Source organism: Podarcis erhardii (assembly GCF_964252035.2).
Source record: "Podarcis erhardii genome assembly, chromosome: 6".
NCBI classification, from domain to species: Eukaryota; Metazoa; Chordata; class Lepidosauria; order Squamata; family Lacertidae; genus Podarcis; species Podarcis erhardii.
The window spans coordinates 16793598-16865686 of NC_138510.1; the positions used below are offsets into that span (position 1 = coordinate 16793598).

The following is a 72089-nucleotide window of genomic DNA, read 5'->3' on the forward strand; positions in this document are numbered from 1 at the left end:
GGAAACTCTGATCTAAACTGACTGGCAGCTGTTCTCTAAGGTTTCAGAAATTAGTGCTTACCGCTCCTACCTGGTGATTGGACCGGGACCTTCCTCATGCAAAGTTTGTACTCTACCAGTTATCTAGCATCCTTCTCTTTAAATGGGCTGTAATGGTGCCCTGTCTTTCATTGTTGGAATTCTGCATCATCAAGTCATCTCCTCCTCCCTCCAAAACAACAAATGGACAGAGACAAACTGACAATCTAATCTCTTTGATGGACTCTAAGGAGTTGTGTGACTTAGCTCGGCTAAGCTATGACCCAGCATTGCTGCTTCAGAAATCAATAGGTAAGCTGAAAGAAAGAAAGAAATCCAACTCTGCTAGTCCCTAGGAGCTGATTTAGCAAGATGCAGCCATCAGTGTTAATGTATTCAGTTACAAAAGGCAGGTGATATTATCAGCACCTCGCTGGGTGAGACACTTTCCTCCCGATCAGCATCCAAGCATCTTCCACCCAGAGTCTCACAATTAGCTTTGCAGACACATAACATTAGCTTTTTTGATACAGATGGAAGAACTTAATTGGCAATGCTTTTATCTCCAATATTTTTAGCATTCGATTCAGTTGATGTTCTGTGTCGGGCCCCAGTATCATTTAGCTTAACAGAAGAAGAAGAGCAAGTACATTTAATTACTGGTGCTTGTTGCCTGCTCCTGCATTGTATATTTCTTTTAAAGCCCCTTCCTGTGAAAATGAGCCAAAGATTTATAATAGAGGCGGCCTGCTTTGGTGGTTCTTGTTGTTTCAGTTCTGGTGTAAGCAATAATCTGTGTTTTGAGATAAGTTTAATTGGTTTAAAAATGAACTTTTCCCATTGAAAAATTACCCTCACATATATGTTTGCACCCAATATGCTCAAGACACAGTGAATATAGACCCAGGAGGAGATGGTTCACTTGCAGAGAAGCTCAGCTCTTACAAGGAGCTCTGCTCAGCTCTAGTAATTAAAGTCTTACAAAAGTTTTATTGATATCTAATAGGCTTATTGCCAGTGTGGTGTAGTGGTTAAGAGCAGTAGATTCGTAATCTGGGGAACCGGGTTCGCTTCTCCGCTCCTCCACATGCAGCTGCTGGGTGACCTTGGGCTAGTCACACTTCTTTGAAGTCTCTCAGCCCCACTCACCTCACAGAGTGTTTGTTGTGGGGGAGGAAGGGAAAGGAGAATGTTAGCCACTTTGAGACTCCTTCGGGTAGTGATAAAGTGGGATATCAAATCCAAACTCTTCTCTTCTTCTTGCTTCTCCCCTGCTCAGTTGCTCAGGGATTCTAGTTTACCTAGCACAGTGTTTCCCAAACTTGGGTCTCCAGCTGTTTTTTAACTACAGGGATGGTCAGGGATGGTGGGAATTGTAGTTCAAAAACAATTGGAGACTCCAGTTTGGGAAACACTGTGCTAGCAGCAGATTAACCTTCCCATGTGGCTGAGCTCTCATATCCAGTCAACTGAGCAGCATGGAGATCTTCTCCTCAAGATCTCCTCCATGCTGCTCAGCTGGTTGGCTATTACAGCTCAGCAACATGGGAAAGGGGGCTTGGGGAGTAGAGGTGCGGCCTAGGGGAAAAGGTTGTAGCGTACACAGAGCATGGGGGACCGCTTTCAGAAGCCTGTTGAGCTCCAGTTAGCAATTATTCCTGAGACTGTTGAAGAACAGTAACCTTTACTCACATAATGAGTCATAAGTGGTACATTTTGTGCCATTTCTTGTAAATTGCTCTGAGATTCGGTTTCATTTAAAAGTGACTAATACATGTATCAAATCAATAAAAGAATAATAAACTTGTCTTTAGTAGAAAATGCAGCTATACATCTCACGTTTTTATTTTAAAAAAAGTTTGGTAAATTTTTAATTAAACAGCTTTTCTCACCTCAAATCTTCTCTTGATCTTCTATATTCATATATACAGTGAGATGGTAATTAAACTTTTAATAATATATCCTGCCTATGATTGTATCTCAGAAAATGGGTTTTTTATTTATTTATGCAGTACTTTGATTTCACCATGTCTTTAAAATGCATAGGACATTATTTCACAGGCTGTGGTTCATAAGTATAAAGGCTTTGAAAAAAGTTTCCCATATCAGTTCTACTTTTTTATTTTATTTTTCTTAACTTAATACTGGGAAAGAGAGGGGAGGGGAAACCCTCCTGTGAACCCATTTTCTCTGTCACTACTGCAGGATGAAAGAATTCTTGCTGTGAGATGAGCTTTCTTGAGAAATCCATTAAAGTTCAAGTTTGTGTATTGCATCAAGTAAAGGCTGTGCTCATTTTCCCCAGAGTAGATCACAATTTTACTGTCACTTTTGGTTTCGGGAAAATAGCATCTGCAATCAGCATCCTAAAGAGGAAGAAGAAAAGTTATTTTTGGCATTTCTTGACTAATAGCTGCGTTAAGGTCCTATGAAAGGATCAAAACAGTTGGAGGCCAACTTTATTTATGCTTATTTATTATATTATACCGTACATTTCCTCCAAAGAGAAGCTTCTGTCTCCAGGTGCTATACCCTTAAGCCAGCTTCCAGATTCAATGGAATTGCTGCACTTGATGTCTTCCCAGTTGCAGAGACTGCCGTGTTAGGACAATTGTCTGTTTGGTTGTAAGTCGCTATGGGCTGCCCTGGGCAAGTGACTAATGACTAGTGACTAAATAAAATAACAATAATAAATGGGGCATTGCCCCACCAACCTCACACCACCCTCAGCCAGCCCCCGCCTGCCTTCTTACAACCCAAACAGGGGGGTAGTGCTGCCTATCAGCTTTCTCATCCTGCTCAGTTTCAGTGCCACCCTTGTAGAACTCAACAGGGATGATGGAGATGAAACATGAATTAATTGGATCTGCCTATCATTGATTCCTGCTCCGCCTACTGTTTGTGCTCCCACCCTTCTGCCCCAACATTCCTACTGGACAGCAACCACCACTGATTTCCATGCAATTCCCTGGACCTTTCTTATTCACTGTCAAAAAGCAAGGTGAACAAAAAAAGAGTTTTATTTTCATATTCTTTCCATTAGTGGTCAGCCTAACGAAAAGGAAGGGGGAAAGAAAGGAACTCTAGGTGAGTATTTCGCTGGGTTTCCCTCCAAAAGCTTTCTGTCGACTCAGAGACATTAGGCAAGGGAAAACTGAATGTAGTCAGACATGCACTCTGGACTTTAAGAAGGCCAGTTTCAAAAAGCTGAAAGAGCTACTGGGTGTGATCCCATGGTCAGAAATACTCAGTGAGAAGGGAGTCGAAGAAGGATGGAAGTTTCTAAAAGGAGAAACACTAAAGGCCCAAATGCAGACAATACCAACAAGAAAGAAAAGTAGGAGGCATCTAAGGAAACTGGTGTGGCTGCATAAGGAGCATACAGATGAGCTGAGAGTTAAGAAGGGCATGTATAAGAAATGAAAGAAAGGGGAAATCACAAAGGAGGCGTATACATGAGTAGCCGACAGTTGCAGGGGGAAAGTCAGGTTGATTAAAGCTCAGAATGAGCTCAGGCTTGCAAGGGAGACTAAAAATAATTTTTAAAAAGGTTTCTTTGACTATGTCCGAAGTAAGAGGAAGAACGAGCAAGTGGTAGGTCCTCCATGTGGGGAACATGGAGAAATGCTATTGGGTGACAGAGAAAAGGCGGAACTACTCAACACCTACTTTGCCTCTTTCTTCACCCAAAAGGAAAATGATGCCCAACCTGGTGATAACAGAATAAATTATGTAAGGGGGGAGCTGCAGCCCAAGATAGGAAAAGAGGTAGTAAGGGAACAGCTAGCTACTTTAAATGAGATCAAATCTCCAGGGCCTGGTGAGCTGCATCCATACTAAAGAAGCTTGGAGATGTATTTTCAGAGCCTTCATCTATTATCTTTAAGAATTCTTGGAGAATGCAGGTGATGTCCCTACAGACTGAAAGCAGGCAAATGTTGCCCCATCTTCAAAAGGGGGGGGGGGAGACCCAAGTAACTACCAACCCGTGAGTTTGACATCGATATCAGGGAAGATCCTAGAACAGATGTTTCAACAGTCGGTCTGTGAGCATTAAGAAAAGGATGCTGTGATTACGAAGACCCAGCATGGGTTTCTCAAAAACAAGTCATGCCAGACCAATCTGATTTCTTTTCTTTTCTTTTCTTTTCTTTTCTTTTCTTTTCTTTTCTTTTCTTTTCTTTTCTTTTCTTTTCTTTTCTTTTCTTTTCTCCTCTCTTTTCTTTTCTTTTCTTTTCTTTCAAAGGTGTCATGGACTTTGAAGACACTCGAACTCAGAACGCAAGGGAGAAATGTGCTAAGAGGAAGGCACACTTGGCAAATCCACACTGTGATCAACTCCCACTGTGGAACCAATGTCCCCACTGTGGAAGGACGGCTGGGTCCAGAATTGGCCTCCACAGTCACTTACAGACTCACTGTTAAAACAGTGTTTATGGAAGACAATCTTACTCGGCTATGAGTGATCGCCAAAGATAAGAGAAGAAGCAGCAACAACAAAAAAGCTAATGCTATTCTAGGCTGCATCAACAGAAATATAGTGTCCAGTTCAAGGAAAGTAATAGTACCACTCTATTCTGCCTTAGTCAGACCACACTTGGAATACTATGTCCCATTCTGGGCACCACAATTTAAGAAGGATGTTGACAAGCTGGAACATGTGCAGAGGAGGGTATAATGAAGGTGCCAGGCAATCCTCCCTGGGGAGAACATTCCACAGACGGGGAGCCACTGCAGAGAAGGTTCGTTCTCGTGTTGCCACCCTCCGGACCTCTCAAGGGGGAGGCACATGAAGGAGAGCCTCAGAAGATGATCTCAGGGTCTGGGTAGGTTCATATGGAAAGAGGTATTGCAGTCTTGGGGACGCTGGTGGCGCTGTGGGTTAAACCACAGAGTCTAGGACTTGCTGATCAGAAGGTTGGCAGTTCGAATTCCAGCGACGGGGTGAGCTCCCGTTGCTCTGTCCCTGCTCCTGCCAACCTAGCAGTTCAAAAGCACATCAAAATGCAAGTAGATAAATAGGTACCGCTCCGGCGGGAAGGTAAACGGTGTTTCCGTGCGCTGCTCTGGTTCGCCAGAAGCGGCTTCATCATGCTGTCCACATGACCCGGAAGCTTTATGCTGGCTCCCTCGGCCAATAAAGCGAGATGAGCGCCGCAACCCCAGAGTCGGCCATGACTGGACCTAATGGACTGGACCTAAAGGTTCCTTTACCTTTACCTTATTGAAGTCCTGAGCCGCGGTTAGCACTTGGTGGGATGATATACATATGTTACTGTACAGTGGTACCTCTGGTTACGTACTTAATTCATTCTGGAGGTTTGTTCTTAACCTGAAACTGTTCTTAACCTGAAGCACCACTTTAGCTAATGGGGCCTCCCGCTGCCGCCGCGCCGCCAGAGCACGATTTCTGTTCTCATCCTGAAGCAAAGTTCTTAACCCGAGGTACTATTTCTGGGTTAGTGGAGTCTGTAACCTGAAGCGTATGTAACCTGAAGCGTATGTAACCCGAGGTACCACTGAATCTTGAAGATGAATAGAATCTTAGAGTCCTAGAATCATAGAATCCTAGAGAGCCAGTGTGGTGTAGTGGTTATGAGCGGTGGACTCGTAATCTGGTGAACCAGGTTCTCGTCCCCGCTCCTCCACATGCAGCTGCTGGGTGACCTTGGGCTAGTCACACTTCTCTGAAGTCTCTCAGCCCCACTCACCTCACAGAGTGTTTGTTGTGGGGGAGGAAGGGAAAAGGAGATTGTTAGCCGCTTTGAGACTCCTTAGGGTAAAGCGGGATATCAAATCCAAACTCTTCTTCATCTTCTTCTTAAGGGAAGGTCTGTTTAGTTAGCTTTGACAGTTAGTAATAAAAGTTAAGCTCAGTTCATCATTGTTGTACAAACACGTGCGCTTACTTAGAATCATATAATCATAGAATTGTAGAGTTGGAAGGGACCCTGAGGACGATCTAGTCCAACTCCCTGCAATGCAGGAATATGCAGCTGTTCCACATGGGAATTAACCTTTACGTTATCAGCACTATGCTATAAGCAACAGAGCTCTGTTTGATATCTGTTTAATACTTGTTATTAAAATGTCTGTCCTAAATGGCCCAATGGTCCATATATGATGTTGAACTCCAGTCCCCATCAGCTGCAGCATGGCCAATAGTCAAAGATGATGGGAGTTGTTGTTCAGCAATCTCTGGCAGGCCACACATTCCCTGTCCCTGAACTACAAGTGTAACTGAAGTTGCTCTCCTAACCAAACTTAAGGAGTAACTCCATTAAACATTAGATTACTTGCTTCTGAGTATGCATGCATAGGATTTCTCTGCTGGTTTGTTTGTTTCTTTTAAAAAGACTGTATATTGGTTCCAAAACCTTTTAGGATTTTTAAAAAATAAAGTTTTGTAAAAACTACCACTGATCCTTTCTTTTTCTTTTCTTTTCAATAAGTTCCAATATTTATCCTCTTCTTAAACAAAATATTATGTCTAAAAGACAGGTTAGTAATATGCAGTACAACTGCTGTGTGTTCAAAGCTCTACATGCTCAGAATAGACAAGCAGAGGGGGGGAAATCAAACCACATCAATTGACAATGATTTCTTTTACAGGAGTGGAGTTGAAAAGGAGTCAACTGCATCGCTCACCAAAAAGCCTGGAACAAATAATGCAAAAACTTTGCACGATGTACTTGAAAAGAAGAACTCAAACGTTATTGCTTTTATTGTCGCATTTGTAGTCGATGTGCTTCTTCTCCCCCAAACTTTGTTTCCATGAAAACTAAATGACACCTAGAAAGTAACCTCTTTCAGAATAGAACTCAAGCAAAAAGAAATTGGATTTCTCCCCACCCAACCCCCACTTTGCTTGCTTGGTTGCATAACAAAATTGCATCCCCTGTGCAGAAAGGTCTATAAAATGTTAATCGTAACGATAAACTTTCCATAAAATGTTTCAATCAAGCCATTAAAATTTCATACCAAGGATCTAGCTCTGTTTCTCTCTATACTATATTTGAGCTAGTCTATTTTCATTGGCTGTTTCCCAAAGCTCTAAAGGCAGGGGCAGCAGAAGGAGGAGGGAGCAAGAATAAATAGGAGGGGATTCACATCTGTAGTAAATGACCTGTGGAGGGGTTAAGGAAATAATTGGGGAGGGGGCTCTATGTGGTGACAGAGGGGGATGGGGAAGGGTCAAGTGGAACTATTTGTTGGGAAATAACTTGTGAATACCAATTCATCCTGAAGTCCCACATGTGTGGGGAACTACAAGAAAAATGGGTGACTCCTGAATTCAAAAATAGTGGCTTGACTCACTCTTTAGCAAAAAAAACCCCCACAACCCCCACCAGAGTTTAAAACACAAATCTATGCAGCATTTGCAAAGCACAAAAATATAGATTGTTAGACCTTTAAATGTCCCAGTATTGAGCAGTTAAAATGCTGCTCCCTGACCTATACCCCTCTCACAGCAAATAGAACCCAAACTTGAGTAAGTTTAAATGCTTTACTTACAGTACCCATAGGTCTCACTCAAGCACCATTCAGTGCTACAGCAGAAACAACAAAGGCAAGGTATGCTTGGTTACAAAATACAAAAAGTATTTTCAAACATGGAGTCTGGGCATGGGAGCTCCAGCCTCATGTGGTCTGCTCAGGTTACATGATTCAAGTGGGGGAGGGGACAGGAAACAAACAATACTTCCTCCCTCCCCAAAGGGGGGAGGCATGACCTAGCTGTACCATCTCTAGCAATTTACACTTCTGTGGTCTTTAACCCCTTCATTTACTAACTAGCATAGATATGCATTGTGAGTTTTGACTGCAAAAACTCCCACAGTACAGTGGTGCCTTGCAAGACGAAATTAATCCGTTCTGTGAGTCTCTTCATCTTGCGGTTTTTTCGTCTTGCGAAGCACGGCTATTAGCGGCTTAGCGGCTATTAACGGCTTAGCGGCTTTAAGAAAAAAGAAACAAACTCGCAAGAACTCGCAAGACGTTTCGTCTTGCGAAGCAAGCCCATAGGGAAATTCGTCTTGCGGAACGACTCAAAAACGGAAAACTCTTTCGTCTTGCGCGTTTTTCGTCTTGCAAGGCATTCGTCTTGTGAGGTACCACTGTATTTGTGGGGCTAAAGGTGGCATTTGGAGGAGTGGAGGAGGAATATGGGAGGTAGGGAGGAAGGTGGGTGCATCTGTGAGAGAGAAAGTTTTAGGGCTGTGGTGACAGGGGAGATGAAAGCTGGAGAAAAGGAGGAATTTGGAGAAGATGGAAAAGGATGGATTTAAAGGATGTGGAGCCCTCAAATATTTCATAGTATCTTCACACAATGCATTTCACTCTTGGTACCATTCCTTCAACATTCCTTTAGAATGGATATTAACAACAAGCATCCGCACACGTATGTACAACATCCATCAACTGAACTTAACCTGCTCTACATGCTAACTGACAGCCTTGTTCTTACAGCTCTATTCATCTTAAAGATAATGTAACATATGCCATTGTGGGAAGTATGTTCAAAGAGAGCAGCAGCATAGGAGAGAGGAGGAGTCAGGGACTTGAGAGTGGTCTGTGCGCAAGAGAGTTGAGATAAGGAAGGAGGAGGAGGAAGGCGAAGGGAAGATGGTGTACAAAAGCAGGAGTAAGAAGCAAGGAAATGGAGGTGGAGATGAAAGGGGCTGCGGAATAGGAAGAGACAGTGGCTTCATTAGTGGGCAGAACTTGAAAAGGTTATTAGTGGTTACAATGTGTGGGAGAAGGAAGATGCAGGAGGTACTATTATTGGGGAGCATGGCAAATTGTTGTTGTTGTTTAGTCGTTTAGTTGTGTCTGACTCTTGGTAACGCCATGGACCAGAGCACACCAGGCACTTCTGTCTTCTACTGCCTCCCGCAGTTTGGTCAAACTCATGCTGGTAGCTTCGAGAACACTATCCAACCATCTAATAATAATAATAATAATAATAATAATAATAATAATAATAATTTATTATTTGTACCCCGCCCATCTGGCTGGGTTTCCCCAGCCACTCTGGGCGGCTTCCAACAAAGATGAAAAATACACTAAAATGTCACATATTAAAAACTTCCCTGAACAGGGCTGCCTTCAGATGTCTTCTGAATGTCAAGTAGTTGTTTATCGCTTTGACATCTGATGGGAGGGCGTTCCACAGGGCGGGCGCCACTACCGAGAAGGCCCTCTGCCTGGTTCCCTGTAACTTGGCCTCTCGCAGTGAGGGAACCGCCAGAAGGCCCTCGGAGCTGGACCTCAGTGTCCGGGCAGAACGATGAGGGAGGAGACGCACCTTCAGATATACTGGACCGAGGCCATTTAGGGCTTTAAAGGTCAGCACCAACACTTTGAATTGTGCTCGGAAACGTACTGGGAGCCAATGTAGGTCTTTCAAGACCGGTGTTATATGGTCTCGGCGGCCGTTCCCAGTCACCAGTCTAGCTGCCGCATTCTGGATTAGTTGTAGTTTCCGGGTCACCTTCAAAGGTAGCCCCACGTAGAGCGCATTGCAGTAGTCCAAGCGGGAGATAACCAGAGCATGTACCACTCTGGCGAGACAGTCTGCAGGCAGATAGGGTCTCAGCCTACGTACCAGATGGAGCTGGTAAACAGCTGCCCTGGATACAGATTTGACCTGTGCCTCCATGGACAGCTGTGAGTCCAAAATGACTCCCAGGCTGCGCACCTGGTCCTTCAGGGGCACAGTTACCCCATTCAGGACCAGGGAATCCTCCACACCTGCCTGCCTCCTGTCCCCCAAAAACAGTACTTCTGTCTTGTCAGGATTCAACCTCAATCTGTTAGCCACCATCCATCCTCCAACCGCTTCCAGACACTCACACAGGACCTTCACTGCCTTCACTGGTTCTGATTTAAAAGAGAGGTAGAGCTGGGTATCATCTGCATACTGATGAACACCCAGCCCAAACCTCCTGATGATCTCTCCCAGTGGCTGCATGTAAATGTTGAAAAGCATGGGGGAGAGGACAGAACCCTGAGGCACCCCACAAGTGAGAGCCCAGGGGTCTGAACACTCATCCCCCACCACCACTTTCTGAACACGGCCCAGGAGGAAGGAGCGGAACCACTGTATGACAGTGCCCCCAGCTCCCAGCCCCTCAAGACGGTCTAGAAGGATGTTATGGTCGATGGTATCAAACGCCACTGAGAGATCCAGCAGAACTAGGAAACAGCTCTCACCTTTGTCCCTAGCCCGCCGGAGATCATCAACCAGTGCGACCAAGGCAGTTTCAGTCCCATGATGAGGCCTGAATCCCGACTGGAAGGGATCCAAATGGTCCGCTTCTTCCAGGCATGCCTGGAGTTGTTTAGCAACCACTCGCTCAATCACTTTGCCCAAGAATGGAAGGTTTGAGACTGGGTGATAATTGGCCATCGTGGCCGCATCTAACGATGGTTTTTTAAGAAGCGGTTTAATAACCGCCTCTTTCAGCGGGTCTGGGAAGGCTCCCTCACAGAGGGAAGCATTCACCACCCCACGAAGCCCATCGCCCAGTCCTTCCCGGCTAGCTTTTATAAGCCAGGATGGGCAAGGATCCAGGAGACAGGTGGTTGGCTTCACTCGTCCAAGCAGCCTGTCCACATCCTCGGAGGTAACAGATTGGAATTGATCCCACACAACTTGACCAGACAGGACTCTAGCACTCTCCCGCCCCGGCCCTGCTCCCACGGTGGAGTCTACTTCTTCCCGAATCTGAGCGATTTTATCTGCAAAAAAATTTGCAAAATCATTGCAGGAGAACATATGGCCCGTACTGGGCCCCGATGTTACAGGTGGTTCCGCTAAATTGTGAACCACCTGAAAGAGTCTCCTGCTGCTGTTTTCTGCAGATGCAATAGAGGCGGTGAAGAAAGTCTTCTTCGCCGTCGCTATCGCCACTTGGTAGGCTCGACGTTGAGCTCTAACCTGTGTCCGGTCAGATTCGGAATGAGTTATCCGCCACCGGCGCTCTAGCCGTCTCAATGATTGTTTCATTGCCCTCAGATCCGTGGAAAACCATGGGGCTCTCCGGACTCCATGCAATCGGAGAGGGCGCTTCGGAGCCAAACAGTCAATAGCCCTGGTTAACCCCACATTCCAGCGGGCCACCAGGGAATCGGCTGAAAGGCCATCAACATGGGATAAAGCATCCCCTACCACTCTCTGGAAACCATTTGGATCCATTAAGTGGCGGGGGCGGACCATCCGAATCGGTCCCACCTCCCTGCAGAAGGGATGGGTCGCAGAGAAGTCCAGTTGCACCAGGAAGTGATCTGACCATGGCACTTCTTTCGTTTCACTTTTACTTAGTGTCAGATCACCAACATCCATAGAGTTAAACACCAGGTCCAAGGCATGTCCGTGGCTATGGGTTGGGCCAGACTTATTCAGGGACAGCCCCATGGAGGCCATGCTTTCCACGAAGTCCCGAGCGGCCCCTTGTAAGGTCGTGTCGGCATGGATGTTAAAATCCCCTAGGACAACCAAGCTAGGTGTCTCCAGGAGAACATCCGCCACGACCTGAAGCAGCTCGGGCAGGGAATCCTTGGTGCAGTGGGGAGGTCGGTACACCAAAAGGAATCCTGTACTGCCCCTATTGCCCAACTTCCAGAACATGCACTCGGAAAATTGAGTCTTCCCAATAGGACGCCTGGTGCAAACTAATGACTTCCTAAAAATCACTGCAACCCCCCCTCCCCGCCCACATGACCTGGGTTGCTGTGCGTAAGAGAAACCTGGTGGACAAGCAGCGGCAAGGACAGGCCCATCTGCTTCATCCAACCAAGTCTCTGTTACATATGCCAGGTCAAGTTCTCCATCCATGATCAAGTCATGGATGGCAGTGGTCTTATGAATCATTGACCTGGCATTGCACAGCAACACTTTCAGGTCATGTGGGTATCCCTTGCTGATTCTAGTATCCATCCGGTCAGGACCAGACCCGGAGGCAGGGATAGTCCTCAGACAACGACTAAACCTGCCTCCTCTGTAATGACATGGTCTGGTCTTAGCGTAACTCCTCCTCCTACCCGTGATCACTGAGATCGGTTGTCCCAGTGCATTCCCCCCTGTGAAACATGTCCCAGCCATTTTGTTGGCTGGGACCAACTCCCCAGCAGCCCTGACCTCTCCCCTTAAGAACAAAATAACACCTTTTAAATAAAAAACAACAACAACACAAATAAAACAATACAAACAAAAAACAATAAAAATTACAAAAACATAAAATCAAACAAATTCCCAGGCCCAATAAACATCCACCCCACCCCCACCCCCCACATACAAAAAATTCAAAATAAAATTTTTAAAACATTTTAAAAGCACTCTGCACCCCTCCAGCAGTAACAGCAACTGTCCTAGTGAGGCCCGTCAGGCCCTGCCCTGGGCCAGGTGGTAAGTGGCAGGAAGGAGCAGGGCCCCATACACTCACACAGGAGAGTCCTCCTGGGCAGCAGAGCACAGCAGTCCCTGTGAGGCTTCAGGCCCCACCCCAGGCCAGATGGTGAGTGGCAGGAAGGAGCAGGGCCCTCAGACACTCACATACAGGAGAGTCCTCCTGGGCAGCAGAGCGCAGCAGTCCATGTGAGGTTTAGGCCCCACCCCAGGCCAGATGGTGAGTGGCAGGAAGGAGCAGGGCCCTCAGACACTCACACGCAGGAGAGTCCTCCTGGGCAGCAGAGCGCAGCAGTCCCTGTGAGGCTTGAGGCCCCACCCCAGGCCAGATGGTGAGTGGCAAGAAGGAGCAGGGCCCTCAGATACTCACACGCAGGAGAGTCCTCCTGGGCAGCAGAGCGCAGCAGTCCATGTGAGGTTTAGGCCCCACCCCAGGCCAGATGGTGAGTGGCAGGAAGGAGCAGGGCCCTCAGACACTCACATGCAGGAGAGTCCTCCTCTTGTCCTCTGCCGTCCCCTTCTCCTTGTGCCCTCCATCTTTCCCAACATCAGGGTCTTTTCCAGGGAGTTTTCTCTTCTCATGAGGTGGCCAAAGTATTGGAGCCTCAGTTTCACGATCTGTCCTTCCAGTGAGCACTCAGGGCTGATTTCCTTCAGAATGGATAGGTTTGATCTTCTTGCAGTCCATGGGACTCTCAAGAGTCTCCTCCAGCACCATAATTCAAAAGCATCAATTCTTCGGCGATCAGCCTTCTTTATGGTCCAGCTCTCACTTCCATACATCACTACTGGGAAAACCATAGCTTTTACTATACGGACCTTTGTTGGCAAGGTGATGTCTCTACTTTTTAAGATGCTGTCTAGGTTTGTCATTGCTTTTCTCCCAAGAAGCAGGCGTCTTTTAATTTTGTGGCTGCTGTCACCATCTGCAGTGATCATGGAGCCCAAGAAAGTAAAATCTCTCACTGCCTCCATTTCTTCCCTTTCTATTTGCCAGGAGGTGATGGGCCCAGTGGCCATGATCTTTGTTTTTTTTTTTTGATGTTGAGCTTCAGACCATATTTTGCACTCTCCTTTTTCACCCTCAATAAAAGGTTCTTTAATTCCTCCTCACTTTCTGCCATCAAGGTTGTGTCATCTGCATATCTGAGCATGGCAAATTAGTTCACATTAACTAGCTCTACCTCCATTCTTCTCTCCTCATCCCACCCCCAATATACCTTAAGCAGTGTTGGCTACCAACTCATGTCCTCAGTGGAAGAAACAAAAGCCTTTCAGCTTCCATGCAAACTGTTAGCTCTTTTTCTCCTTCCTGTTGACTGGGTATTTCCCTTCAGAATATGGAAATGTTCTGACAGGGCAGTGGGAGTTACAAGCTTTCCTTGAGTGCCTCAGGCTAATGGTGCATTTCTGATGAGCGACTGGTCATCCTTTCAATTCCCCCCACATCTAAACAAGCAAATACAATTCGTACTCAGCCTTAGAGCTTTGTATGCCTCACAAAGACTGTGAACCACAAGGAAGAGTTTACTCAGTGTAATCGGGTTACCTGAAAATACCTCTCTTAACGAGTTTTACTTTATTCCACAAGTCCTCCATACTATGGGATTTATATAAGCACAGCAAGTAACCTTGTTCTGGGCAGACAAGTGCACATTTTTACATCACCAAAACATTGAAGCTTACATTTAATTTGGCTTGAGTACCAAGGCTACATTTGCCCTTTCAGAGAAGATTGGAATAAGCCTGAACTAAGCCAGGTTAAGCAGCGGCAGGATTTATCATGTTCTGGTAGGTGCTGCACAAGAAGCAGCCAACATGTTTGAAATTGTCACACTCAAGAAGCCCAGTTTCAGACATGAAGGCTGTGGTAATGTTCCTACAGCGCCCACCTACACATTGTCAAGAAAAAAGGTGGGGTTTTGCATAAAAGTTTCATATTCTAATTCATATGCATTGACACAAATTAAGAAATAACCATTGTCATACTTCCTCCACCCCATCCTTTTGATCCCAGTGACCTGCAGAACCCCAGGGTGTCTGTTACCTTCAGAGATCTCCTGGTGAGCCCCTGGGACTCCTGCCATGATTGGATCCCATCCCATTCTGTTCTGTTTATTTGTTTGCTGTATTGTTAGCCCAAACTCTTCCTCCCCCTTCTTCATGTAACTTGTCACTGATGTTACTGGCTCCAGATCTTCACCTAAATACTTCTCTGTTTCTTCCTACTTCCCCTCTGCCTGCCCTTCTTCTCCCGTTTTCCTCTCCGCCCCCCTTTCAATGTCTCCTTGCCTTTGACTTTTACCTCCCACCCATCTCTCTCTCTCTCTCTCTCTCTCTCTCTCTCTCTCTCTCTCTCACACACACACACACACACACACACACACCTCTTCCCTTTTAGGACCTGCTGAGAATGTGCTTCCAGCTGCTTTTCCAACTCTGGAAGAGTTGCTGCCTCACCTCCCCATTTTCATCCTGACTTCTGGTGTGTCCTCCCAGCTGGGGCACAAGATTAAAGGAGCAGCGGGTGGTTTGCTCAAGCACTGTCTTCCTACATTACTTTAAACTGGAAAAAAATTACAATGCATCTTACCATAGAGGGGAACACTCTGACCTGGTGAACTGTGTGAACCTCAAGACCTGTGCACCCTATTTAAAAATAATGCACCCTATGAAAGGAGAGAAGAGACTGCAACTGCAATACTCTTCAAATAGTATTTGCAATACTCTTGCAAATAGACCACATGATAAAATAGCTGTTTCCCACATGAACTATTTGAAATTCCAGAGCGTCTTGGTCAGCCACTAAGGGCTCATCCATGCTTCAACTTTAACTTGCACAGTGAGACTTTCCCTGTTCCTCACACATGCACCAATTAATCTGTTCTATGGGTCTACACAACCCTCTAGAACACATTTGGAAAGGTGTGTGGTGCATGCTGGGAGGGGGGGAAGTACCATTGCTCAGTCAGAATTCCTTGCACTGATGGGACATATTTGTTGGATACTGCCCCATGCACTGGAACCACACACCTCCAACATCCCCAAGCCTGAGAACATTGAGTCAGGACAAAGTGATGCTATGGAACAAGGCCTTGTGATATCATAGGCCTTAAGGCCATGGGCAGCCATGTTCAGATGCCCACCCAACTGTGAAAGCTCAGTAGGTAACCATGAACTCATCACTCTCTCTTTTTTTTTATTTAAATAATTTTTATTAACCGACCAATCAAATCAAATCAAATCACATCACATCACATAAGTTCCGAATTACAAAGCCGAATTTTATATTTTTTGGTGGGGGGACCCATATTTCAAGTTCCAAAGGGGATTCCAATCATCTTCTTGCTGCTGCGTTAATATCCACAAATCTGTCCAAATAATGTTCATAATTCTATCCAGTCCTATCTTGCTGTTCTCACGTTTCATCTTGTTCGTATATTTTTCTTTTTTTCTTTATGATCTCTTCTGATAATCTCCTTAAGCAGGTAAACACCAGTTATAATCCTGTGTGAATTTTCCGTTCATCCAATCATCATGTCGAGATGGTATCCATATATCATCACTTTCGTAAATAAAAGCACTCTTTCCATCATCTGTCTCGCTGTTCTGTCGCCTTCTTTAGTCCCTCTGAGGAGGCTCACCCACGGTATGAAAACAAAACTGTTCCTCCTCCCAGACATAAAACTTACGACAGAACTTGCCAAAATGGCGGCGCTATTTTTTGCTGCGTCATTCCAAAGCTCTTATACTTTCCACAGTCTCCTTAAAACATGCTTTGGTTAGAAAATTAGCTCCACACAGTCTTAAACCCTCAGCATAAGTCATTTAAACAGCATTTCTGACTTGTGACTTGTGGGGGGGGATTCTTGGTTAATCACATAGAGAAAAGAAAGGAAAGTTTTTCCCCTCCCCCTTTTCCTCCTCCCCCATCCAGTCCCGTTGCCGAACATACCGAGCCTTGGTGTGTCTCCTCATGATTTATTCCTGTTCCTCCGTCCCGTCTTTTTTCTCAGAGATCTTTTCGGTTAGCAGTCTTTACTCCCCATTCTTCCTTGAAATATGTGCATTCGCTTCCTCCTAATTGTTTCTTTTGAAGTTGCTGCAGCTAGAGGCACGAATCAGAGACAGCATCCAGGAGTGCCGAAATCTGCACAAGGGCTTTCTGCCTAGTGCCCCACCCCCTCAAATTTGGCGGTGGTATAGGGCACAGCAGGCAAGGGCAGTCCCCCCCACACGCTTGGGGGGCTGGGAGGCTGTTTACTCCCATCACAGCCTCTTAATTACCTCATGTGGGTCGGAGAGATGTTATTGTCAGCCATCTTCCGATGCGCTCCTAGTGGCCCCCGAACTCATCACTCTCTTTTAACTTAACCTACCTCACAGGAGTGTTGTGAAATGGAGGGAAGTTTATAAGCCCACCTGAGATCTTTGGATGAAGAGGAGAATGAAAATGTAAAGAAAGAAAGAAATATTAGGCAGGGCTCAAAGGTCCGGACCAACAGTAAAGGGGAGAAAATATTGAAATTTTGGGGGAAACCCTATAATGCAGTATTTTCTCTTTCAGAGTGCATTTTGAAGTTGTATTTTAAAACAATATTTTTACTGCAGCAATTTTTCTAGCCCTAATATTCCAAGGCAATAGCTGATAGCCCTGAGATCCTAAATGCTTCCACACAAGAGAATCAATGATTGAGCTTTGAAAAAAACAATAACTGCTCAATGTGTGAACCTCAAAGATCATGATTTGTCAGAAAGCAGATAGGACTTAAAATGCAAAAGATGCCCCCATCTCATGCTGACATTTCATTAAACCTTACACATCTAGTGTATTGCTTTTTACGGTCTCTAGCTTGTGCAGTTCATTTCTTACAGAAGGACCTCGGTAAGCATATCAAAGGAGTTATTTACCCTGAGACAAGGCAATGACAACAAAGCTGTGAAATGATTCCTTACCGACCTGCATTCCACCACCACCCTTCTCTAACACAGGAACCAGAGTTTAATTTTGCTTTGCAAGTGTTTGGGGAACAAGCAAAACAAACAAAGGAAGAATCCATCTTTCCTCATTGGACCAAAGGGGGGAAAGAATCAGTCCAGGCTGTGAGAGGATGACATGCATCTCCCAGATTTACAAACAGTTTGGATTAATGGGCTAATGCAGAACAAGTCTATGGGCTGTTTCCCATTGTGTCCCTCTGCTGAAAGAAGGCTCTTTGGGAGCTTCCATGGGAAGAAGAGAGGGGGAGAGTGATTTTTGCAGATTCTCCCTTTCTCTTGCAGCACCCACCCTATGTCACCTCCTAGGCTATTAATTATTATTGTTATTGCTATTGCTATTACCGTATGTTCAGTATATTCTATAACACTCTGGAGTAAACTTTTTTTTTTTTTTTTTTCAGGGAGGGAGGAAGCTGTGGAAGACAAGGACAATCAACACAAACCACATCTCTTTCACTTACAACCCCTTCTGGTTCAACGAGCTTTGAGTTAGTGGAGAGACTCTAACCAGTCATCCAACCCTTTGAATCAGTGTTGCAAGGCATTACGGGGAGTACCACTCCAACTTTCAGGTTTCTGTCTAATAAAGATCTCAACATTTTCATTCTAAAGTCACCCTGGATTTTGGAGTTCAACATTACCTTGTCATATTTCTTTAGTAGAATGTGCTGCCTAGGCTACTTGTGGGGGCAAACGAATACAACTATGCAACTCCTTGTTTGCAAGATCTGCTCCGGCTCTCAATCTGCTCCAAGGTCAAGGTCAAGGTCAAGGTCTGGATACTAACATATACGGGCCAACACATCTCAGGATCTGGTTCCTAGAAGTTATAAGCCCAGGTTATATACTCAGTTAACTCAATGCTTTCTCCTTGAAGTCCCTAAAGTATCAGAATGTTTAATCTGCATTGTTTTTAAATCTACATATAGTGGTTGGTTTTTTGCACTGTTTCAAAAATGATTTTCATGTAAATTGCCTTGAGATTCATGCAGAAGGTAGTTCATAAAGAATTTAAAAGGGGGGGGGGACTCTCCCATTCTGCTAGAGCAAGGGACATGTGCTGGAGGAATGGAACTTTTCATTCCCTACCTATGCACCCTCAAAATCAGCTGTAGAGGATTGGGAGACCCTTCAGATAGGATTTGGGTTGGGGCATAGGGAAGAATTTGTCCATGGAGTTTGGTCCATGAGTCTGACCAAACTGCAGGAGGCAGTGGAAGACAGGAGTGCCTGGCATTCTCTGGTCCATGGGGTCACGAAGAGTCGGACACGACTAAACGACTAAACAACAACAACAACAACAACATAGGGAAGAATTGATGCTTTTGAATTATGGTGCTGGAGGAGACTCTTGAGAGTCCCATGGACTTCAAGAAGATCAAACCTATTCCCTTCTGAAGGAATTCAGCCCTGAGTGTTCACTGGAAGGACAGAACCTGAAGCTGAGGCTCCAATACCTTGGCCACCTCATGAGAAGAGAAGACTCCCTGGAAAAGACCCTGATGTTGGGAAAGATGGAGGGCACAAGGAGAAGGGGACAACAGAGGGCAAGATGGTTGGACAGTGTTCTCGAAGCTACCAGCATGAGTTTGACCAAACTACGGGAGGCAGTAGAAGACAGGAGTGCCTGGCATGCTCTGGTCCATGGGGTCATGAAGAGTCGGACACAACTAAATGACTCAACAATAGTTGTGGGCGAACATAGCAGATGACACAGCGATTTCTCCAGAGCAGCTCTTTACTTGCAAGCTGGACAGAACTGAACAGCAAACAGCTCAGCCGGCCTGCTTTTATAGGCAGCCGGCTGTCAACATTGTAGCAACAACAACCCAGAGTTTCCCGCCTAAAGTAACTGACGTGGACCTGAGTGAAAACTATCTACAGTATCCCCCTGCTGGCCCAGGGTGAAACTTCACTACATAACACCCCTCCCCACTGAGATAAGGCGTCAGTTACAATCGTAATGGTTTCCTTATATACAGCACTACGTTTAATGGTTCAATTAGGCACAAAATATCGGTTACATTTCCCATACTTAGACCAACAGTGATACATGTCCAACAACATAGTCCTTTAAATAAGTTGGGTGCTTGGAAACTCTGCCAGACCGCGGGGACTGGTAGCCAAGTCCGGAGGGCCACACAGTTCTTGCTGAGGCTGTGGTGCGACCGTAGGTGGCGTTGAAACCAAATCCCCTGGATCCGCTGCTGTGGGTGGGGCCTCCGCAAGTGGAGTGGTCTGAGTCTGTGGTAAGTCTGGCAGACCCTGTGAAGTGGCTTGGTTCGGCTCCACGCTGGCAGTTTGCGAGGGAGGTGTAGGTGGAGCCTCGCCATCTGTAAGTGTCTCTTCTGGAGCCACAAGCGCAGTTGGGGGCACCACGGTAGTGTCCAAGTCCCCAACCCTGCGCCTAAGCTGGTCTATGTGCCGGCACCACAAGCGTCCGTCTTCGAGTGCCACCTGGTACGAGCGAGGTCCAGTGACTCCCACTACTGTGGCTGGCACCCAAGGAATGTCCCCCACATAGTTCCGGGCAAAGACCTGGTTTCCTGGGACAAATGACCGTGGTGCATTGGCACAGCCTGGGGGTTCAGCCACGGCAAAGTCCGGGTGCAGCCGGTCGAGCGGTGACCTGAGGCGGTGGCCCATAAGCAGTTCAGCAGGACTCTGCCCTGTGGCTGCATGAGGGGTGATGTGTTGCACGAACAAGTATTCGGCGACCCGCTCGTGCCAGTCTCCCCGGTCCAGGCGCGCCAGTGCCTCTTTTGCCGAGCTCACCATTCTCTCCACTTGCCCGTTGCTGGATGGATGAAAGGGTGCTGTTAGGGCATGGTGGATGCCCAGTCCCAAAAGATACCGCTCAAACGTGCCTGACGTGAACTGCTGTCCGTTGTCGGAGACAAGGACATCAGGACACCCATGCGTTGCAAACAGGCCTCGCAGCACCCGGATGACGGCCTCTGTAGTGGTGGAGGGCATCAGGGCCACCTCCAGCCATTTTGAATAGGCGTCCACCTCTACCATAAAGGTCCGGCCGTGAAAGGGGCCAGCCAGATCGATGTGCACTCTCGACCAGGGTGTCTTTGGCGTCTCCCAGGTGTGTCCCTTACTTGCCGGTGGTGCAGGCCTCGACTCTTGGCACGCTTGACAGGCGGACACCCAGGCAGTGATGGCATCGTCCATATTAGGCCACCAGACGTAACACCGAGCCAACGCCTTCATTTTGACAATTCCCGGGTGGCCAACGTGCAGAGACTCCAGGACGCGCTGACGGAGTCCCTGGGGAGTCACGACACGGTCTCCCCACAGCAGACAGCCGCGATGAGCCGAGAGTTCATGTTGTCTGGTTGTGAAGGGCTGGAACTCCAATGCAAAAGGCCCTTGTGGCCACCCCCTCCACACCCAGTTGAGCACCTGGCTGATGGTGCGATCCTGGGCAGACGCGGAGGCCACAGTGGCAGCCGATACAGGCGCTGCTGGAAGATCCTCAATCAAGAGGAGCGATGAAGCTGGAGCCAGGTCTTCCACAAATGCTGGAAGAGGGCAACGGTTGAGGGCGTCGGCATGGCCCATCGATTTCCCCCGGCGATGGATGAGCCGGTAGTGGTAGGCAGCCAGGAAAAAGTCCATCGCAGCATGCGTGGCGAGAGGACCGGTGGAGTTGGATGATCACCAGCGAGGAGGCCCAGGAGTGGCTTGTGGTCAGTGATGAGGTCAAAAGTCCTGCCATAGAGGTATTCATGGAACCTCTTCACTCCAGCCACAAGTGCCAGTGCCTCCTTGTCAAGCTGGCTGTAATTCCGTTCCGTCAGAGATAGCGTCCTGGAAAAGTAGGCGAGCAGTGCTTCTCTTCTGTCTGGAAAACGGTGACTGAGGACAGCGCCGATGCCAAAAGGTGAGGCGTCGCAGGCAAGGACCAGCGGCCTGGATTCACTGTACTGTACCAGCACACGGTCCGATGAAAGGAGAGCCTTGACAGCGTTGAAGGCCGCCGTCTCCCGATGACCCCAGGCCCAAGGCATCTTTGTGCTAAGGAGTCAGTGAAGAGGCTCAGCCACTGTGGCTTTGTGGGGCAGGAACATGTTATAAAAGTTCAGCAACCCCAGTAACGCCTGCAACTCCGTCTTGTTCTTTGGGATGGGGGCCTGTTGGATAGCGCGGATCTTGGATGTGGTCGGGTGAAGGCCAGAGGTGTCAATAAGATAGCCCAGGAACTCTACCTGTGGAACGGCGATCTGGCACTTCTCCCTCTTTACCTTGAGCCCGGCCTCTTGGAACCTGGTCAGCACGGCACAGAGGCGCTTGAACAGCTGCTGGTGTGAGTCTGCGGACACCAAGACGTCATCAAAATATGGTACCACGCCCGGAAGCCCTTGCAGGAGACGCTCCATAAGGCTTTGGAAGATGCCAGGAGCCACACTCACCCCGAACTGCAACCGGCGGCAACGGAATGCCCCTCGGTGGGTGACGATCATCGGGGCTTCAGCAGTGGCATCATCGACGGGCAGTTGTTGATAGGCTTGGGCAAGGTCCAGCTTAGCGAAGACCTTACCCTCACCCAGGGAATGCAGCAGGTGTTGGACAACAGGAACCGGATAAGCGTGCTGCTGAAGTGCCTTGTTGATCGTGCACTTGTAGTCAGCGCAGATTCTCACCGACCCGTCTTGCTTAACAGGCATGACGATGGGGGTTTCCCACTTGGCGTGGTCAACCGGCTCCAAAACTCCTTGGGCGATCAGTTTGTCCAGTTGTTCGTCCACCTTAGCCTTGAGAGCAAAGGGAACCCGGCGTGGCTTTAGCTTGATGGGGGCGACTTGTGGATCAAGGCTAAAGGAGATGGGCGTACCTGTATATTGCCCCAAGGTGCCGTCAAAAACCTCGGCAAAGTCTTTGACCAGACCCTCAGTCTCTGCGTTAGAGATGCAGTTGATGCCGGTGACTTCCAGGCCGAGGGCATCAAACCAATCTAGCCCTAGGAGGCTTGGCCGCTGACCTTCGACCACCACCAACTGGAGCAGGCCCGAAAAATCTTTGAAGGCGATCCGGAACCGGCCAACGCCTACCACGGGAATGTCGTTTCCCTGGTAGTCTCTCAGGTGTATGCGGTGAGAGTCGAGTTGCCTTTTGGACACTCTGGGTACTTTTGATGGTGCTCCAAGACACGATGGACAGGGCAGACCCGGTGTCGATCTCCATGTCACATGGAGCTCCTTCAATGAGCACCGTGATGTTCAGCTTGCGTCGCGTAGGCGAGTCGCTTTGGCCAATCGTGGTTCCAGACGGGCAGCGGCAGTTGGTGAGAGCGAAACAACTTTCCTTGGCAGACTGGAGTGAAGACTTGGACTTGCGAGACGGTGAAGGGGGGGTGTCAGACGGAGCCGATCAGCAGACCTTAGCGATGTGGCCCCTTCTGGAACACTTCCTACAGATGGCGTCTCTGAATCGACACTTGGCACGGGAATGGTTGCCTCCGCAGCCGGCACATTCCGGTTGGCCCTTGGACTTCTGTTGGAACTTCCTGCGCTCCCGCTTTGTCTGGTGCATGTCATCGTCTTCACTGGAGGATGCCTCATCACTGCCGGCCTCTTCATGATGCACCGGAACTGGCTTCCTAGCAAGACGCGGGCTGCTGGACTTGCAGATCTCCTGGGCAGAGCGTTCAGCAGCTTCTGAGGCCACAGCCTCCTCAATGGCTTTCTGTAGCATGAGGTCTGGCTTGGCGAGGAGACGCTGTTGCAGATGGATGTCCCGGACCCTGCAGACGATTCGATCCATCAGGGCATCGTCTAAGTCTCGGAACTCGCAGTGCATTGCAGCCTGTCGCAGGGCGGTGGTGTAGTTGTTGATTGACTCCCCCTCTGCCTGGTTCCGGTGGTAGAACGCATGGCGGGCAGCAATCTTGGACGGCTTTGGTGCGTAGTTGTTGCAGAGCTTCTCTTGGATCGTGTCCCACGGTGTTGCCTGGACTGCTTCAGGCGCAACCAATGCTCGGGCCGTCTCGAACACCTCAGGCCCACAGAGGCTGAGGAATAGGCCCCGCTTACGCTCCTGTGATACTTGTGTCAGCTCGTTGGCTTGGAGGTAGCAGTCGAACCGAGCGAGGTAGGAGTTCCGTGATTCAGAGGCTGGCACAAACGGCGGTAGAGGCACAAGTGAAGCCATGATTTCGATGCCGGCGTGAAGGGCGATGGATGGAACACCGTGCACTAGCCAGAACAGTCAGCTCTGAATTGGTTCTGTTCAGTGATTTCGCTCAGTGATTCAGCTCAGTGATTCAGCTCTGCTCAGAGGTGGCTGCATCTGGCTGTGCTCTGATGTCCATCAATCCCATCCTCGTCGCCAGAGTTAAGTTGTGGGCGAACATAGCAGACAACACAGCGATTTCTCCAGAGCAGCTCTTTACTTGCAAGCTGGACAGAACTGAACAGCAAACACCTCAGCCTGCCAGCTTTTATAGGCAGCCGGCTGTCAACATTGTAGCAACAACAACCCAGAGTTTCCCGCCTAAAATAACTGACGTGGACCTGAGTGAAAACTATCTACAGTATCCCCCTGCTGGCCCAGGGTGAAACTTCACTCCATAACAACAATAATAGGGAAGAACGGCAGAGGTGAATTCAGGGCAGTGTGATCGGTTCTGCCACACTGGATGCTGAGCCTCAAGGGTGCTTCAGGGTGCAGCAACTATGATGTGGTGAGCTGAGCAAAATGGAAGGTGAGTGAGGGAGGGGCACAGATTTTTGACCATATACATGGCACCCCTGAAATTTGAAAGGCCAAAGTCCGTTCCTGAGAGGAGAGCAGATGGAAGCCATGCTACGCTAGTGGAACACTGCTTGTGTTTGGATACAAGTAGAATTGATATCCTTTGTGTTAACTGTTCCATTTTCTATTTCCAAATTTTATACCAATTCTTCCCTATGTTGTTGTTGTTGTTGTTGTATGGGCAGTTTCCCCACAACTCTTTAAATTCCTCTATTCACTATACAGCCAGTGACAATGTTACGCCTTTTATAACACAACAGTGGGTGGTGACAGCGACAAGCCTATCAAACGGTGGGGGAGAAAAAGTTGTGGTTCATAGACCATGTTGGCCATTCTTGCCCTCTAGAACCTTTTTCAGGAAAGGCTGCTATGTTACAATATATCCATTACCATTTAAATGAGGCAAGTCCTTTAACCGAATGCTTCTTTCCCTTTCCAGCCACACATTTAACTACATTCCAGATACATATAAAACACCCCAGCATTCCTGGATTCCATTCAAAAGGAGCTCATTATCAGTTGTGTTTCTTTCCAGAAATGACCCTGACCAAGAAAAGGAATGTTAAGTAGAGGTTTTGCTAATTAGTGGAACACTACTTGTCCTTTTGCCAGACAAATCTTATTTTAAAAGCCTGCTTCAAGGGAATCACCTTTAAGGTGAAAGTGGCCAGCATCAGCAAAAGGTGAAGTCCGTGGTCAGATGTAACTCTCATTCAAGCCAAGTGCAAAATGCTTGCTGAGAGATGGAATCATAGAATTGTAGAGTTGGAAGGGGCCATGAAGGTCATCTAGTCAACCCCATGCAATGCAATAATCTTTTGCCCAATGTGGAGCTCGAACCCACAACCTTGAGATTAAGCATAGATGTCTCATGCCAGTTTGGAAATACAAGCAAGCTAAGCCCACTGGGAGCATCACCTGTACAGTGGAACTTCGACTTACCTACGGCTCTACTTAGGTACGATTCCCATTACAAACTTCAGTAGGTAATTCAACTTGTGAACTTTCCTCTAGATATGAACAGAGGCCTTGCCAGCAGTCCAAAGCTCACCCCGCCGGCTGCAGAGCAGTGCCGAAGCCTCTGCTGCCAAGGAAAGGGCCCCCATCTCACCCCCAAAGCTTTGGAAGAGGTGCCGCCTGCAAGAGGCACAGCAGGGCACACTGCAGCCCCAAACCCCGCTGAGGAACTAACCTCAGGAAGTCCAGAGAAGAACCTGGCCTGGCAAGAAAAAAAAGTGACCCTGAATCAGCTCTTTACTGACCCTTGCCCCACCCCCAGCTTGTAGCCAGGTAAGCCCACCCACCTTCAGCGCACATAAGAAAATAAATAATTGTTTTTTTATCTACAATACTGTCTTATTTATTTCATAGTACAGTACATTGATTATTGCCTTCATTTTATGGATCTATGGTCTCATTGGACAGTAAAATCCGTGTTAAATTGCTGTTTTAGGGGGTGTTTTTCATCATCTAGAATGGATCAATTCACTTTTCCATTACTTTCTATGGAAAAGTGCGCCTCTACTTATGTACGTTTCTAGTTCTGACCGGACCTCCGGAACAGATTATGGTTGTAAGTAGAGGTTCCACTGTACAAAGGCCAGGAAAGGGGCAGAAAATAGGGACAGCCCAATTTCTCAACTTCAATTTCTCTCTGCTTCTCATTCTTCCAATCTTAAATTCAGTTCTCCACATTTCCACGTCAATTTGCCTTATAGATATAAAAAATGCCCTTCTGAAAATTCATCAGCATTTGTGTGCAACTTTCTGCTAACATGCACATTTTTTCAAAGTTTATTTCCTTCTAATATTTATGTCTTCCCTGCTCTAATGCATTTTGTGCTATTTTTTTTACTGGCATGTGCATTTTTTTATGCACACTTTACCTCAGCACATGCATCTTTCTACACATTGCTTGGCTACAGAATTGCATTGCAAAATTTGGAGAAGTGCAAATTTTGAAGGATGGCTGTAATTTGGCTTGAGTATTATCCAAGCACTCTTGAAGGAAACTGATATTCTACATCCATTTCAGTTGCATCTTAGGCATGGTTTTGACACAGAAACTGCTTTGGCCGCCCTGTATGATGGTCTCTGTAGGGAGAGAGATAGGGGAAATGTGTCCCTGTTGATTCTCCTCAACTTCTCAGCGACTTTTGATACTATCAACCATGGTATCTTTCTGGAGTGACTATGCTGGGGATCGGTGGCACTGTTTTGTGGTGGTTCCATAAAGGTGGTTCCTACTTGAATGGTTGTTTCCAGAGGGTGATACTAGGGTTTGGCCCAGTGGAACTTTCAAGGTGAGGTTCTTCAGGATTCTATTTTATCCCGTATGCTGTTTGACATCTACATGAAATGTCTGAGTGGGGTCATCCAGGGTTTTGGAGTGTGTTGTCAGCAATACGCTGGTGGCATACAGCTCGACTCCTTTACATCTACAGGTGAGGCAGTGGCAGTACTGGACTACCTGAAAGGCAGCAAACTAAATCTCAATCCAAAGACTGACACCGCTAGAAGGGGTGGGTGGGAAGTTGCCTGCTCTTGGTGGGGTTACACTGCCTCTCAGGGAGTTGGTATGCAGCTTGCGGGTACATGTGGATCAGTGTTTCTCAACCTGTGGGTCCCCAGATGTTGTTGGACTACAACTCCCAGCATTCCTAGCCAGCATGATCAGTGGTCAGGGATGATGGGAGTCTTAGTCCAACAACATCTGGGGACCCACAGGCTGAGAACCGCTGTTCTGGATCTTTTGCTGTCACTTGAGGCTCAGGTAGCCTCAGTGTTGCAGAGTGCCCTCCATCAGCTTCAGCTGGTGGCCCAGCTGCACCCCTGTCTGGACAGAGATAGCCTAACTTCTGTCATCAATGATCTGGTAACCTCTAGGTTGGATTACTGCAAGAGGGTATATGTGGGGCTGCCTCTGAAGATGGTTTAGAATCTTCCACAGGTGCAAAATTGAGTGGGCAAGTTCCTCACTGGGGCAAGACAGTTTGACCTGACTTTCCGGACTAAATTCAAAGTGAATTTATAGAACATTAAATGCCTCGGGACCACAATACATCAGGGACCACCTCTCCCCATGTAAACTGACCTAGACACTGCACTCATGTTCTGAGGCCCTTCTTCATGTGTCCCTTCCATGAGAGGTCCAGAGGGTAGCAACTCAAGAACCGGTCTTCTCTGTTCATGGAATGCTCTCCCCAAGGAAGCTCACCTGGGGCCTTCATTACATATTTTTAGGCACCAGGCAAAAAATAATAATTCCTCTGTATCTAAGCCTTTGGGCTTTAACTATGTGGCCTTTTAGTGGTGAGTTGGAATTTTTTAATGTATTTCTCTTTCCTCTTAGTTTGAATGTATCTCTATGTGAGAATTATTGCCTGTTCGTTTGTTTGGTTGTAAGTCGCTTTGGCTTGCCGTGGGCAAGACAAAGTGACTAACAGATTGTTGAAATATATAAAAAATAAAAAAACTGTCCAGTAGCGCCTTAGAGACCAACTAAGTTTGTTCTTGGTATAAGCTTTTGTGTGCATGCACACTTCTTCGTATCTGAAGAAGTGTGCATGCACATGAAAGCTTATACCAAGGACAAACTTAGTTGGTCTCTAAGGTGCTACTGGACTCTCTCTCTCTCTATATATATATATATTTCGACTGCATCAGACCAACATGGCTACCTACCTGAATCTAACAAATTGTTGTTGCTGTTGCTGTTATGGAAACATGGATTATGTTGATTCACCCTTAAATGTGAAACAAAACAAATGTTATCTGCTCCTCTCTCCACTTGCCACTAGGGAAGGGCAGAGCACAACAGATTATACTTGGGTTCACTCATCCCTCTGGAATAGGACAAGGCTAGAGTGGCTCTTAAGTAATGTATTGTAGATGTTGAATGCCAGCATGATCTAGGCTCAAATTCCAAGAACGTTCTAAGTGACAGAGCACTCCAGTCCAACAGAGCAGCTATCCTTCTGCACTCTCAGTCCAAAAAGCATTGCAGAGCCTTCACATTGATGCATTTAAATGCCATCCCCCCAGGAGTCCTGGAGGGAAGATACTTTAAAAAGGAAAAGGAAAAAGAAACCTACCATGGAACACAAGTACTCCAGTGACTCTGGAAAGGTTGAGTCAGAGACCCATGTCTTCCTGTACTGCTTCCTTTTCTGTGGTTTGTGTTAAATCTTTATTGAATCCTTCTTATCAAATCTGCCTGGGTGTTCAGATGCATTTTATGTCCTTCTACTCCTTTTGGATAAAAATGGATCCATCACTCTCAGTGTGGCCAAGTACTGCAGCCCACCAGGAACTGATCCTGATTCTTCTTTGGAGTTCCTGACTTTAAATTGTCGATGCCAATTTTATTTTATTCTATGGTATTTGTATTTTTTTATTCTCTTTTACTCTATTATACACATTTGGAGAATGTGCTTTATGGGCTTTGTATCTTGCCTCAATGCTGGACGTTGACCTGGACAATAACAAGTTGAGTTGATGTAGCCACCAGGGTTGGTAGCCACTGATAGCCTTCATAAATCTGTCTGCTGCACTTATAGGACCACCCAGGTTATTGGTTAACACTACCCCTTATGAGAGGGAATTTCATAGTTTGACTATACACCATGAGAAAAGGTATATTCTTTTGTCTGTCCTGAATCATCCAAAATTCAGCTTCATTGACTGTCCATGAGTATTACAAGAGGAGAGAAAATGCACAGCTTTCCAAGTTAAACAAGTTAAGTCATAAGACTGCCAAACCCCAGTCCTTTTGTCCCTCCTGAGATGATGGTTTTGCTCAGAGAATCTCCTGCCTATGTTGTTGGGGTGTTGTTGTTTTTTAATGGAAAGTAAAATATTTATTTGCTTGATACCCAACCTTCTCAGGTGCCATAATTAAGGCTGGGGGAAGATTGCATTCTGTTAAATCATTTATTGACTTAATTAAAAGGATAGCCTTGATCCCCTTTCCTTGGGGCTATGGTTTGAATAAAAATCACATTAAAAAAGCATGAAACAGGTAATAAACCCAAGACACTGACTAGTTAATTAAAATGAGGGAAAGGGAACCTCCCTTCTTTCCTTCTATTGAGTGGTAACTGATTCTGTAATTGCCACTTCAGATGATAGCCTACCCAATGCTCCAAGAATTCTGCAATGTACTGTCCAGCAAGTGGATGGAAATGCAGTTTCAGTTGATGGCATCTGGCATACTATGGACAGTTTTTAAATAGCCTGCTGCTTGCCCATAGATGTCAAAACTGCCCATAATCTCTCTCTCTCTCTCTCTTCTATTTTCTCACCACAGTCTTTTCTCAGTTTTAGAGGGCACAACTGCTTTCTTCAGGGAAGAATTTCTCTCTGTTTTATGTATGTTATGAATACTCTTCCCAATTAATAACCCGAACTTTCTAAGTGGCTATTGATTTTCTTTGAGAACTCAGATAATTTCATGTTTTGCTTGCTCCTTTTTTAAAGAACCTTTTAATTAAAGAAACAGGACTGCTCTAAATGTTTTAACTCTGTATGTCAACAGAAATTATCTACTGCTGTGTCAAAGAAGGGTTGGCCAGCTCTTATGAAGTCAACTGGTTACTATCCATCCTGTGCTCTATCAGGATCTCATTTATCATCACAAAGAAGAAGATCCAGAAAACAGGTGTACCCTTTGAACTTTGGAACAGATGGTGACCCAACCCCATTTTGTTAGGAGTGTTGGATGAGGGTCTGGGAGACTATGGCTCAAATCCTCATTGATCTTCGGCCAGTCACAGTTTCTCAGCCTAATCTACCCCAAAGGGTCATTGTAAGGATTAAATGGGGAGGGTATGTACATCAACCTCATTGGAGGAAAAACGTTGGCTGTGATTGTTAGAATAAATAAATAAATAAATATTTTAGCTTGTTCTTTGTAAGGGTTTTGTAAGCCTCCACAAGAGACCATAGCTGCACTCTAAGGTGTGTTATAGGTCTTAACACAAAGGAGAACTACTCACTAGGGATGCTTGAGGAATTTGATTTCTGTGAATTCCAGTGGAAACTGGTCAGATGATGGACTAAAGTGCAGATCAGAAAATGCATTTCACACTTTTCCAAAATTTGTGTTACAGCTCTTGCCTCAGAAAATATAGCAAAGTGCACTACCAAATGTGTTAAGATGCATTTAGAATTAAATATACAGTGGGATTTTTTAATTAAAACATGTAATAAAACACGTTATTTCAACATGAATTTTCATGTAAACTTTTAAGAAGATTCAGAGATTAATGCAGAAGCACGATGAGGCAAGTGCATGAATAAGCATGTGGAACATTGATATGGACCAGAAATAGACAGATTTATCCACCCCTATTCCAAATTCCCATGACTTTGAAAGCTTGGTCCAAACTTAACTTGACTCTGAAAATCTCCATTACATCCTTCAAACCCCACTGGGTCTCTCACACAGTACTTTCTTTTTAAAAAGTGTATTGCTAGTGTGATTTTACAGTTTAGCCACTAAGTGGCAACAGACTTGGTCTGCATCTGAGTGGGCATTTCCTATGTGGGTACTGTTTTTGCCAGAAGAGATTGAGTTCATATGTCACGTCTTCACTGGAGCCTTCTCAGCCTTCCATGAAAGAAGGCAAATCTTTCTTTCTTTCTTTTTGTTAAATCATTGTTATTAATTTTCCAATAAAAAAACATCCAATTAACATATCACATCATAATCCAATTAAAATAAATAACAGAAGAAGAAGAAGAAGAAGAAGAAGAAGAAGAAGAAGAAGAAGAAGAAGAAGAAGAAGGCGGCAAATCTGATGCTTATAAGCAGTTACCACAGCTACCTCAAAGAGAATTTACAGCACCAGGAAAAATGGGGCAGAGTGGAAACATGTAGTAATGGCACTTGGAAAACTGTAAAAATGCTTCTTCTTTCTCTTGAATTATAGAAAAATTCAATGAAAAAACAAAACAAAAACACCACCATCACCAAGTAAGAAGAAGCTGAAGTTTAAAATCTGCAATACTTTTTTTTAAGAATACATAAAGCAGTGCAGGTGAAGAATCAATAACTTATTTCTCTCTCTTTCAGTTTATAGATGTTTAAAGATACTGTCACAATGACAACACCCTAAGGCAGCAACTTTTAATAAAACAAGCCTTTTATTTTCCCATAGTAGATTCTGGAACTACATTCCTCGCTGATTTAAGAGCATGGAGGGCTGAATATATATTACAACAGAACGGTTTACTTGTAGCGGGGTCAATATTCATTAGATTATTCTAGACTCGCAGCAAACTTCTGCAGCAACCGTATTCATACTAAGGTTGGCTACCTTTCCCCCAGTTTGGAAGTTTTGGATGCCCTGTTTGGGGGGCTTTCAAGAGCTGACTGACGGCATCACTTCCTTCCATCCACACATCCAGCAGATGGAATGGGGAGTTCTATGCCAGGGATGTGATGCTGGCATCACTCTGCAGGCAGAGACTGGCAAGTCACTGCAAAGGGACACCCAATCCAACATCCCTCGTCTCCCCAGGCCAGCACAAAGGGGGTTTGGACTGCAGTGTTAATGCAGAGATGTAGTGAGGAGAATTACTGTTGTTACAGGGTAGAAATAAATCTGTTATCAGAAGACGTGATGTTGTTTGGTACAGCAGCCACTAAAAATGTAAATGTCAGCTTGTTTAAAACTAGTGCTGTTGATTTTAAAGGTGATGACTGAGAGATGCCTGTGTTAATTATTTATGCTGGCCAGTTTGTATTCCTTGTATTTTGACTCCTATATAATCTGTCCCGATTGTTATGGCCTTCAGCTATGCAATAAAATTTTGATTGCCTGAATTTTTTTTTTTAAAAAAGCTGCAATGACATGGTAAAATTCTCCTTGCTAGGCAGACAGATGCTCAAACAAACATCTCCCTGTGTGACTGTTTGCCTTCGGAAATAAATTACCAATTGGCAATTGGTGACTCACCTTGAATAGGATTGCTGCATCTGGGGACATCTTACCCAACCACCCTAGTTTCTTGATGGTAACACGGAGAGTTGTTCTTTCCCTGGGAGATCAAGCTAGCAGCAAAACTGGTGAGGGGTGGGAACTGAAGGTAAAACAGAGATTGAGACTTGACACAGTAAGCGTAGACATGTCTACTCAAAAGTAAACCCAGCTGAGTTCAGTGTGGCTTATTTTCAGGAAAATGGATGTAGCAGGGACGGCTAACCTGTGGCCCTTCTGATGTTATTGAATTCCCATCAGACCCATCCAACACGGCCAACAGTCAAAGATGATGAGGGTTGCAGTCTAACAACATCTGCAAAATCACAAGGTTAGCCACTCCTGGGTCATTTTGCAGCCCTAAGAGAGGACCACCCTATGGAAGTAGGTCTGGGAGACTTGAGAATGACTGGTGGGAAATTTGGTGGAGTGGAAGATCACTATCAAGAAATAGGAACAAAGGTAGCTTTCAGATTGCTACACAGAATGAGACCACATCCGCACATTTTAAGCATGACATGTACCAGCTTCCTTATTTTTAGTTCAAACAATTAGACCATCTAAGGTAGTATCATCAGCACCGACTGGTAGCATCTCTCCTATCATTCAAAGAGAAGTCTTTCCTAGAAGTACTTGGAGATGCAGTTGAGTTGAACCTGGCAGCTTTTGCATACACATGTGCTCTACCACTTAGCTGCAGCCTGCATCCCGCCTGCCATAGAATGGATGTTCCTACCCATTGCCTCATCGCCTGTTCCAGGTAGTTGACTTGGCTCATCTCTCCTATTCTTCTATATTGGCTCCTGCCAAGCCCTGTTTGCTTGCCTCTGGTGCCAGCTGCCCCTTCAAGCCCAGATCTTGTCCAGAGCCACTCCACAACTGTGCTTGGCCCTGGCTGTTAATCACTGCCTTTGATCTGATACATGATGGCATCCGAAAGAAGAAAGTGAGGAAGCAAAGAGCTTCCTTTCATTTCCAATTGTGCCAACAGCAAGTCTCGGATATATCTTAATAAGTTATATCCCATGAACTCGCTGAGTTATCTGTTGCATTTAAAACACCTTGTAATCAAGTCCGCCTAGTATTGTCATCCGTGGCACTTTATTAACATGGTTTCTGATGGGTTGTTTGTTATTGCTGGGTTTCAAAGCCTGATTGCATGGAGAGATTTGCATTATCTGTTGGAGGACAACAAAGGAAGCCAGTGTTGTGGTTCTTTTGTTAGCCGCTCCTAAGAAGACAACAGCGGGGTGCTTGTCATTTCACAGCTGATTGTAATGTTCAGCATAAAAAGAAAAACAACTCAACAACCAAAGGAAATGCTTAATGATTCATAGATTTCCTGCTTTTATGCGATAGTAGAGTTAGATACAAACGCCCTGAACTTTTGCAGTTCTCTTTTAAAACATCTTGTAATCAAGCCTGAAAGGAATATCTATTTCCAAATTGTGAACTGCTTGATTGTAAAATTCCACCCCCCCCCCAAAAAAAAGCCAAGCCAAAAGGGAACTGCAGAAGTTGAAGGAACAAACAATGGACCCAGTCTTTGTTTCCTACGTTTTCAGTCACCAGGAGTTTACTGCAACCACTTCATCTGTTAAGTACTTCACCTCTGAACTGCTCGGGACGCGGGTGGCTCTGTGGGTTAAACCACAGAGCCTAGGACTTGCCGATCAGAAGGTGAGCGGTTCAAATCCCCGCGACAGGGTGAGTTCCTGTTGCTCGGTCCCTGCTCCTGCCAACCTAGCAGTTCGAAAGCATGTCAAAGTGCAAGTAGATACATAGGTACCGCTCTGGCGGGAAGGTAAACGGCGTTTCCGTGCGCTGCTCTGGTTCGCCAGAAGCGGCTTAGTCATACTGGCCACATGACCTGGAAGCTGTATGCCGGCTCCCTTGGCCAATAAAGCGAGATGAGCGCTGCAACCCCAGAGTTGGTCACGACTGGACCTAATGGTCAGGGGTTCCTTTACCTTTACCTGAACTGCTCATGCTGCCGGATAGCTTTGGGTGTGACAATGGCCTGGACGAAATAGGAAGTGCAGGTGCCAAACTATTCCTGTTTCACCATCTATCTCTTGGATAAAAAAATATAACTTGACAAGAAACAACTGAGGAAAATGAAACTTCAGGAAATCCAGTGTAGTACAATGGCAAACTCCTGTGTTATTTCTGTCTTGAACAACGGTCTCAAAACAGCAAGTGATCAATATTTGCTGCAATACCCGCTTCCAAATGGGTGAGTTAAAAATGGAGTTTCATTAATTGAATCCCCACTCTGTGCATGGCTGGCTATTTGTTCAGTTCAGACTCTCTGCATTATCCAAGCCTACATTTGCTGATATCCAAACATATCTCTATGGAAGAGAGATGGGCAGTTGTCGTCATTTCAGTAAATGGTCATGAGATCATAGAAGGTGAGGCACCTTTGCTATCTCCTGCAAGTTTTCCTTTGACATCTGCACATAAATACTAGCAGAGACCATCAGGAAACACTTCAAGGTTGAGAGGGGAGGGGGAGAAGCCTCGGACAGTGCACTTGATCAAAGTCAACCGCAGTGTCAAGAGATGGTCATTATTGCCTAGTAGATTTATAGCTTAGGTCCAAGTAAATTACTTCGGCTTTTCTCGAAATTCAGCTGCTTCTGTCTTCCCCACACCTCCTCCTCCACCACTCTAAACTGCAAACATTTCAGATGTCACTTTGTTGGATTGGGATCCGGCTTTTTGCTTTTGTTATAATTATTTTCGTAATTGTGTTCTGCTGAAAAACAATAAAGATTCTGAAACGGCACCTCAAATACTGGCAGATTTACTGTGGTGCAGATTTAGGGTTTACCTTTAAGGTGTCCAGAGACACTACTCAGTGTAGGTTTTATTGTAGGAGACTGAGTACCCCACCTCTGAAAATTGTTTTGAACAGGGGTGGGGCAGTAGATCCTATATGGCTTCCCACCTGTCAATTGCCTGGCATTACAATGGCATTCATTGACCCATTGTGGCCCATGCAGTTTGAGCCACATGGGCCAAGGCATAGTGACCAGTGACCATCACCCCCTTTTGGCACAGCCATGGCTTTACCTGCCCCACAGGTAAAGGTGGGGAAGGTGGATGTGGCTTGGCTGAAGCAAACTTACAGGCCAAATGGGGAAGCCGAGTGGGTCAAATTAGGCCTGTTGGCAAGAGATTCCCCCACCATTAGCTTTTCATGTTGCCACAGTAGACAAGGCTGCACTATCTGGGCAAATATTCTGATCTGTTGGTAAAGTATTTATGTATATGGAAAGTGATTGTATTCATGTTTCCACATTTGAAAATAATAGGCACTTGTCCCCAACCTTACTCTTTCTAGTTACAGATAGGTAGCCGTGTTGGTCTGCCATGGTCAAAACAAAATAAAAAAATTCCTTCCAGTAGCACCTTAAAGACCAACTGAGTTAGTTCTAGGTATGAGCTTTCGTGTGCATGCACACTTCTTCAGATACCAACAGATCTGAAGAAGTGTGAAGAAGTGTGCATGCACACGAAAGCTCATACCTAGAACTAACTCAGTTGGTCTTTAAGGTGCTACTGGAAGGAATTTTTTTATTTTTTTTTTCTTACTCTTTCTAATTATCTTTATTTGCTTGTAAGCATTTGAGAATAAAGAATAGTTTGAAGGCTATTACAGTCAGGTGGAAGAATGAAGACTATGAAAGAAAGAAAAATGTGTCATTGCTAATGGCAGAGGAACACCCCACATAAAGTATTGTTAGTCACACTATTTTTACTATAGGTTCTTTTTTTCTTGAAAACTCTGCAGTTGAAGCAGCAAAGCAGTTCTTTTAAAAAAGAAAATTAAAAAAGAAGTGTTTGGCCTGATCCTGAGGTCAACAACTATGTTTATTTGCTTCTCAGAGCTGGCATGCAGAATATTTTGCTAGATGAATCATATGTGGCTTCTCATGATAAAGGAAATGAAATCCTACTGAAGTAAAGAAGAATCTTCTAGAGAGGACAAGAAAGAAATCTGCAGATTTTGAATTTGGCTGAGTGGACAAAAGTCCAGAAACATTCCCTGTGGTAGCCCTTAAGTTGTGCAGTTGGCTCCCCACAAACGTACATCTACCACCTTCATTGTACAGCTTTTGTTGTATGTTGTATGTATGTTGAATGTCATCACACAGCCTCCATTGGAGGATTTGTAGTGCTGCATCATGAGCCTGGGCCTGCAAGTCAGGGCATTGTAGGGGCGAGGGCAGGTTGCACAACATGGCATGGTAGTGAGGCAGGATGTACACTGAGATGGGAAAAGTGGTGGTTAAGACAACAGCAGATGCTTTGAGTAAAGCAGGCTTGAAGAACACTGAGAAGAAAATGGCAATTTTAAACAACAATATATGTTTGTGTAAATTAGGGAATGAGGGTCACTAAGAGGAAAACAGTTATTTCAAAAAGCAGCAGATGTTTCAGTAAACCAAGGATGTAATGTCACTGAGAGGAAAAGAGTGGTGATTTTAAACAATGGTAGAGGTTTGAGTTGAGTTAAGGAATTATACCAGAAAGCTATGGAGGTTTCGTACACCCCAGGTAGTGTGGTTGCTGACCTTGAGCCAGACATCCTGGAGAGTCAAGTCAAATGGGCCTCAGAAAGCACTGCTAATAACAAGGCCAGTGGAAGTGATGATATTCCAGCTGAACTATTTAAAATTTTAAAAGATGATGCTGTTAAGGTGCTACACTCAATATGCCAGCAAGTTTGGAAAACTCAGCAGTGGCCAGAGGATTGGAGAAGATCAGTCTACATCCCAAAGAAGGGCAGTGCCAAAGAATGCTCCAACTACCACACAATTGCGCTCATTTCACACGCTAGCAAGGTTATGCTTAAAATTCTACAAGGCAGGCTTAAGCAGTATGTGGACCGAGATCTCCCAGAAGTGCAAGCTGGATTTCGAAGGGGCAGAGGAACCAGAGACCAAATTGCAAACATGCGCTGGATTATGGAGAAAGCTAGAGAGTTCCAGAAAAACATCTACTTCTGCTTCATTGACTATGCAAAAGCATTTGACTGTGTCAACCACAGCAAACTATGGTAAGTACTTAAAGAAATGGGAATGCCTGATCACCTCATCTGTCTCCTGAGAAATCTCTATGTGGGACAAGAAGCTACAGTTAGAACTGGATATGGAACAACTGATGATACCTTGTTTTGTATTTCTTACTGTTATGCTGTGAGAACGGAAGTTAGAACTTTTCACTTCCGTCCTTTTTTCTGTTCTCTCTTGGAGCTGATGAGAGAAGACACACACAACGATTATTTTTTTATTTTGAAGCTGTTGTCAGAGTGCGTGCAGGAGCCAGGGCTTTCCTAAATTTGTTCTGAAGAGGCAAGGCACGGCTGCACAGGTGAGGCTGATTGGTAACTCACAGCACCTGGTGGCAAGAGCCGGGAAGGGATATAAGGTCAGCATTTCCCTTTGGCTATTTGCCACAGCAACATGCTTCCTGCCTTGCTGCGTTTGGTTTCTTGACTCCAGGATTCCTGATCCTTGGACCCTTGATTCCTGGTTTCCTGACCCTCAGATCCTTGGCTTCTTGACTCCCGGCTCTCTGACCCTTGGACCCTTGGTTTCCGAACTCCCGTTCTTGCTACCTCCCCGCCGTATTGCTCCCAGTTCCCACGTCCTCTGCCAGGACTTCGACTCCCCATAAACTGGACCGTGACAGCTGTAAATAAAAATTCCATGCCACTTTCCTACCAATGCAGTTTTCGCTTACTCTGCTAATGCATGCACACACCTCACAGTGTTGTTGTGGTGTTTCCTGAACTCCTGAACTTCAGACGTGTGGATGTTCTGTTACGCTGTTCTGGAGGGTGTCGCAGGCTCATATTTATTGATACAGGGGAAGTCAGAGAATGAGAAAAAGAATCAAGCAGAGCCTGTATACTTATTTGCTGTCTTTTGTGTGGTTAATGTAGCAGTTCCTACCCACCTCATGTGAGCAGTTTAAGTGGCAACACTTGTTTGCATTTCTAATTGAGAGCCAAAGGTTGCTTTTCGGGAGACTGAAGATCTTTTGTTAGAGCTTGATAGGTTCTACAGGTTAAGCCTATGCAGTCAGAATCAAACATACTTAATTCAATGGAATTTGTTCCCAGGAAACTGCACACAGGCTTGCAGTCATGCTGATCTTAATGAACTTGGGTCTCATGCTATGTTCTGCTGCCTTTTGGTGTGTGGGAGTAAGGATAAATTTGGATTATGAGAATTTTTGAAAAAATGCCTCTGCCATTGAGCTTTGACAGTCCCTGCTCAGGGAAAATGTCAGAGGAGTTACAACAGAAGCCAAAATGAGTTTGAGGAAGAGGGGATTTCTTTGGGGTGTGAGGGGTTGTAGCTCAATGGAAGAGCACATGTGTCATGGCCCCAGGATCAAGCAATAATTTGGACACAGATCACCCTGGGTGTTATCCCTGTGAAGAAATCCACTGTGCTTTAAGTCATGGAACCTCTAGTTCCTTCTTCTCTGTCTGAGACTGAAAACATTCTCTGAATTCTCAGCATTTGGGGTTTAAATTTCCAATTTAAACTATCATGCGGGGGCAAGGGAAAGTGAAACTTAAAGATTCCAGTTTTCTATAGTGTTAGGCAAGTTCCAGGTGAAAGCACAAAAATTAGATTCATTTCTCAATGTGAACGAAAGGTAAACTGCCATGAAATGGGGCTGTCATTTTTAACAATGCCTCTCTGGAGTTAGAAAATCATCATGCAGTCGATAATAATATTATGCGTATTCTGTGGGCAAGTTGGGACTCTGCTGCTAAATACAAAGAGAGTTAATATTCAGGCATTTATGTGTCGGCAATCATGAAGGCACAAAAAAGGCACAGCAGGACTTCCCAGGCAGATGAAAAAAATAATTTTTTAAAAGCTGTTGAAGTTTCAAAAAAAGATAGAAAGCAATAAACTAAGTAGCACTAGATTGGGTAATGAGTCAAATGCAAACCTGGACTCAGTAAACCTTGGGACGGTAATAATAATAATACTATATTTTTAAAATGAAAGTATATCAGCAAGAAGTTAATTACTATTGGAGAGATATTCTTCAGGTTCTTTCTGCATCTTTATTTCTTTTTTGAGAATTGCACCTTTATTTCTTAAAGGAGTATTTCTACATGGGTTTGGAAATCAGGGGTGTGTGGAAAAGTTAGGTCATGATCCAGCCGCAGAAGTGAAAGGGAAGCTTGACAAGGTTCCTGTCCCAAGGCAACTGCCTGCCTGCCTGCCTGCCTGCCTGCCTGCCTGCCTGCCTATCTATCTATCTATCTATCTATCTATCTATCTAGCCATCTAGCTATCTAATCTCCTATGTTTCTTCTATCATGGGACTCTAGGAAATACATATGGGTCCACATGAACCCCCCAGTCAAGCATTAAATTGGCCTGGACCTGCTTAGCTTCAGTGATTTTGCTGTACGGCATGGCCTGCAGGTGTACAGTCTAATAATAATAATAATAATAACAATAATAATAATAATAATAATAATAATAATAATAATAATGCCCATCTGGTTGGGTTTGCCCAGCCAATCTGGGCGGTTTACAGCATATCTAAAAACATAAAAAATCCAGTGTTACAAACCTCCCGATACAAGGCTGCCTTTAGAAGCCTCAAATTCCATGATTTTTCTGCCACTCAATAAATCTCCATGAGTGAGGCTTACAGGTAGTGCCATGGACGCAAGAAGAGTTTGGATTTGATATCCTACTTTATCACTACCCTAAGGAGTCTCAAAGTGGCTTACATTCTCCTTTCCCTTCCTCCCCCACAACAAACACTCTGTGAGGTGAGTGAGGTGGAGAGACTTCAGAGAAGTGTGACTAGCCCAGGGTCACCCAGCAGCTGCCTATGGAGGAGCGGGGATGCGAACCCGGTTCACCAGATTACAAGTCTACTGCTCTTAACCACTACACCACATTGTAAGCAAGCTGCATTCCAGTGTCACCGCCTCACATGTAGGGGCATCGGCTGAGGCCCACACATGCTTTTAGGGTCCAGCAGGATCAGTGTTTCCTTAGGGCCCTGAGCTGGACATATTTAAAGCATTTCTTTCTTTGAAAAGCTGCCCAGTTGAAGTCCAGTTTAATGATAAAGAGCCATAAGATATGGAGAGGTGACTTTCCTTCAAGTTACCCATCAACAGGGAGCAGACTGAGTAGGCAACACAAAGGTCACCTATTCACAACCATCCCCACTTTGCTGAGATGCACTGTATTTCAATTTATAGTCTTCGTCTCTTAACTTTGCATCTATATGGATCAATTAGCATATGGATATTTTGTGCAAATCCGTCTCCTCTTTCTGACAAGGAATTTCCACTTTTTAATGTGTAAGTGACCAGCCTTTTCCACAGTTGCTTATCTGTGGCCTGACTTCTGAGGGTGCGTGAGTGGGCAGCGGTCTTCCCCATGTGGAGAGATCATTTCTGCCCAGTCAGGCTCCAATTTCATGCTGCTTCTGCCAATGCAGTTTCTTGCCTGCCCTTCACCGTAAGATCCCAGGGCAAGTTACTCTGCTCCCAACTTTCTGGCCCAAGTAGTTTGCCTTCCCTTTATCCAACAGTGCATCCCATTTTCTTGCTTCTTTCTGATTTTAGTTGCCAGCTGGGTTGATGACAGACCTCACCAGCTAGCTGCTGCCCCTGTCTCTGCTATCATTGCTCACTCGTCTTGTCATGCCCACCCCCTCAAAAAAAAAATCTCACTCTCCCAGGCCTTTTCTTTTCTCTATTGAACAGGGATAGGAGTAGCTGGTAGGGTTTGCCTTTTAAGGCCATCTAAATTCCCACTTCCAGTGGCTGGGATGTCCCTTCAAAGGTGGGCGTATTGGTCACCCTCCATTCTGCCTCACAAACTGACTCACAGAGCACCATTTCAGATGGTGGAATTATGGTTGCATGATACTTTAATTTCTGATCTGATTAAGACAGGCACAGGGAGTCACCTGCCCTTTAGATATTTTGGACTCAAACTCTGTTGGAAGTGCAACAGCTGGAATCATTCATTTTTATAACTTAAAGGGTTAATTCTGTCCTCCGTGTTAGTCAACTACCCAAGAGGGGTGGGGAGGTGTTTAGTAACCAGGTGGAGTAGCAGGGTCTCCACTGAGGTAGTATGTGCTCTGATTGGCTGTACAGTCATACCTTGGTTCCCAAACGCCTTGGTACTCGGATGTTTTGGCTCCCGAACACTGCAAATCCGGAAGTGAGTGTTCCAATTTGTGAACGTTCTTTGGAACCCAAATGTCCAACAGGGCTTCCACGGCTTCCTATTGATTGCAGGAGCTTCCAGCAGCCAATCAGAAGCTGCACTTTGGTTTCCGAACATTTTGGAAGTCAAACAGACTTCCGGAATGGATTCCATTTGACTTCCAAGGTACAACTGTACAGGTCTGAGGCAGCTTTCCTCTGCATGTTTGGCTGAATATTTTGCTGTTTTCTATAAGACATGAACTAAGTAAGACAAAAATTCTCTGTTCTTTTCAAGTTATACACGTTTGCTCAATAAAGTATTATGAGGACTTCCCTCTCTGGACTCCATTTGTGTTATTTAAGTGACTTTGCTAACAAACTCCCATCATGCCTGACCATGGTGTTTAACAACATCTAGAGGGTTACAGTTTCTCCATCCCCAGACAATGGGTAATAAGGTTTTGAACCTAGAAGCTATAAATAAAAGCAACACACACACACACACACACACACACACACACTTTACCTTTGCAGCAGTTTGTTTCTGTGCCTTCACAGCCCATTAATCACCTTTTCCAGGTTAGGAAGTTCAGCGGCAGCAAGGCTATAACTTTAGAAGAGCTTAATGAAAAATAATATTGGTTTCCTCTTTAAATGCATAGATGTGCCTTCAGCGATACTTCAGAGTCAGTTGGAAATTCATTTCTAAGATTCAAACAGTAACAATACATCTTATTATTAAATGTGCAACACAGGGGGTTCTCCTGGCAAATAAATCTCCTGACAGCACCAAGTTCTCCAGGACTTTCTCTTGCGTTCCATTTCGCCTTCCATTTCAGCCATCCCCTAGGCCTTCTTCCTGCCCTCTCTCTAAAGGATTTGTTTTCTTCCCATCAGCTGTCCTTTCCTCTATTGCTCTGCTGTCTGGTAAATCATTTTTGTCAAGATAACTGGAGTTTCAAGGGCTTGATGCACAGGTTAAAGTCAAAGGCACATATTTATTCTTTCCCTTAAAACCAACGAATCAATTTTCTCTCTCCCCGGCACCCGCAAGCAACTTCTCTTCTAAGAAAACATTTCCCTCTTTTTTTCCCCTTTTCACTAAACACTCATCAATACATCTTGGAGCTGAAGAACATCTCCAGCTCTTCATCTTGTTGCCCAATCTTTCTGAGATTCACAGAATGAACATATCAAAAGTCTGGCATTATGAGCATGTGTGTGTTTGCTGCAATTTGTTCATGAGTGCTGTTTCCTTTGAGGGGAGGGGGAATCGTTCGGGTTTTTTATCCCACATAGCAGCAAATTTACCAGGTCACTTTTTAATAGGGTGAGTCCAGAAAAACAAGAATTCACCTGTGACTAGAGGAAAGACAGCCTCTAGTGTTGTTCCACAAACGTTTCCATTATGACTGAGAATTCTTCTGAAGTAAGGACAGCAAAATCGCAGCTAAGAAACTCAAATTATATATATGATTAACACCCTTCTTTGGAAATTTAATCATTGCCCAGACTTTAACATTTACTCACAGAAACTTATAGCTGAATTAAAGCATAATATTTACAGTCACATGCTTCTCCAAGCATGGGCTTACAATCTCTTCTTCTAACTTCCAACAACTGTATTTTCCTCTCTTTCCAGAGCTCAGCACTCAGCTTTCTGTATCTCAACTAGGCCATGCCTTGCAGCTCCTATGAGAGATTCCCACTTTCACCATATCCTGCAACTTTGCTCTTGTTCTTTCAAGCAAAGAAGCACTCCAACACTCTATTCAACTTAGCAGTGTTCACAGTGGATTCTAAAACACAGTCCTCTTGCTTCCGGTAAAACAGATTCTATCCTTTGCTAGATACCTCCCATTTGAGTAACGTTAACCAATCACATTATAACTACTAGAGAATTCTCTAGAATTCAATTGCCAACCAATCAAACGCAAACACATAGCAATGCATACAAGCATTTACAATTTCTGTGAATTAAATTCTTATGTTTCACCAGTTCAACAGAAGTTCTAAACAGGTTAATTCTGAAGTAGTTTTCATGCTTCTGCAAGGACATAAGAACCTTGCTGGATAAGAAAAAGGCCTATCTAGTCTAGCATTCTGTTGCCACATAGTAGCTCTCCCCCACTAATGCCACAGCAGCTGGTATTCAGATGCACATTGCCTCTGTTACTGGTTGTAATATATATCCTTCAAGACTAGCAGCCATCAACAGCCTTACCTTCTATTAATTTGTCTAGTCCTCATGTACAGCTGTCCGTGTTTGTGGCCATCACTGTTACTTTGGGGATCCAATCAGTTTGAGGGCATTCCAGTTCCTGGCCAATGCACCAAAGCTATTTGGGCTTTTCCATTAGGGTTTGATTTTGCTCAGCAGCAACCCAGTGAGACAGGGAGTAAAGCACAGCCAGAGATAACAACAAGCGAGTCAAGATTGTAGCACAAACACGTCTATTGGCTTGTTGGTGTGCTAAACTTAGTGGCATGGTGAAATCTGAAGAAAAGAAAGCAACTCAAAGCAACTTAAATATTACAAAATTTAAAGAAAATGAAGAGAAAGTAAAGTGACTTAAAGCAATGAAACATAAGCTGCAGAAAGTTATTGACAAGGTAATCAATGAAAGTAATTAATGAAGTCCCCTTCTACATTCCACCAGCCCATCTAGTTGTGAAACACTCTTGCTAAGTCACCTAAGTATATGAGTGAGCTGGAAATTAATACATAGTTGTGAATCCACAAGTTTGTGGTCTTCAGCCAGGCAAAGCATGCAAAGCAGAGTTGGATTTAGGTAGCAGGCAGCAAGAGAAAAGGGAGTTATTCAAATCCCCTTGATCATTTTGTTTAGTTTTTCTGAATCATTTCCAAACACTACAGCAACCTTTATGTGGTGAGACCGTACACAGTATTCCAGCTGAGATTTGTAAAACGGCATTATTACATTGGCAGTTTTAATTTCAATCCCTTTCCTAATGATCCCTAGCATGGAATTTGCCTTTTTCACAGTTGACACCTGATGCTTCTAATGGTACTCCTATGCGTCACCTGAGGCAGGCCGCTTCATCCTGGTGAATGGCGCAGCTGCTCCTGGCTAACCTGAGTTCAGTTGCAAGCATTTTGAACCGTTCTAAGGACTGGTTCAGCAAGCATTAAGCAACTTACATTGTTGATTTCTTCAAGCTAAAATATGATCGCTTCAAGTTCATAATGTTTCTCAATCCACCTGCTCATTGAATGAGCACCCAGGGTTCTTCTCCTATCAGACTTATCTTGGTTCAACACCTTTTATAATAATAAAAAATCAGGACATTTTTAAGGCGCGTCGGAGAAGTGGTTCTATAAACAACACACACGCTGGGAGAAAGGGAATGTGATTTTTGTGAGATGTGTCTTGCTAGGGAATGGGAAAGATATATAGAAGAATGGATTTAAGGAGCAAAACCAACCTACAAGTTGTAATCTTGAGTTGTGAGGATGATAGAGAACCCTGAATTATGAATGTGGTTTCATAAAACGTATGATGAATCAGACCAAAAGCATATCTAGTATACCTTCCTCTTCTGTTTCCAGCTAGATGCCTTTGGATGTTCACAAGTAGGACATTGTTGTTCCTGCATTTCAGAGGCACACGATCTGGATTTCCTTAATCACACGTAGACAAATAATATTATACTTCTTTATTATACTTCTTTGTTTCACTTCTACTCTCCCTTGCTTTGACTTACCCAAGGGATGGAGAGGCTGTGGCCCTTCAGTTGCTGTTGGACTCTAACTCCCATCAGCCAACATCACCAACATTCAAGAATGAAGGGATCTGTAGTTCATCTGGTGGGCCACAGGCTCCCCGTTCCTGACTTTCACCATTGCCCTAAACACAGATATTAAATGAATCCCATTTACATACTTTCCAGTGTTTTGATTCTAAGCTTTGGAATGTTAGGTTGGGAGGAATCTACCCTTGATAGTAGACTATGACTTGCCAATCGTGGTGCATGAAGTGACACCACCTCTGACCCTTCCTCTTGGGTCAAAGGTGAAGAAGAAGAAGAAGAAGAAGAAGAAGAAGAAGAAGAAGAAGAGGAGGAGGAGGAGGAGGAGGAGGAGGAGGAGTCTGGATTTGATATCCCAATTTATCACTACCTGAAGGAGTCTCAAAGCGGCTAACATTCTCCTTTCCCTTCCTCCCCCCCAACAAACACTCTGTGAGGTGAGCGGGACTGAGATACTTCAAAGAAGTGTGACTAGCCCAAGGTCACCCAGCAGCTGCATGTGGAGGAGCGGAGACGCGAACCCAGTTCACCAGATTGGGAGTCTACCGCTCTTAACCACTACACCACACTGGCTGGTGAGGGTGATGGAAGAATCACATTGGTGTTGGAGAGCACAGGTGTCTATGTATCTGCACCCACCAACAACCCGGTATTCTCTGGCCCTTACTGCTGCCCTTCCCCACCCTGGTCCTGCCAAGTGGTAGAGCTACTGCAGCCAAGAGGGGGCAGTGCTGGTGCCCCCACTTCATATGCCACGATGGCACGCGAGAAACCATTCCTATCAGTGACTGCCTTTCCCCCTTACATATTTCTTCCATTTGTCCTTCCTTGGCTTTGTATGAATGCCTAGAGCCATAACTTGTAGTGATTGAAAAACTGAAAGCAGAAGCTTTTACAGGGAATGTAGACTAATATCCACTGAAGACAGGAGGTGTTGCCTTTTCTGCTTCTAAGCTACTTTGAAGGGGGGGGATATGAATCGTTTGATCTGAGAAAGCTGGAGGTAGAGGGCTGCAGAATGTTTCTGTTTACACCTGCTGGGGTGTAGGATTGTCCTGCAACATGGGAAAGGACAAAATACAGACACCCTTCATTTCACTGGGGAGAGGATGTATATTCAGAAAGAAAACTATGTTACAATATTCTTACGGTTTCAGAATTTGAAATTCAAATTTCTTCCTGAGCATATAGGCCTGATCCAATGCCAGCAGATGATGGCCAACAATCCTAGACCCTCTTACCTGTGCGGAAGCCACATTGAGAACAATGGACCCTACTTCTCTCTTTATTTTTTAATAAATTTCTATACTGCCCTTCATCCAATGGTCACAGGGCAGTTTACAAGATAAAAGCACAAAAATGCACAACATAGTAACAAAGTAAAACAAAAGCCCCTCAGTAGCCCTCTTCTGTGTAGATACTCGTTTATTTTATTATCAGTCTCACCTTTCCTCTGAGCAGTCCAAGGTGTCACACATGGTTTTCCTCTTCCCCATTTTATCCTCATGACAACCCTGTGAGGTGTATGAGACTGAGAGGCAATGACTGGCCCAAGGTCATCCAGCAAACTTCATGGATTGACCCCACCAGGTCCGAGGCCAGCACATCTAACCATGGCTACATATGTATAGAATTGCATTGTCCAACACCCTGGGAGGCTCCAATATGTAAGATGAAGTATTGCACAATGCCAGACAATATGTATAAGCAACTCCAAATTCAGTATTTCTGTACTTTGCTTTTTTCACTCTTAGATAAAATCTGACAGAGGTGGGCAGTGGGCTGGAGAAAGAGAAACTTCTTTTCCCTCCTCAGAGTTGCCTCAACTTCTTCTCCTACGCTGCACCCGCTTTCCCAAGAACTGGTGTGTTGCAGAGCACTGTACATTTCATCAATGGATCAGGAGCCTGCAGCTTGTTTTGGTTTCTGAGCTCCTCAGGAAGGGTTCAAGAGGCTGAATCTGCAAACTTTGTGAGGCTGGAAGGGGGAAGATGGATGACTAACCTGGACAGGCTGTCTCCTACATCTTTCCCCACAACCTGTGAGTGTTCCCTCCCTGGACATGCAGAGAGATCTGCAGGTGGTGGAGACAGCAGACAGAACTCTGCAGGGCCAGCTGTAATTTCACTGACAACAACAATGAAACCTCTTAAATGCTTGGAACGTGCAAGGAGCTTTACGGATAGGGGAAACCTTAAACAAAACCAACGAACTCGCACAAGGGGGAAACCATTTAAATGTACAGAATGTGGAAATACTTTCCCAGATCCCAGAACCCTAATGAAACACCTGCAGACTCACACAGGGGAAAACAACAGATATTGTGTGTATTTTAATGAACTTAATAGAGTTGGAGATTCTAAGTCATGGGTGTGTGGAGAGCGTGTGTATGAACTTAACAGTGCTTAGCTTATTTTATTTTTAGTTGCTATTTTGTTAATATGGTTTTAAAGATTATAAATGCTGTACTGATTTGTTAATCATAAGACTTTTGCTGTAATTGTGATGCTTATCTTACTTTTTAGTTGCTGCTTTGCTAATAGTGTTTTATAGATAGCAATTGTTTTGCTGGTGATTTGTTAATTGCTTTATATGATTTGTGCCATATTTGTGATGTTCCACTATGTCATTTACTGTTTGTAAGCCACTTTGGGATTCATTTGTATGAAAAGTGGCATAGAAAAACAAACAAACACACACAAACCTGGGACCTGGTTGGAGTTTGGGAGGCAGGATTTGGCATGGAACTTACAAAGAAACACAAAAGACATACTCCACACATCTAATATATGTGGGCCATTGCATGGAGTTACAAATCTTTCATCCCCAAGCAATATTATCCACCCACAATAGGGTAGGGTAAAGTACAATGCCCCCACAGATCATAACACCACTTTCACTTCATGGCTTTGATCCATCTTGAGCTTTTCCAGGTGTGCATGTTCCTACATACAGGTAGGTAGCCGTGTTGGTCTGCCATAGTCAAAACAAAATAAAAAAATTCCTTCCAGTAGCACCTTAAAGACCAACTAAGTTAGTTCTTGGTATGAGCTTTCGTGTGCATGCACACTTCTTCAGATACACTGAAACAGAAGTCACCAGACCCTTCTATATAGTGAGAAGGTGGGGAGGGGTATTACTTAGAAGGGTGGTGGGAATGGGTGATTGGCAGATAGCTGTGATGAGCCTGTTGATGACTCTTGACGACTGCAATAGGTCTTACAGGAAAAAGCAAGGGGTGAAAAGGTGAAAAATGGCTTTGTCATGTATAATGAGATAAGAATCCAATGTCTTTGTTCAGACCAATTGCAACTTATTACCAAACTTAAAACCATGGAGAGACCTGGTCTGAACAAAGACATTGGATTCTTATCTCATTATACATGACAAAGCCATTTTTCACCTTTTCACCCCTTGCTTTTTCCTGTAAGACCTATTGCAGTCGTCAAGAGTCGTCAACAGGCTCATCACAGCTATCTGCCAATCACCCATTCCCACCACCCTTCTAAGTAATACCCCTCCCCACCTTCTCACTATATAGAAGGGTCTGGTGACTTCTGTTTCAGTGTATCTGAAGAAGTGTCCATGCACACGAAAGCTCATACCAAGAACTAACTTAGTTGGTCTTTAAGGTGCTACTGGAAGGAATTTTTTTATTTTATGTTCCTACATGAGAGAGTGAAAGTGGTTGTGTTTGTGGTTTGCTTTCTAAGAAAGTGAAAATGTTGCTCACTTTTTTCAGTCTCCTGTTCTACATATAAGCAATTTCCCACATTCTGTTTGCACTTTTACTGTCTGCATTCTGTTATGATCTGTGGGGGCATCAGAATTTGTTGGCCATCTTTCTACACCGATCAGCATGGGCATCATTTGTGAACTGGAAAGGTGGGAGATATCTTAAAGGTAAAAGTAAAAGGACCCCTGGCCATTAGGTCCAGTTGTGGCCAACTCTGGTGTTGCGGCACTCACCTCGCTTTATTGGCCGAGGGAGCCGGCGTACAGCTTCCGGGTCATGTGGCCAGCATGACTAAGCCGCTTCTGGTGAACCAGAGCAGTGCACGGAAATGCCATTTACCTTCCCACTGGAGTGGTACCTATTTATCTACTTGCACTTTGACATGCTTTCAAACTGCTAGGTTGGCAGGAGCAGGGACCGAGCAACGGGAGCTCACCCTGTCACGGGGATTCGAACTGCCAACCTTCTGATCAGCAAGTCCTAGGCTCTGTGGTTTAACCCACAGCGCCACCTGTTTCCCGAGAGATATCTTAATAAATATTAAATGCAGAAAGGGGCAGAATCAGATAACAGCACATACAAATCCCTCCCATTGTGTTAGCTCTTTTGCTCTTATTTAACGGTAACATCGGGTTCCTAGCTGCGTATTTCTCCCTGTGCTGCTCTGGTCATCTGATTCAGCAGAACTGCCAATGCAGATATACTTCCATAACAATTGAGGTAGTTCTCACATTGCAGCATTCCAAAGCAACTTCTGCTCTGCCAGTGCTTCATTTTTTATGACACTTTGTCCCTAGTGGTGAATTTGTGTCTGGAAACATCTGCCTTCCCTTGGCTGCATGAAATCAAGTGTTGCAGGAAATTCATTATTCAATGTAAGATAAAAGGATAGTTCCCTCAACTCCCCCTCTCTCTTGCAGAAATGCATGTGCGCTGCATATATCTCCGAAAATGCTCCTTACCTGTGTGGCACAGGGTTCCTCTAAGATTGGATGAAGTTGATCAGAAATAGCCATACCAAAAGGTCAGAGGGGCGCCAGGAGGCCTCCAGATGAAGTTGGAAGTTGAGACATTTCTCACTCCCCTCTCAACTGACCCTCCTCAGCCCCCCACCCCATTTTTGTACATACCCACAGTGCAGAGCATTTCCTTTCAGAAGAAGGGTGACTGTCTCACCACTGTACCCACAGATCACAGTATACATGGCCTGCATCTCGCAGAGAAAACCCTTTAATCCCAATTATATTTTGTTTTATTCTTTGGCAGATTTACAAAACAAAACAAAACACACACTAATACAGTGGTACCTTGGTTCTCGAATGGCTTGGTTCCGAACACATCGGCTCCCGAATGCCACAAACCTGGAAGTACCGTATTTTTCACCCTATAGGACGCACCGGCCCATAGGACGCACCTAGTTTTTTGGGGGGAAATAAAGGGGGGGATTATTTTCCCCCCAGCCACGGCTTCAGCGCGCCCCACGCTCCGGGCAGCAAGCTGCTATCTGCAGCCTAGGGAGCCCTGCGGGAACTCCCGTGGGCTCGCCAGGCTTGCTGATAGCTTCCTGAAGCCTGGAGAGCGAGAGGGGTCGGTGCGCACCGACCCCTCTAGCTCTCCAAGCTTCAGCAAAAGCCTGCATTCGCCCCATAGGACGCACACAGATTTCCCCTTCATTTTTGGAGGGGAAAAAGTGTGTCCTATAGGGTGAAAAATACGGTAAGTGTTCCGGTTTTACGAATGTTTTTCAGAAGCCAAACGTCCGACTCAGCTCCCACCGCTTCTGATTAAGTGCAGGAAGCTCCTGCAGCCAATCGGAATATGTGCCTCGGTTTTCGAACAGTTTCAGGAGTCAAACAGACTCTCAGAATGGATTAAGTTTGAGAACCAAGGTACCACTGTAAATAAGTTTCAGAAAGGGGCAACATCATCATTATCATCATCATCTTCATCATCATCATTTATTTATACCCCGCCCATCTGGCTGGGTTTCCCCAGCCACACATTAGATGCAGATACACAAATTCTTTTTTTCTTTTTTTTTAAATCAAGACTCCCTGTTTGGAACAGGGATAAGTCTCCCACTGCTCTGACTTGCCCCTAACACAACCCCATCTCCCAAATCCCCCTGCTTCAGAACTTACCTCACTTTTGGCTGAGTCTGGATGAAAGACTTCAGACAGCATAGTCCTGTCTGAACCCAGGTTTAGCTGGCTCAGCCAGAGAACCATCTATTCCAAACTCTGCTCATCTGAGGAGATCTTGGGGTGGTCTGCTTCTTTGCTATTTTCTGCGTGAGATACCGTAGCCAACAGCAAATAAAATATTGTCCTATTTGGCCAGAAGTACATTTTTGGCACAATGAATTGGGAAACCTGCAGGGTTTTTGCTTTGCTTTGTTGTTGTTGTTTTCTAAAATCACCTGGATTTAAACTATGCAATATAGTTTACAATATACAACAATATGTTTAAATAATGGATTTAAGATGCACAATATTATGGTCATGTTGTTGCCATCTAGTGGCCAAAAATAGAGTTAATTTGTTTAGGAAAATGAAGGCTAAGCATGTGCGAGAGCTCAAGCTGTTTATAACCCTCCTTTCAAAAATGGATACCACTCTGAGGCCAGTGTAAAGAAACAGCAGCAACATACTTGTCGAGTCACATTTCTGAGTAGAGCCTTCACAACGCATTCTGTGAACAAAGGGTCAGTGTGTTTAAACATGTTCTTTATACACCCATGGGTAGACAAATTTGCTTCCAGGCGAGTGGGTAATAAGACAACTGAGTCCCTTCTAGGTTTGCCATGTTTCAAAATGTAAAAACCAGAACACCCTGAAGTTGTTGAGCTTCTTTTTTTATAAAAATGCAATTTTTCAATTGACTTGCCTAAGGTCCAGGACAAAGCATCACATTTCCACCCAGTAATGTTTGGGATAATCCAGATGTTTGGAAGCCCTATGTACTGAGCTGAATCCTAGAATAATGGGATCCAGAATGCAGCAGTCTGATTGGTCCGCAGGAGCCACCCAATCTAGCTCCAGGTGGAAGTGAATCAGCGACCTCATTGGCCTGCAGGAGCAGCCAATCAGGCTTCTGGAGGAGGTGAATCCGCAACCTGATTGGCTGACAGGAACAACCAGGAATTAGCCAATCATGCAGAGCCCACTGTGTAAATATATATATATATATATAGACATAGACATTTTGGGGAAATATTCATTCATTGCTACTATGAGCTGAATAAAGAGCATGAAATTCACACTTGACTCCATGTATACTTCACATATGCACCTCCCATCTAGAAAGGTGGCATGGGTAATTAACTCAGAGACCATATTGGCCATAGCCCACCCTCTGGGCTACTTTCCAGCCATGGACAGGATGTGGTCACATAGACAGGACACACACAGGCAAACACACAAAGGTACACAGACCCCTTTCATAGTGGATCCATGTAGATCAGCTGGGGGTGTGGTGGTCATCACCTCTCTACTCAGATGATCGACTTGATGAGTGGGGAGGAAATGGTTTGCAACACCATCATGACACTGGGCTCTGCCTTCTGCAGAACTCTGTAATTATTGTTTTTGGGGTGCCACTGCCAAAAGCAACGGGCTGTTGGGAGCCAGAAAAACATTGATCGGTGGTCCCAAATCAGGCACCCTAACTTGGAGGTTGCCACCCCTGCTATCCTTGAATTCAAGTGCTTTTTAAAAGACAAATGCATCCACACCACTTACTGGCTGGGAAAGAACCCCTGGAAAACAAATTGTTTTTTCTCCTAAGCACTCTGAAAGAAAGCTAATAAATACTGAGCCAATTCTGAATCCAGCCAAAATGCTGTTGCTCCCTGGAATCTTAATCAGGTTTGGCACCAGAAAGGAAAAAACACCGATACAGTTGTTGGGAGGAAGAATTAGTTGGAGGTAGCCTGAATGCCCATTTCTACCTTCACCGGCAGTAGGGGAAGCATGGAGAAAGGGGGCAAAAATGAGCAAATAATTTTTTTTGGGGGGGTGAGAGTAGCTGCAGATAATCAACCTGTTCTTTTTCCAGTTTATTTAAAAGTAGATGCCTGTTTCCCAGGTTGCAAACCTGCCTACCTTACACTATAGCATTATATAATGCAGAGAGGACCTGTGACCCTTTATATGTGGCTGAATTCCAACTCAGGCTCAGTCAGCATTGCTAAGGAAAGGCCACTGGTTGGTTGGTTGGTTGGTTGGTTGGTTGGTTGGTTGGTTGGTTTATGTGGTGTTTGCCTCCTAGGATGGGTCATAAGGAAAGGGTTAAATGAGTGTGATGTGATTGGCCAGTGGGAATGCAAGGGGAGGAGTAAAAGTTAGAGGGGGAGTTGTTTGAAAGTTAGTTGAGAGTTGGGAGTTAAAGAAGGAAGAGGGAGGATAAGTCTGGGGGTTGGTCGAGTTGTATTGTGAGAGAGTGAGAGGAATTGTTAGGTGGAGTCAGAGAGATAGTTGGGAATAATCACATTGAAGTTGTTAGGAACTAAGATTAAGAAACTGTCAAGAAAAATTAACTGAAACCATAAACTTGTTCCTGCATTTAAAAATAAACTTGATTATTTGTTAATGTTAACAACTGTCTGGACTCCGTGTGTCCTTGAGAGAAACGGGGTGGTGGCAGCGAAGAGGCAATCATAGTGGTGGCACAGGGATCAATAGACCGTCAGACGTCCGGGGACCCTGTGTGATCGCCACAAAAATTAATACTACTATCCCACATTTTTCTCCAAGGAGATCAAGGTTGGTGTACATATTTCTACCCTGCCTGCTCTAATCTTCACAACAGCCCCATGAGGTAGGTTAGGCTGAGAGGCAATGACTGGCCCAAGGTCACCCAGTGAGCTTCGTGGCCAAGTGGGGATCTGAGCACTGGTGTCCCTGGTCCTAGTCTGATAATCTTAACCACCACACCACGCTGGATTCCCTGCCTATAAGATGGAACCACACCTGCAAGGCTGTAGGTTCCCTAGCCCTAGCTAGTGTTGAGGGAGAAATTTGTTTCAGTTCATAATTAAAGGAGAATCTTACCAAATTTACAGTGTCTGGAAAAAATATGCAAACTGAAACACAGCCACCCTTCAAATTTGAACTGGTCTGAATTTTGTGATACATCTCTCCTTTCGTAATGAGCCCAGAATTGCACGTGTTAGGATAAAGTGTGCATAACAATGGATATATTAACGAAAATGACATACAAAACTGCAATATTTTTAAGAGAAATTGCTTTCAAAAATGTGTGCATTAGTCAAAACGGCACACACAAAAATGTGTATATTAAGAGAAACAGGCATGCAAATGCTGACAAATTTTCATGAGGATTTTTAAAAATGCAAATTTCTGAGGAAATGTGGAGGCTTAATTTAAGACTGGGGTGGGGGGGGGATGAGAAACTGAGAATCCAAAAATGACAGATGTATCAATCCCTACCCATGCCTTTAATGCAGCCTCAATATAGGAGAGTTAAAATATGCTAAATTAGCTTCTTGTATGTTATTAAAACTTTTGGATTGATGTTTTAAATTGGGACATCACTTGAAGCGTTCCAATAATATTTTCTTTTAAAAAGCCAAATTGTTTGAGTGAAGCTTCTGGGTTGTTTTTGGGAAGCCTCTTAGTCCCCAGTCATGCCCAGCATTATTCATTCTCTCCTGCTGTGCCATCATTAGAGGAACACTTTGCATTCCCAGGGATTTTGCTTTCCAGCAGTCTGTAGAAAAGATCAACCTGGCATGAAACTTAGAAAAATAGACCTAAAACAGAGTAATATCATCAACGTATAGTGTAACAACTTAAATATTGTCCGGAGGCTCTAATCTGGAAGACATTGTATGCATAGGCTTCCCATTCCTTCCATGGGGGAAGACTTGCAGCAATGACACGGCTGGCTCTGGGAGTTAGCAAACCTGGGCATGTGCCAACGTCCATGTGGCACTAGGGCTGCACTACCAACTCCAGGACCTTTAACCTCTCTTTGTTGTCACTGCTTGCTCACCTGCCCTCTGGCAAGTACCAGAGCAGTTTAAACAACCAATCCCTATTCACAGGGAATTGTAGTTCTGGGGGAGGAGGAATAGGGGTCCCCTAATAAGTCTCAGAACCCTTAACAAACTACAGCTCCCAGAATTATTTTGGGGGAGCTGTTTAAAGAAGAATCACCGTCCTTTAATTGTGGAGTTGAAATATGAAGCTGCTACAGAATCAAGGAGAAGCAGCCGCGACCCCCACTGGCCTTCTTCCTCTGGCTGTTGGCATGGATTGGGTCCAGGGAGATTTCAGTTCAGCATGAAGCATGCCACTTTCCTTTGTGATGTGGGATTTGTCTGGATCTGATGCACAGTCCTAATAAATCATATATGTGTGTACATATAAAGAAATCACAAAAGAAATCAGAAACGCAGGTTGGATGGTGTGAAGCAAATCAGCAAATGCCATATTTGAACTGAAAAAGTGGCTTTAGGTGTTTATACATAAAGAAACTTTCTTTTTTAAAATGAAGCAAGCTGTTTAAAGGGGGGGAGGAGCAGCCAATTTATTAAACAGGATTTGCTGTGCATTTTGCAAGGCTGTGTCAGAACCCTAGTGTTAAGCAAATGCATGAGCTCACATTGTTAATGAATCATCCCAGCAGAAATGGCAACAGAATCTAATTTGGTCTGGGAAGATCCCATGTTGACAGTAGCCTTTCCAAGATTAATTCCATTTACTCAGAGTAGGTCAATTCTTTCCACACCTGATGGAAATATGTCTAAAAGCTTTTCACTGTATTTCCTGTTTACATATATGAGACTGCAATTCTACCTAATATGTATAGAAGAAACACAGGGGAACAATATTTTCAAACACAAAAAAGAAATTGTGGGAAAATATTTAACCAGCTGCCAAATCTCCCTCATAGCATTGAAGGGAACAATTTCTGGTGTTTACCTCATTTTACAATATACATTTTCAAGCACTTGGAGGACAGGTTTAAAGGGTTATATCCAATTAAGCCAAACTCAGAACAAACTCACTGAAATCAGCATGATTAACTTACTCTGGGTATGTTGTAATGGATTCAATTCTGACCACATCTCACTTGAGGTAAGTTAAAAAGATTTGCATGTAAGACCAGCTCAGAGCACTAAAGAATCCTCAATTAAAGTATACAAACAAAACAAGTTGGTTAAAAAGCATGACAATTATAACAATTAAAACAACAACAAACCAATGTAAACAGTAAGACCAGAAGTTGAAGTTCAGGGGAATGCATGCGTAAACAAGTATGTCTTCAGGAGCCAATGGAATGCCAATACAGTGGTACCTCGGGTTACAGACGCTTCAGGTTACAGACTCCGCAAACCCAGAAATAGTACCTTGGGTTAAGAATTTTGCTTCGGGATGAGAACAAAAATCGTGCGGCGGTGCAGCGACAGCAGGAGACCCCATTAGCTAAAGTGGTACCTCAGGTTAAGAACAGTTTCAAGTTAAGAACAGACCTCCAGAACTAATTAAGTTCTTAACCCGAGGTACCACTGTACTGATGGGGCCTCTCTTATTTCAGTGTGGTGGAAATTCCACACCTTTGCTACCTCTGCAAAAGCCCATCTCCATGTAACCACAAGTGAGTTTAGAAGGGGCTTAGACAAATTCATAGAGGACTAGGCTAACAATGACTAACAGCCAAGATGGCTGTGTATGACCTTCAGTATCAGAGGTGATATGCCTCTGAATATCAGTAGTCAGGGAGCACATGCAGAAAGAGTGTTGTTATTCTTGTGTACTGTTTGTGGGCTTCCAATAGTCATCTGATTGACCATTGTAGGAACAGAATGCTGGAGTAGATGGGCCTTTGGTCTGATCCAGCAAGACAGTTGTGTTCTTTTGTGGAGGTACTTAAGAACTTCTATCTCAGTCACAACAAATTGGAATTGTTTCCCAAATGGAAGAATGACATTTCCTTGGATGTTTGTTCCAAAAAAGAAGCAAGGCTAAATGAAAGTCTGCTTCTTTCAATTAATAATTGCAATGCCTATTCCAAGAAACAGAACTCTTTACTAAGGGGAGGCTAAATAAATCAACAAATTAATAAAGAAGGTTTTCATAATATTCCATTCCAGCTCACAGGGCTGAAACGAACAATGCACACACTACAGTTAAGGGATGTATCATTTAATAAGGGTATATATAATACATATAGACACCCCTGCTGTCATAATTATGCCTTTTTAAAATTCTGTTGCATGACTGTGTACCTTCCTTGCCAAGAACATAACAGCAATTATCTTTGGCTCTCTTGTTGCTTTAGTTTTAATGCCTTCTGCTTCATAATAATCTGAAAGAGTCTAAGAGCCTGGCAGCAATGTGAATTCTGAGATTAATGATCAAGAAGGAATGGCAAAATAATCATCAAAATTCACAAGCCAATGGTTTTGTTTAAAATACTGTGGGATTGAACACTATGATAGGAAAGTTGTCTGTGTTGTCAGGAAAGTTGTCAGGAAGATGAAATGCGCCTTCATTTTTTAAATGTTCTTGGTCAAACCAAGAATGAAATACACATTTAAAACAAATGTTCGAATAATCAGTTATGTAGTATGCTTCTTCATTTTTAAAACTTAAAAGAGTTGCTATTAGTGTGTGCCTTCAGGTGTGATGTAACATGGAAGAATCTCTGAATTTTGCTTCCATGGTGTTACCCATCCTTCACCACCCAATTAAGCAACTCTCTTTATGTGTTTGTGGCCATGAGCTCCTTTTCTTCTTCTTCATCCTACTTGTTGGACTGAAGACTTTTGAAGGCTTTAAGATGAGCCAGGAAATAGCCCTACCTTGAGCTACTTCTGGTGCAGTAGATAATATGTGTCAGCCATTGTCGGTAATCGGTACTAGATGGGGTTGGCCTGGCCCAATACATTTTGGTACCTGAGGTGAACCACAAAATGGCACAGCCCCCCCCCCCCCACCAGAGAAGAAGGGGTGAGAAGAAGATCTACATTGTGAACAACGTGGGGGAATCAAATCAACTTTACCTGATGGTTGAAGTGGGAATCAAAGTATGTCATAGGGGGCAGAGGGGCCCACTTTGAATCACGCCGTGTGAGTGCAAAGCCTAGGATCTCCCAGAGGACAGCCCCCATCATTTCCTCCCTAGGGATGGGAGGCGACCATCAGACCTCTTATTTGCCAAAGGACTGCTATGGAGGCATCACTGGGAAGTTTCCAGAGGTGGCAAAAAGTTGATGGGCATTCCCATTCAAATGGTGTGTGGGCACTGTATCATGTGATTGATTATGCAGGGCGGGGCTTACCTGGGCCCTCACAATATTTTGTTCAAGTTGGCACCCCTGTTGCTATCTCACTGCCAACTATTATGCATGGTAGCTTGTGCTAGCCCACAGAACAAACAGGGTCAAGGAAATTACTTGCCCGCATTTTCCTCTCTGAAACGTAAGACATCCAGATAGTAGATCCCTATATTCCAGTAACGGAGCTATTCTAAAGCCATACAAATGAAAGTAGCATCAATGAAGCTGTGGCAAGCTCCCTCAATAAAGATGGGAACTGTTAAGTTGTGGGTGAACATATCAGACAACACAGCGATTCTTCAAACAGATCTTGTTTATTCACAGGCCAGAACTGAACTGAAGGGTTCAGCCAGCCAGCTTATATAGAGCTCCACTAGAACGCAACAGTAACCATTTTCTGTAAATATCCAATCACTGAACGTCACTTTCAATCCCTTTTTTGCATATGTGGACCTGAGTGAAAACGAATCTACAGTATCCCCCTGCTGGCCCAGGGTGAGAACTTCAGTACATAACAGGAACTAGGTAACATTACTGGGCTTAGACACTCCTTGTCAGTAACACTTGAGAGGTCAATGAATCTGTATGAGGTATCATTTGCTAATATCCAGCAGCAAGGACTCTTAACTACTTTCCCCTCAGCCAGAAGATTAAGGCAAGGATGAGACATCTAAACTAAATGGAAGTTTATTTAAACACACTTGATGAGGATTAAAGCTTACTGTTATAAGGTGCAATACTTCATCTCAGTCAAAAACACTTTACATAAATAATTAAGAACTGGCCTTAAAACTTCCACTTTAAACCTGCTTCAAGTTAAAGTATTTCCTCCTAGAATGGCTATTTGTTCTACTAAGCCAATACAACACTTGTGGCCCCTTCCATGACCTTTTCCTTCCTCTCAGGGAAATAATCTAGGTTACCCTGTCTAGCAAACCCCTAACCATCCAGCTAATCCCTAGCTAAGTCTTTTTTAAGACCAATCCCAGCCCTGTTTGATGTCCACTCTAACTGACAGTTTAATTGTCAGGTTCTAACTTTTTGCTCTCTACTCCCTCCTGATTGGTTGACACAGCACCCAACCCTATTTGGCTTCCGGGTTTCCAGGAGGAGAACCCAAGGTCCATCACAGGAGTAACTTTATGCTTGCTGCAGGAAGCAGTTGACCGGAATGCACAATCCACACTGATACCTATACATATCTAGTCAACTCATCTCTAGCTGTGTGACCCTCCTGGTACATTTTTCAGAGTGGAATCGCTTTACAACCTTTATACTAGGAAGATTTGAAACAATGGGCATGACCCATACCTTTGTACCCAAACTACCAGTGTAGCTCCAGGTGAAGAGGACTACATCTGAAAATGGGAGATGTGCATAAGGCTCCCATTGTTAGTACATGGTTACATGCACTGCTGTGCTCCTACAAATTATTATTACTACTATTATTATTGTTATTATTATTTATACCCTGCCATCTGGCTGGCTTTCCCCAGCCACTCTGGGTGGCTTCCAGCAAAATATTAAAATACACTAATTCATCAGATATTAAAAGCTTCCCTAAACAGGGCTGCCTTCAGTTGTTGGTGGAGAACAGGATGCTGAGATAAAGATTTCCATTCATGGGTGTATCCTCCTACTGAGGATACAGGACAGGGTTAAAAATGACTCAAGGGTTACACAAAGGAAGAATGACCAGAACCAGAATAACAGAAATGATAGGTATCTGAAGAAGTGTGCATGCACATGAAAGCTCATACCAATAACTTAGTTGGTCTCTAAGGTGCTACTGGAAGGAATTTTTAAATTAAATTAAATTAAATTTGTTTTGTTTCAGATACGGCAGACCAACATGGCTACCAACCTGTAACTAGAAATGATATCTTTATTTGTTTTGACAAAAGAAGACAGCAGGGCTGGGTCTAGACACGTCCAAGAAGCAATTCAGTTAAACGCGTTGTAAACTCATACAGGGAAATCCAGTAGGGAAAGACGGGACTCCACTGCGCCATCTGGTGCCACAGTGTTATATCACATTACAACACATATAAAATGATTTTTCTTTACCAATCTAGCTGATTCCCAGGTTTTTGTGATTCTTTGTCAGACAGATAGCCTTGTTTTCCAAAAATACCAACAAAGTTGGTTAAATACAAGTCAACAACAAAGCTGTTAATTGTCTAGGGAGGCAGTGCTGCAACGTTTTATTCAGAGCTGTGCTTATTGCTTTAATTTAACTAAAGACTCTCGCATGCAACCACTAATAGCAGCTTAACCTTTTTATGAAAAAAGATGATAACAATCATGGCATATTGACATTTCCTCTTTTTAGTTAACAGTAATTCCAAAGGAAGACAACATTTCTTCTCTTTGGCCCACTTCAGAGGCAGAAAGAAACAAAGGGTAGCATCTGAAGTACAGTGACTGGAGGCTGCTGCATGCAAGATAAACACTTCAAAATGTCACCCGAGACTTCAACACTCCATAGAGTATACGTAAGACTAATGGTAATGTTTACAGATAATGAAGGAGGACATTCAATACGGTATGAGAACATTACAAAAGCAGAAGTGATTTAGTACTATATATAAGCATTGGTGAGGTACTATATATAACTAAAATATATTCCTGGTCATAAATCAGTACTATTCCTTGGTGTGAATGGTCACATGATATTTTGTGGGGGGCTAAAAATCTTCCTCACAATAAATAATCGGTTAAACTGCATTTCCTTTTTAAAAGAGAAAATATTGAAATCATTGCAACTTTAGAATAAATTTATTTATTTGTGTACAGTGGTACCTCGGGTTAAGTACTTACCGTATTTTTCACCCTATAGGATGCACTTTCCCCCCTCCAAAAATGAAGGGGAAATGTGTATGCATCCTATGGGGCGAATGCAGGCTTTCGCTGAAGCCTGGAGAGCGAGAGGGGTCAGTGTGCACCGCCCCCTCTTGCTCTCCAGGCTTCAGGAAGCTCTGCGCAGCCACCCAGAGCCCGGTGCGAAGTCGTGCCGGGCTCGCGACGGCTGCATGGAGCTGCCTGCATTTCAAAGCCTGGGACACGCTGAAGAGCGAGCCCAGGCTTCGCGCACCTCTTTGCAAGCCTGGGGAGACTGGCGTGACTTCGCGCCGGGCTCCCTAAGCTTGCGGATAGCAGGCTGCTCCGGGATGATTAATTCTGCCAAACTGCAGGGAGAGCCATCCAGGGATCTTCATGCAGTGAACCTTTAACATTTATTTTAAAGGGGTGGGACTATCTAACTTACTTTACTGCCAGATTTGAATGCAATTTTCAGGCATAGTAGTCCCTTCTGGGGGGAATGAAGCTTGCCAACTTTCAGAATGGTAGATGCAATAGTTTTCTCATGAGGGAAGACTTCACCATTTTGAAGTGGATAAAATAGAAATAACTTAAGCTCCCAGTTGTCCCTGATTGTCAGACTGATTGCCCCCTGTTTTGTGGGCAATCAGTCTGAAAACTGGTAACATTAGGGACATTCCCTCCAGTAACTGGGTAATAACAGCCTGGCAATGAGCGGTACAAACTGAGAGCTTAAGACACAAGCAGGGTTGGGGATGGGGAAGCAGCAGCCTTAGAGGAAGAAGGAATAAACCATAGTAAAAGTATTGGTAATACCGAAGAGCAATAATTTAACATCATGAAATCTACAGATACTCCAAAAATGAAGAGAGGGGGGATAAAGCTTTGAACAAACAAGCAAGAAACTGGGAGGAAAAACAACTGGAAATGAATAAAAAGTAGCATGCAAAAAACAGTAGTGTGTGGTAGTAGTAGTAATAATAATAATAATAATAATAATAATAATAATAATAATAAATTTTTATTTATATCCCACCCTCCCCAGCCGAAGCCGGGCTCAGGGCGGCTAACAACAATAAAATAATACAACATTCTAAAATCATTTCATTATAAAATTAATTCAAATCAAATTGATGGCAACCATTGGGCTAGAGTTCTGTGAAGATTGCCAAAGGAGGGAGTCAGGCTGTGCCCTGGCCAAAGGCTTGGTGGAACAGCTCTGTCTTGCAGGCCCTGCAGAAAGATGTCAAGTCTGCACCTTATGGTTCAAGCACGATTATACCACAATCATGGTTTCTCCCCAAAGAATCCTGGGATCTGTAGTTGTTAACTGTCATTCAGTGTGTAGGGGGGGACATTGATCTCACTAATGGTTCTGGGGATGAATTTTCTAGCCAAATGAGATTCCCACCATGCGGGGGGTTATTTTGTTTTATTTGTTTATTTCATAAAATGTATACACCGCTTGAGTGTAGAAAACTTCAGAGAGGTAAACAAACTTTCAATTACAAATCACTGGAAGAAATTAATTTTTTTTGATAATATAAACTGACTAGGAAAGAACTTCATTAAAACTGAGTACTGACATTAAATAATGCTAATCGTTTTGTAGGGTGCTTTCCCAACTCCACAATGGGCCTTGTCTGTGGTGGCTCCCCATTTGTGGATCGCTCTCCCCAAAGAAGCTTGCCTGGTACCTTCATTACATATATTTAGGCGCCTAGCAAAAATGTTTCTTTTCAACCATGCCTCTGGCTTGGGCTGATTAACATGATCATTTAAATGTGTTTGTGAGAGAAGTGTTATTGGTTTGTTTTTGTTCTTGCTTTTATTATGTATTTTGTGTTCTCATTTTGTATATTTATATTGGAACTGCCCTGTGATCTTTGGATGAAGGGCAATATACAATTTTAATAAAATAAACAATTAAGAAGTCTGCAGCAAAACTCTCCTTGTTTAGACAGATGTGATTTGTGCCAACCCAACACACTTTCTTCACATTTCCTTGACCATTTGTCTATAAAAAAATTATGGGATGTTCTACTACCTGGAGCCGTTAACATTGTCTGGGATAGTAAACACACCCCAATGGGGGGAAATCAATGGATTTGGGGATCATCTCATTCTTCAGGGTTTTCTTGTTTTGTTTTCAGAAGAAAAAAAAGTAAATGGTGACTGACTGGTTGTACAGATGACACTTCTTGACAATATCCTAGAAGGACTATTCTGTAGGTCTACTTATGTGTGGATTGCACAATAGAAAGTGTCTCAGGTGGGATAAATTGAATGAAGGTTAAGGGTGCTGAGAGTTGTTAGGAAACTCCTAGTTGCATCATGCAGCTACAATTCTCAGACTACAAGAAGTCTGCACAAACCAAAGGATAAATAATGGAAGACAAATGAAATGAAAAACAAATAATTAAGGTAGATTCTATTCGTTGGTAAATGGAAAGGGATTCGAATAAAAGGGGGAAAGTCATACAACTGTACTGAGGGAGAAGGATAATGGAAAGACCATTTACTGAACTCTCCTAAAAGTTTGCAAACTACGAACAGAACAAACACAAACCAAGGGAAAGGGGGGGGGACAGCAAAACAAAAGCAAATTGATTGACGTATTGATTTCTAATTGTTAGTAAACAAGGAGCCAATTGGTAAGGATGCCAATCATCCACCATTTTGCTTTTAAAGGCAAAAGTCACAGAAGAGCAACGACTTTATTAACTTTTCAGATGTACCCTTGTTTCTGTGAATGAAGGTGTGTGGGCCAACCAGAGAGCTCCCCTCTGTCTGCCTTCTCTGTTTTGCTACTGCCAGATGGAAATACTTATTTCTCCCAGGCTGCTCCACAAAACAGCCTAAAACTCACTTGGGCATCTGAGAGAACACGTCTAGGTAATAACAGGGTCGGCAGGTGGGTAAAATAAGCTTTGTTCTGGATGTGATCTGCACATGGGGTGACTTTGTTTGGTGGCATGCAACCTGGAGAGCAGTGGGGGAGCACTGTTATGTTTTCCCCATGCTGTGATCACGAACCACCCTGAGGGCCTCTTCTAGGTGGAAGTCTCTCCCTTGGTCACCCAATGAGCCCCCTAGATGCTTGGCTTGCATCATAACAAGGTTCAGCGCTGAGTGATTCCCAATCCCCAATGGCATACTGTTGCACCAGCAGGGGCTGAGTGGATGAAGAAATGATCATACTTCTATGCTAATCCTGCTTTCTGCTGTAGTCCATAAAGATTTGGCTTGTTTTCATCCAACACCTAAGTCTTGTATCAGTTATTTCACTGCTCTTACAAGTTCTTGTACACTTTGCATCTGCCTCAAGGCTTCATGATCCAAGATTATTAGTTAACTAAAAGGATTTGTTTAAAAAATGTTGTTGTTTTTTAAGGGTTTCTGCCATACGTCTGGTGGAAGCTCAATAACTTTGGGAAATTTCTAAAAAAAACAACAACTCTACAATTTGTTTGTGTTCGGATTTTCACTTCTTGAAATGTGACACTCTATTTTTAACATGCAAATGGTTATGTGCACACAAAACAATTCCCAAAGGAGAAAGAAAAATGCATCCAGCTAGCCATTAACTGTTTCCCTAAGTTTTTCATAGGATTTTACATCAGACATGCAGCTCTCTCCATATCCTCTAGCAGAGTGTATAAGATCTTTTGTTCTGAGATCCTCCTAACCCAATTAGCCCTGAAAGAAACTCTCTGATTTTACTTTCTAGCCACCTTATATCTTATATCCAATACACAAATATCCCAAAACATGAAAGAAACACACTTGTTTCCATCCCATCTGCAGACTGGTCTGATCACAATCCGCATCCTGCTTAATTAATTTGTTACGTGTTCTAAAGAGTTTGCCAGCCAGCAAGGGCTGACTGCATACAATATATTAAGTTCTTTTTAAACAGTCCGAGCCCTCCCTATATCCTTTGTGTGTTTGTGTGTGTGTGTCCCCCGTTTTGGCAAAACGAAAAGCCTCCTCCCAAAAATAGAGATTTGGGATACAAAACCCAAAAGTTGTAAAAAGTTGGCTGAGCCCTACAACAGCAGGATATATCTGTGCCTCTGTTCTAGTCACAGTCTCCCTCCCAGTAAGTGGAGTCGAGTGGCAGTTGCCTAGCAACTCTCAGCAGAGAAGACTCTCTTTTCTCCCCCCAATTCTGCTACAATAGTCTAGTTTTGGTGGGGAGATGAAGCCTTGCCTGGAGGTTCTGTTTGTGAGAACAATGGAGAACAGCTTCTTTTTGTGAAACAGCTGTCTCAAACAAGACATCTGAGATAACCTCCCATCCAAAAGTTGCACTGAAAGGATAACTCCTGCCACAGAATGAATACTGCGGGCTTCAATGCTGCCTCTCTGATGTCTGGAGGCTGGGTTGAAAGTTTCCCAACCTTCATCCTGTTATTTTTTTACCTTTCATTGTATGGCTTTTGAGATCTTAATGAATGGGAAGGCAGGCTTTTTGCTCAGAATGACTGAGATATATAATGCAACAGGCAGTACTGAGCTGCTGAGAAGAATATTTTTCCTCTGTGTGGGGATCAGCCAAATGCTGATGAATGAGTGTTGTGCTCATATGCAGCATGCAGAATACCTAGATATAAAGGCAGGTAACAAGACTACAAGACTACCTTTCCGCATATTCCATATTGGTGACAACATTGTGATGTAGAGGCCTATAAGTCAGGATAGCCTGGGAAAAACATTGATATGTCCTCAATTTTGGTGATTTCCTAAAAAAAACTTCTACAATTTTTGCATCTTCAGGAATTTTACTTTTTGAAATATGACAGCCCATGGATAGTCATCATCTTAATGATCTTTGGCACATCAAGTTATATTTCTAAACATGCCAGTTAAGATCAGAGTGTCCAACAGTACAGAGCTCTGTACTCGGGTAAATATTTTGATTCAGGATTCAAGTGGGGGAAGGCCTCACTTTCCCCCTTCTTAATTTGGACTAGTATGGTGGCTCAGATGTCTCCCTCACTACAGAGACCATCTTTGCAAGCACAGTACGTTTCAAAAGTGCTGTGAATGGTCCAGGGAGCTTTATGAAAGAACTCAGATTGCCCCAGCTTGGTCTGAAGCTGTGATTTACTACTTCACAATGGTACCCACATACCTGTCAACAGTTCTGATTCGACTGGGAAATCCTGGAATTACAGAAGTCATCCCAGCTGCTGATTGGATGTCTTGTTTTTGGTGCCAAGCTTTCATGAAAGCCAGCTGATTCCCGCAAGAGCTCAACACCAAAAGACACATGTCTTTCATGTGAAAGTAAGCACCAGAGCCCATGGTGGTAGAGAAGAGAGAACTGCTGGTGGTACAGGTCAGGCTGCCCCTGCTGGGCCAAGAGGCCATGCCTTCTCCGTCCAATGATGCCCCGTTAGAGAAGGAGAAGAAGCTGACGATGATGGTGGTGAAGAGGAGAAGGAGCTGGAGGCACCAGTCTGGCACTTACTGAGGGAATTGTTGTCAGTAGCAGAATGGAGTTGGGGTGGGGAAGTCCCAGCTGGTTCGCAGAGGAGCACGGCACTGAAATATGTGTGTCCTGTTTTGAATCAGTGGGATGTTGGGGGCTATGGACTCACCAGGCCCTTTGACAATAGTCAACCAGGTCAAGCACAGGCTAAGGGTCTCAAGGGTGTAGAAGGGCCTGTTCTAGCTATGCCACCACACACTGACCTTCCTGCTGAACCCCCAGGTGAACATTTTAGCAATGGGTAATCATCAGTGCCGCTTCTGAAGCAGAGCCAATTCTGGCTCCTATCCGTGGTGCCAGGCTGCCATCTTAATTTACTCAAAATGCAATCCCCTGATCTAGGAAAAATCTAAAATGACCATCCAGAATCCAGTAGGGAAGGCAGGCAATGGTGTTGCTGACACTGCCCAGTGCTGGGGTCTTCAGAGGGAATCAGCAAAAATCACCTCTTCTGCCTCAAGCTGAAGTCTCCACTGGATCTGCAAATATAATAAGCCCTTCCATTTGTGGATCCAACCCATTCATTCCAGATCATTTCTGGAGTCAGACAGGCCTCCTCCTCACTAGGCTCATGTAGAAAAGATGACACTTTACTGAAGCATGTCACTTTCAAAGCCCTGACAAATAAGATGTGAAAATCATGGTACTGGGACTGCATCTTTAAGAATAAATTTGTTTAAGTGCGACCTAGGATAAAGAGCAGATATGTCACATAAAACAGCAGCGCTAAGGAACAACCTCTTTCTGAATTCCTTGCCGAAGCCTGCGGCTGACACATACCATATTCTGATGTGATTTTATTGAGATAACTTATTCATTCATGCCGTTGGTGCATTTCTCTGCTATAGTTCTGAAAGCAATCAAGAGGCCTCCTGTGGATTACTGTGTTGGATTAAACATAATCATGAGTATCTGCAAAGAGAGAGAGAGAGAGAGATGGGGGGGGGGTTCTATTGCAGACTAGCCAACCAAATTCAAATGTAAATGAAGGCTGGAAGAAGTGATGGCACAAATCATACCTGCACATCTCCTTTTCCACATTCCCCTGGTGATGTTTAGTTAATAATAATAAAAATGCAATATGATCTTACTATGTAAGTTTACCAACCCACTCAACCTCAGGCTATGCAAAGGGGCAGGGCTTAGAAAATGCACAGTGTAAAGGCATCCAGCCTAAATGGCTACGTTAATGACAGGTGTGTGTGTGATGAAAAGCCACTCTCACTGTAGGAAGTACATGAATTCACTTGTTCTGCTTACCTGGTCTAGCATTGTCTATTCCGACAGAGAGCAGCTCTCCTGAGCATGAGCTAAGGTTGTTCCCATTGCCTACTACCTGGTTTTTAAAATAATATTGTAAAACGCCCTGTGGTCTCTGGATGAAGAGTTGTATATACATTTAATAAATAATAATAACTGGAGATGCCAAGGAATTGGGCCTGAAACCTTATGTGTGCCATATCCTCTGCCCTGCACCCTGTAAACCCTCATGATTCTGGAGGATGCTGTCCTGTCACCTGTATGAAAGTAAGATTCAACTGCTATTCTGGTTGGCACCTGAACATAGAATGGGGGTGTGCTATCTTGTACCACACCTCAAGCATAAAAATACATTGGACCAGCCCTGTCCCTTGAAAATCGCCACAAACATGGTGCTTTCCAGTGAGAAAAGTTCACACGTTTGGCTGCAGGTCATCAAGAGTTGAATAATTAAGAGATGAGATGAGCCATCAAGCACTATACATGGCTGTGCAAACCAGCTCTGGCATCTCTCTACCAGCTCACAGCCATTTGAGATGAGAAGGAAATGGTTTCAAAGACAGAAGGCGTGCTTTTGAGACAAGTTAGTGTTCCAGCATCGCCGCGTTCCATTAGAAATAAAGTACTAGAGAATCTATGAGGAGCAGGGAAAGGAAGTCTTATTCAGAAGGGCAAAGATTATAGCAATTCACTTGAACTTCTATTCTGGGGTTGTTTCTTAAGACCAGCAGTGTGTGCATTGGGTAACGCACGTACAGCAAGATAAATCCAGGTAGCAGTTTCAATCCATACAGAAGCATTTTTTCCCCAACTAGCATTTCATATCAAAATAAAGCAAATAAATCTTGGCTGTTGTGTTGAGAATGTTTGCCATATATACTGGGCCCATGGGCTATACGATAAGACTGTCAAAGTTCCTCTAGCAAAGAGGGAAACAACTGCAGCTTTCTTGGAATATAATCAAATCTGAGCATCACTACTTCACACATGCATGCACCATACAATATTTGTTTTCTCAACACATTGGATGGCAAGCTGCTGAATGTACAACTGGACTCATATATATAGGGTTATGTAAGCCATACACTGCGAAAAAGGAAGCAAAACTGTCTCGCCTCCTTCAGTTTCCAGGGTGGAGGCACAGAACTCACTAGCACCCACTCAGCTTCTTCCTACTGCTGGCCACTGTCTCTGGTTCCTCATCATTCTCCCAGTGCCAATCCTTCATTGGCAAATATGGGACACCAACAGTGGTCTACTTTACATGGGGTGTTATGAAGTTTTGCAAAGCTTCCAGTAAGGGATTTGAATTGCGGTTTACATTGAGGGAGCTTATTGTGTATAGTGTTTACTTAATTGAAGTAAAATTGGTTTTATATGGGTGTTTTAACTTGGATTTTATACTGTTTAAATTGTATTGTTTATGGATAAATTTTGATGTATTGTTTTCGATATGGGCCAATGGCCGTAATAAATCAAACTTTGAACTTTGAACTAAGGGAAATAATTACACAAATACCCAACGTTAAAATTTAAAAATGTAAGTATTAAGTTAAAATAAGTTAAAAGTAGTAGTAGTAGTAGTAGTAGTAGTAGTAATTTATTCATACCCCGCCCATCTGGCTGGGCTTCCACAACCACTCTGGGCAGCTTCAAACACACCATTAAAAATACATTCAAACATCAGTCATTAAAAACTTCCCTAAACAGAACTGCATTCAGATGTCTTCTAAAAGTCAGGTACAGTGGTACCTCAGGTTACATATGCTTCAGGTTACATACGCTTCAGGTTACAGACTCCGCTAACCCAGAAATATTACCTCAGGTTAAGTACTTTGCTTCAGGATGAGAACAGAAATTGTGCTCCGGCGGTGCGGCAGCAGCAGGAGGCCCCATTAGCTAAAGTGGTGCTTCAGGTTAAGAACAGTTTCAGGTTAAGAATGGACCTCCGGAACAAATTAAGTACTTAACCTGAGGTACCACTGTAGTAGTTTATTTCCTTGACATCTGATGGGAGGGCGTTCCACAGGGTGGGTGCCACTACCGAGAAGGCCCTCTACCTGGTTCCCAAGGAGGCCTAGGGATGTAAAAAAATAATAATTAAAAATTAAAATGCTGCTTCTGTCACTGTAGTGAATGCACAATGGTTGCACATAAAGAATTTTTTGGGAACAACAATATTAGTGAGTACTACCAGGATTGAAATTACAAAGTGCTTTATAGCAATGCTGTGTGTGTGTGTTTGTGTGTGTAAAAAGATGTACAATATTAACCTCAAGAACTATACATCGAAGCAATTAAGGTACAGAATGCAGTAAGGACCTCATTTTAAAGAGCAGATTTCAAGTAATTTTGCATGCCACCCCAATCTCCAAGTGATGCAGGATTCCAAGGATTTGAGGCACTTACCCAGGGTTCATGTTTCCTTTTGGAAATGAGGCATGACAGAGACTGTGGTGTCTTTATGATACATGGTTTATTTACACACATATACAACATGAGCATACAATGGAAGGGTTCACAACATTAACAGCCCAAAAGGGTCTTGTTTGTCCCATAGCTGCAGCCTTGGGTTCAGGGAGAAATCAAACATTGTTTTCAAATGTTGCTCTGACCCCTCTCCAGGTTGCTGTTTTATTTTTAGGTCATATCACTTCCAACCTCTGCTCTAAACTCTGGCTTTATCTCTTGAGGGAAGGGGCCCCACCCATTTGCCATCTTGCCCCTTAATGACTCCTCACTCAGTCTATCACCTCAGCAGGAGGCTAGCCAGGCTATTCCAAGAATTAGAAGCCTTGATTAAATTCTAACACTTGCTGGATCCAGGGATTAGTGGGATCTGGCACACAGCTTAACACCCCAAGTTCATAACATTACATTACATTTGAATGTTTTTTTCAGAGTCATTTTTGCATGTCCTTGACAAGGCCGCTCTTAATTACTTCTTCAGGGACATTATCAGGGTGGTGAGGAAGATGCCATTAAAAAGTGCCTTTGCATACATGGTTGCTGATTCTTCAAGCACTGCTCTAATTAAAGAAGAGATGAATGCCAAAATGAAACCGGCTTCCAAAGCTCTGAATCAGGGACATGATCAAGCTCAGTGCTTATCAAACTATCTGAAGTGGTGGACCAGCAATTTCCCTGCAATGTGATCTCTGACGTGTTTCACCCATCCAGGGCAGTGGTGGAGTTGGTGCAGACCATCACCTATGGCTCACACCTGTGGACCACTACTTTAAGTAGCACTGATCTAGCTTACATTCAGCTGAAATCAATGGGGATTGAGGCCTGAACCCTATTTTGGTGTTCAGCATAACACACCTAGAATTGCATAAGGTAGGTGAGTTGGGACAGGTGAGTCTGCCATTTCTGGTTTTGTTCAGTGCTTAATTTTACCAGCCTTAACTTCAGTTCTTCACATTTCTACATCTGTTTGCAATAATAAAAAAAAGACCTCAGGAATTTTAGTGAGACTTTCTCCTAATATATATGTTTTTGCCTAATACACACAGGTTTGCAAAGCAATTTCCCCTAATAGAATGCATTTTTGTATGTTATTCTCACAAATATACGCATTTTAACACGAACTTTGCATTTCCATACACATTACTTGGCTGGAGAAGTGCATTTCAAACATTGGATGGCTGTGTTTTAGTTTGTATACTGGCTTGGAGAGTTAAAATTATGTAGGTTCTCCTCTAAATGTGAAATGACTGCTTTCCCCCATTCCTGCAGATAAATGAGGGTGGATCTACACACAGGGGAAAATATGCTATAAATAAGTCAGAAATCAAATCTATATAACAAAAGAAAGAAAGAAAACTCTTAGAATTTTTTTTTTTGCTCTCCAGGGCCATCTGGTGTTGCATGTTTATAACGAACTCAAAACATTGTTTTTTGACTAATATAGCTAAGTTGTGAGAGTATACACATTCACCTTGCACATGTCAGGAGTTCAGCCTACATTCGAGTAGAACCCTGGCAGAGACACATGCCCGACTGGCATGTTCTCTCCCTCCCGGTCTTTTGTTTGGGAGCTTCAAAAGCTTTCTTCTGCCCGAACATCACAGCGACCGATGCCAACAGACACCCGCACACTTGGGGATCCGCAGAGTTTGTGCAACTTGCGTGACAGACCTCAGCAACTCAGCATTTTGGCTAGTCTACTTTATTTACATATAAACACACACGGAGCACTGCAACATGGCTCCCTCTCTCTCTCTCTAGCATCAGACAGCAAAGAGAAAAAGAACAGAGGACAATAGTCCCACTTCACGGAACACAGTAACAC

At 44.1% G+C, this 72089-nt stretch overlaps 1 long non-coding RNA gene across 1 annotated transcript; it reads right to left on the reverse strand.

Moving 5' to 3' along the window:
• Positions 1–2288: 2288 nt before the first annotated feature.
• LOC309345235 lies at positions 2289–37999 on the reverse strand. Its single transcript, XR_014158127.1, has 3 exons — positions 37948–37999; positions 32152–32275; positions 2289–2384 (listed from the first exon to the last, which is right to left on the reverse strand). It is a non-coding gene; the product is annotated as an uncharacterized lncRNA (long non-coding RNA).
• Positions 38000–72089: the final 34090 nt, after the last annotated feature.